General features: G+C 38.2%; 3 protein-coding genes across 7 annotated transcripts; all 3 read left to right on the top strand.

Annotated features, from left to right (window-relative positions):
• Window positions 1–28,894: 28,894 nt before the first annotated feature.
• LOC142168846 (uncharacterized) lies at window positions 28,895–29,574 on the top strand. Its single transcript, XM_075230010.1, has 2 exons — window positions 28,895–29,249; window positions 29,306–29,574. Exons 1-2 carry the CDS (start codon window positions 28,895–28,897, stop codon window positions 29,572–29,574), a joined length of 624 nt encoding a protein of 207 aa, XP_075086111.1.
• A 9,885-nt stretch (window positions 29,575–39,459) lies between these two features.
• LOC107776350 (uncharacterized) lies at window positions 39,460–49,605 on the top strand. Of its 5 annotated transcripts, XR_012698572.1 has the most exons (17): window positions 39,461–39,825; window positions 40,790–40,948; window positions 41,049–41,165; window positions 41,493–41,577; window positions 42,137–42,245; window positions 42,340–42,407; window positions 42,489–42,614; window positions 42,689–42,740; window positions 42,810–43,611; window positions 43,876–44,079; window positions 44,213–44,273; window positions 45,946–46,059; window positions 46,668–46,781; window positions 46,885–46,971; window positions 48,058–48,125; window positions 48,824–49,252; window positions 49,328–49,605. XR_012698572.1 is itself a non-coding variant. In XM_016596251.2 (16 exons), the coding sequence occupies exons 1-15, from the start codon at window positions 39,713–39,715 to the stop codon at window positions 48,082–48,084; spliced, it is 2,238 nt and encodes a 745-aa protein (XP_016451737.1). In that variant the 5' UTR covers window positions 39,461–39,712; the 3' UTR covers window positions 48,085–48,125; window positions 48,824–49,326. The 5 variants fall into 5 exon arrangements, 2 of the variants coding, with proteins under 2 accessions (XP_016451729.1, XP_016451737.1); XR_012698571.1 differs by having other exon boundaries at window positions 42,689–43,611; XM_016596251.2 differs by lacking the exon at window positions 49,328–49,605 and having other exon boundaries at window positions 48,824–49,326.
• An 11,425-nt stretch (window positions 49,606–61,030) lies between these two features.
• On the top strand, window positions 61,031–64,302 carry LOC107798747 (uncharacterized). The gene is made up of 2 exons (XM_016621781.2): window positions 61,031–61,432; window positions 63,667–64,302. The coding sequence occupies exons 1-2, from the start codon at window positions 61,091–61,093 to the stop codon at window positions 64,189–64,191; spliced, it is 867 nt and encodes a 288-aa protein (XP_016477267.1). The 5' UTR covers window positions 61,031–61,090; the 3' UTR covers window positions 64,192–64,302.
• The last annotated feature ends 7,787 nt before the right edge of the window (window positions 64,303–72,089 follow it).

Raw genomic sequence — 72,089 nt, 5'->3', positions numbered from 1 at the left:
TTCCGAATCAAATTGCGGGCATACGCCCAAGTCCCAAATCACTATACGGACCTACCGGAACTATCAAAAAATTTATTCGAGTCCGTTTGCTCAAAATATTGACCAAAGTCAACTCAATTGAGTTTTAAAGCTCTATTTCATATTTTAATTTATTTTTCACATAAAAACTTTCTGGAACAATTTACGGACTGCGCACGCAAGTTGAGGAAAGCTGAATGGTGCTATTCGAGGTCTCAGATCATAAAAAAGAATATTAAATTTAAAGATGACATTTCGAGTCATCACACAACATAAGGATGATAAGAGATAGAATTAGCTATGTGTAGGACTATTGTAAAGATAAGACAAGATATGATACAATTCAATCTTGAAATTCTAGATAAATTATGGGCGAATGATAAAATGTATGTACACATGATGCTTACATTAAACGAATAAATATGCGACATGTGCCAGCATATGAACTTCTCACACTTAATTATGATTAATTCACATATATTTTAACCTCATCAAATCGGGTGCAAATAAGTATTCACCTATAAATTTCTTTCCTTATCAATAATTAGATCTATCTTTAAGTTGTGACAAAGTTTACTTGGTACTTATTCCTAACTATATGATGGTTCTCATATGGAACAATCATTGCAATCCCATGTATCTTTGATTGGTTTATAATGCGTTCCATCGACAGTGGCATGGATACGTTGTGGGGGCAGTGGATTAGGAATCTTTACACAAACAATGTTTAATTTTTTAGTCAGTATATATATATAAATTATACATTATTTATATACAATTATATATAAATATTATACATAAATTATTCATATATATATGTATTTATCAGTTATTTTTAATTTAAGTATTGAGCAAACAGATATTTAAGTTAATTCTTCACTGGATTATTCGTTGAATCAAATTGGGTAGTTAGAAAAATAAATAGGATAAAGGGCCAATTTTGGGAAAAGTTCATAAATAGCCATTTCTGAATGCCAATAATTGAAAAATTGTTATGTTCTAGAGTTTGAGCCGAAGGTCTATCGAAAACAACCTCTTTATATTCATAAGGTAGGGGTAAGGTCTAGACAAGAGTGGGTTGCTCTAGTGGTGAGCACCCTCCACTTCCAACCAAGAGGTTGTGAGTTCGAGTCACCCCAAGAGCAAGGTGGGGAGTTCTTGGAGGGAGGGAGCCGAGGGTCTATCGGAAACAGCCTCTCTACCCTAGGGTAGGGGTAAGGTCTGCGTACAAACTACCCTCCCCATACCCTACTAGTGGGATTATACTGGGTTATTGTTGTTGTTGTTGTTGTTGTAGGGGTAAGGTCTGCGTATACACTACTATCACGACCCAATTTCACCTATAGGTCGTGATGGCGCCCAACACTACAGCTAGGCAAGCCAACTAATAAGTCAAACATACATTGGTTAAACTTTTATTCCAAGAAAATAATAAAATACCAATTTCTACCAATGTATGTGCCAAGACCCGGTGTCACAAGTGCATGAGCATCTAGTAAATTATACAAAACTCCAAATACTGTCTGAAATAAAATAGACAGAATATAAATATCAGAAGAGACACTGGTAGCTGCAGAACGGCTCAGAAAGGCAGCTCACCACTATGCCTCGGGATGACGTGGGTATGTGATGATAGGTCCTCCACTAGTACCTGTCTCAGATTCTGCACAAAAAGTGCAGCAAGTGTAGTATGAGTACGTAAACAACGTGTACCCAGTAAGTATCAAGCCTAATCTCGAAATGGTAGAGACGAGATGGCCGACTTTGACACTCACTATAGGTCAATAATAATTGAAATAAAACTAGGATATTTAAATCAGTATGATTTACAGAATTTACAATAATTTATTTAATCAGCGGAAATAATCAAATTCCTTCAAATGTAACAATTCTCAATATATTAATTAAATTCCTTCAATTCAAATAACTTCTAATTTATCAATTAAATCTCATTTACAGGAGTAACAATTAATTCCTTAACAAGCAAGAATAATAATTCATTAAATTTCAAAAATTTTCCAATTTACTAATTAGCTTCACAAGCTGAAATAAATTATTAAAGTATCGTGTAATTATTATTATTATTAAGCACGATTTCTATCGAGGACGTACGGCCCGATCCAGAGTGTCGTGTACACTGTCGAGGGACGTGCGGCGCGATCCATAGATGCATCTATCCTGCCGAGGCGTTCGGCCCGCTCCACAAGAAAGGAGGACATTTTCTTATGTGCCTCCGGAAGGAGAGTATATTTATTATAAGGTAAATTCGGGAGGAGAACAATTTCTTTTAACAATTAATTGATTTAAACAAACAATCAAGCCTATGAGATTTCCATCCTTTAATATCTTTATCTAACAATTCACAATATATTCATATAGATATCAATTAATATAAATAAATCAAAGAATACAATTTTCACAAGTAAGGCATGCTTTGAGTCCTAAACTACCCGGACTTTAGCATTAATAGTAGCTACACACTGACTCTCGTCACCGCGTGCGTACGTAGCCCCCCACAATTAGCAATAATTATTTAATTTTAATCACCTATGAGGTAATTTCCCCCTCACAAGATTAGACAAGAGACTTACCTCGTCTTGCTCCAATTTAATCCACTATAAGGCCTTTTCCACGATTATCCAACTCCGTCTGGCTCGAATCTAGCCAAAAATAATTCGATACAATCACTAAATGTTATAGGAATCAATTCTATAAGAAAATACTACATTTTTAAGAAAAGATCCGAAATTATTTAAAAATTTTGCCTGTGGGGCCTACATCTCGGAATCCGGCGAAAGTTATAAAATTCGATAACTCATTTAATTATGAGTCCAACCATACCAGTTTCACTCAAATCCGACTCCGAATCGATACCGAAATATCAAAATTTCGTTTCTATGAGATTTCTAAACTTTTCCAAATCTCAATCTCAAAACACTAATTAAATCGTGAAAATAATGATATACTTGTATATGTAGACCAAATCCGAGTTAGAATCACTTACCCCAATGTTTTTTCCTTGAAAATCTGTCAAAATTCGTCTCTGCTCAAGCTCAAGTTTGTCAAAAATGGCAAATAAGACGAATGCCCTCTTTTTATAAAACTGCCCAGCAGCCTTCGGAACTGGTCCTCGAACTAGGCCTCGATCGTGGCTTCGATCACAGCCTCGATCATAGCTTCGATCAGGGCATCGAACATGTGCCTTCGATCAGGGCATCGAGGTTGGGCCTTTGATCAGGGCATCGAGCTTGGGCCTTCGATCAGGGCATCGAGCTTGGGCCTTCGATCTGGGCATCGAGCTTGGGTCTCGATCCTAGCCCTCGAGCCTAACCTTCGATCATGCCATCGAGCCTTGCCTTCGATAATGGCCCTCGAGCTGGACCTTCGATCGAGGCTTCGATACTGAGTCTCGTCCCGGGCTTCGACTTAGGGCTCGATCGTGGGCTCAATATCTGGGCTCGATACCTGGGCTCGATATCTGGGCTCGATCACAGCCCAGAATGTCCAACAGAAGAGGAAAAATTACAGCAGCTTTTTAACTCAAATTTTTGATCCGTTAACCATCCGAAACTCACCCGAGGCCCTCGGGACCTCAACCAAATATACCAACAAGTCCTAAAACACCTACGAACTTAGTCGAACCTCTAAATCACATCAAACAACGCTAAAACCATGAATCATACCCCAATTCAAGCTTAATGAAACTAAGAGTTTTCAACTTCTACATTCAATGTCGGAACCTATCAAATCAACTCCAATTGACCTCAAATTTTACACACAAGTCATAAATGACATAATGGAACTATAAAAATTTTTGGAACTGGATTCTGACTCTGGTATCAAAAAGTCAACTCATCGGTCAAACTTCCAAACTTAAATTCTTATTTTTAGCCATTTCATGCCTAATTTAACTACGGACTTCCAAATAAATTTTTGAACACGCTCCTAAGTCCAAAATTACCATACGGAGCTGTTGGAATCATCAAAATTCTATTCCGGGGTCGTTTTCACATAATTAGACATCCGGTCACTATTCGAACTTAAATATTTTAATTTTTCTTCAAAATTCCATATCTCGGGCTAGGGATCTCGGAATTTGATTCCGGGCATATGCTCAAGTCCCAAATCACGATACGGACCTACCGGAACTGTCAAAACACTGATCCGAGTCCGTTTGCTCAAAATGTTGACCAAAGTCAACTCAATTGAGTTTTAAAGCTCTAATCCATATTTTAATCCATTTTTCACCTAAAAACTTTCCATAAAATTTTACGAATTGCGCACGCAAGTCGAAAAATAATAAATGGTACTTTTCGAGGTCTTAGAACACATAATTAATTATTAAATTTAAAGATGACATTTTGGGTCATCACATTCTCCACCTCTTAAACAAGCGTTCGTCCTCAAATGGGTTTAGAATTATACCTGAAGTGCTGAATAAGTCTGGATATCTATTCCGCATGTTTTCCTCGGCCTCCCAAGTCGCATCCTCGATTGGTTGGCCCCTCCACTGGACTTTTACTGCAGAAATCCTCTTAGACCTCAACTGGCGAACCTGTTTATCAACAATGGCAATTGGTTCCTCTTCATAACCCAAGCTATTATCTAGCTGAACTATGCTGTAGTCTAACACATGTGATAGGTCGGCATGATTCTTCCGGAGCATAGATACGTGAAAAATCGGATGAACTCCCGATAGGCTGGGAGACAATGCAAGTTCCTAAGCAACCTCCCCAACTCGTTTCAACACCTCAAATGGGCCTATAAACCTTGGGCTAAACTTGCCCTTCTTCCCGAATCTCAAAATTCCCTTCATCGGCGAAACCTTCAAGAGAACTTTTTCACCTACCATAAATGATATATCACGCGCTTTCTGATCCGCGTAACTCTTTTGTCTGGACTGTGCTGTACGAAATCGCTCCTGAATCAACTTTACCTTTTCCAAGGCATCCCTCACCAAATCAGTACCATATAACTTAGCCTCACCTGGCTCAAACCATCCGATAGGTGAACGACATCGCCGACCATATAAAACCTCAAATGGAGCCATCTCGATGCTGGATTGGTAACTGTTATTATAAGCAAACTCGGCCAAAAGCAAGAAACGATCCCACTGACCTCCAAAGTCAATCACACATGCCTTGAGCATATCCTCCAAAATCTGAATTGTCCTCTCTGACTGTCCATCGGTCTGCGGATGAAAGGCTGTGCTGAGCTCTACATGGGTCCCCAACTCACTCTATACTGCTCTCCAGAAATGTGAAGTAAACTGAGGGCCTCTATCTGATATGATGGAAATTGGCACACCGTGCAATCGAACTATCTCCTGAATATAAATCTGGGCCAACCTCTCTGAAGTATACGTAGTCACAACAGGAATAAAATTTGCCGACTTGGTCAACCTGTCAACAATCACCCAAACTGCTTCAAACTTCCTCAAGGTCTCTGGCAACCCAACTATAAAATCCATAGTAATTCGTTCCCATTTTCACTCTGGTATGGTCATCTGTTGGAGTAGGCCACCTGGCCTCTGGTGCTCATATTTAACTTGCTGGCAATTTAGACACCGAGCTACATACTCAACTATGTCCTTTTTCATTCGTTGCCACCAATAATGTTGCCTCAAGTCACGATACATCTTAGTAGCACCTGGATGAATAGAATATCGAGAACTGTGTGCCTCTTCCAGGATCTTTTTCCTCAGCCCATCCACATTAGGAACACATAGATGATCCTGGAGTCGCAGAACACCATCCGCTATAATAGTAACTTCCTTGGTATCACCTCGTAGTACCGTTTCACGAAGAACTACCAGGTGTGGGTCATCATACTGGCGAGCCTTGATCTGCTCCAATAGTGAAGATTAGGCCACAACACATGCAAGAACTCGGCTAGGCTCTGAAATGTCCAGCCTCACAAGTCTGTTAGCCAAGGACTGAATATCTGAGGCTAATGGCCTTTCCTCTGCTGAAATGAAAGCCAAACTACCCATACTCTTTGCCTTTCTGCTCAAGGCATCTGCAACCATATTTGCTTTGCCCGGATGATACAAGATGGTAATATCATAATCTTTTAGTAACTCCAGCCATCTGCGTTGTCTCAAATTTAGGTCCCTTTGCTTGAACAAATACTGCAAACTGCGATGATCAGTGTAAACTTCACAAGACACCCCATAAAGATAATGCCTCCAAATCTTAAGAGCGTAAACAATCGCAGCTAACTCCAAATCATGTACCGGATAATTCTTTTCGTGGGGCTTCAGCTGACGTGAAGCATATGCAATAACTTGCCCTTCCTGCATCAATACACAACCCAAGCCAACGCGCGAAGCGTCGCAATACACTATATACATCCCCGAACTGGAAGGCAACACTAACATTGGTGCTGTAGTCAATGATGTCTTGAGCTTCTGAAAGCTCTCCTCACAATCATCGGACCATCGGAATGGAGCACCCTTCTGGGTTAATTTGGTCAAAGGTGCTGCAATAGATGAAAAACCTTCCACGAACCGACGATAATAACCTGCCAAACCCAGAAAACTCCTAATCTCCGTCACCGAAGTGGGATGATGCCAATTCTGAACTGCTTCAATCTTTTTGGGATCAACTTTAATACCTTCACCCGATACAATATGTCCCAAAAATGCAACAGATTCTAGCCAAAACTCACATTTAGAGAACTTAGCATATAGCTTTTGTTCCAGCAATGTCTGAAGCACTACTCTCATATGCTGCTCATGCTCCTCCTTACTACGTGAGTAGATCAAAATGTCATCAATGAAGACAATGACAAATGAGTCAATATATGGCCTGAATACCCTGTTCATCAGATCCATAAATGTTGTCGGGGCATTAGTTAAACCAAAAGACATTACCAGAAACTCATAATGACCATACCTAGTACGGAAAGCAGTCTTCGGAACATCCGAATCTCGAATCTTTAACTGATGGTACCCCGACCTCAAGTCGATCTTAGAGAACACCCTAGCACCCTGCAACTGGTCAAATAGATCATCAATACGCGGCAATGGGTACTTGTTCTTAATAGTGACTTTGTTCAATTGGCGATAATCAATACACATCCGCATTGTTCCATCCTTCTTTTTTACAAATAATACTGGTGCACCCCAAGGCGATACACTCGGTCTGACAAACCCTTTGGCTAGTAACTCTTCAAGCTGTTCTTTCAATTCTTTCGGAGCCATACGATACGGTGGGATAGATATAGGCTGGGTATCTGTAGCCAAGTCAATACAGAAATCAATATCATGATCAGGTGGCATACCTGGAAGATCTGACGGAAATACATCGGGGAACTCCCAAACTACAGGCACTGAATCAATAGCTGGAGTCTCTGCAGTAGTATCCCGAACATAGGCTAGATAAGCCAAACAACCCTTCTCAACCATGTGTTGAGCCTTTATAAAAGAAATAACTCGATTAAATGAACTAACAGGCGAACCCTTCCACTCCAGCTTAGGCAATGCTGGAATAGCCAAGGTAACAGTCTTGGCATGACAATCTAGAATAGCATGATATGGAGATAACCAGTCCATACCCAGAATAATTTCAAAATCGGTCATCTCAAGCAATAGAAGATCTGCTCTAGTTTCATAACCACAGAATGTAATAATACAGGACCGGTAGATCCAGTTCACGACAACAGAATCGCCCACAGGAGTGGACACATAAACAGGAGTACTCAAGGACTCACGAGAAACACCCAGGAATGGAGCAAATAGAGATGACACGTATGAATACGTAGATCCTGGATCAAATAATACTGAGGCATCTTTGCCACAAATAGAAATAATACCTGTAATCACGGCATCTGAGGCCTCTACATCTGGTCTAGCCGGTAAAGCATAGAACCGAGCTGGAGCGCCAACTGTCTGGCCTCCGCCTGGCTGACCTCCACCTCTAGGACGGCCCCTACCCACCTGTTCTCCACCTCTGGGTGGTCGGACTACTGGTGGAGCAACTGGTCCGGTAAGCATAGGCTGTTGACCCTGCTATACTGGTCTACCCCGAAGCCTGTGTCAAAACCTTCGCATGTGACTAGGATCCCCGCACTCGTAATAACTCTTCAGTGCGATGGGCTGCTGACTAAATGTCTGGCCCTGGGGACGTGAATACCCACTGGGAGGACCCTGAATAGCTAGTGGGCGGTAAGAACTCTCTGGGATAGCACTGAGATAAGGCCGCACTGGAGCACCTCGAGGAGGTGGTGGTGCTGGATATGGGGGGCCTGCTGGACTGTCCCCTCACGAACTGACCTCTGCCCCCGGACAGAGCACCTCTGAACTCTCCAGAGTACCTGAACTGTTTATCTCTCATAATCTGCTCTCGGCTCCGCTGACATACATCCTCAATCCTCCGGGCTATCTCCACAACTCGCTCATAAGAAGTACCCATCTCAACCTCTCGAGCCATAGTGGCCTGAATACCAGTATGTAAATCGGCTACAAACCTTCGCACTCTCTCCGCCTCAGTAGGGAGTATCATTAGTGCATGGCGAGATAATTCAGAAAACCTCGCCTCATAATCAGTCACTGACATCTGACCCTGATGGAGCTGCTCAAACTGAAACCATAACTCTTCCCTCTGGGAGGGTGGAATATACCTGTCCAAGAAGATACGGGTGAACCTGTCCCAAGTCATGGGAGGAGAATCTGCTGGTCTGCCAAGAGCATAAGACTGCCACCATCTACGGGCTCTACCCTCTAGCTGAAAAGTAGCGAAATCAACCCCATGGGATTCCAATATCCTCATGTTGTACAGTCTATCCTTGCAACGATCAATGAAATCATGTGGATCCTCATGTCGCTCACCCCCGAAGACAGGAGGATGTAGTCTAGTCCATCTGTCCAATAGTTTCTGAGGATCGGCGGCTACAGCTGGCCTGGGCTCAGGTGTAGCTGCTGCCACTGGCTGGACTCCACCCACGGGTAGTGCACCCTGGGTCTGATATACAGCAGCTGCCTGTCCATGAGCCTGCGCGGTAGAGGTCTGTGCTCCCCGCCCGCCTGAGATGTGGCTGGGTCTGCCGGAAATAAATCGGCCTGAGTCATATTGTCCATGAATCGCAGCATATGACCCATGACATTCTGAAATTCCGGTGCAGATGTGAAGTCCACCGGAGCTGGCTCTGCCACAGGCACCTCACCCTGCTCCTCAATAATGGGATTTTCTGCTGGATTCACTGGCGGCATAATTGGAACAGTCCTGGGAAGTCCTCGCCCTCTACCACGACCTGGAGCCCTCCCTCGGCCTCTGCCTCGGCCTCTAGCAACTGGGGGAGTAGCTCTTCCCTGGTCTAGAATCTTATTAGAGCGTGTTCTCACCATCTGTGAGAGAATAAGAGAAGGATATTAAGTACTACATCAATTGCACGATGGAATATGAAGAAAGGTAGTTTCCTAACACCATATAGCCTCTCGAAGATAAGTACAGACATCTCCGTACCGATCTGCAAGACTCTATTAGGTCTGCTCATAACTTGTGAGACCTACGTGAACCTAGTGCTCTGATACCATGTTGTCACGACCCAATTTTACCTATAGGTCATGATGGCGCCCAACACTACAGCTAGGCAAGCCAACTAATAAGTCAAACATACACTGGTTAAACTTTTATTCCAAGAAAATAATAAAATACCAATTTCTACCAATGTGTGTGCCAAGACTCGGTGTCACAAGTGCATGAGCATCTAGTAGATTATACAAAACTCCAAATACTGTCTGAAATGAAATAGACAGAATATAAATACAGAAGAGACACCGGTAGCTGCAGAACGGCTCAGAAAGGCAGCTCACCACTATGCCTCGGGATGACGTGGGTATGTGATGATAGGTCCTCCACTAGTACCTGTCTCAGATCCTGCACAAAAAGTACAGCAAGTGCAGTATGAGTACGTAAACAACGTGTACCCAGTAAGTATCAAGCCTAATCTCGAAGTGGTAGAGACGAGATGGCCGACTTTGACACTCATTATAGGTCAATAATAATTGAAATAAAACTAAGATATTTAAATAAGCATGATTTACAGAATTTACAATAATTTATTTAATCAGCGAAAATAATCAAATTCCTTCAAATGTAACAATTCTCAATATATTAATTAAATTCCTTCAATTCAAATAAATTCCAATTTATTAATTAAATCTCATTTACAGGAGTAACAATTAATTCCTTAACAAGCAAGAATAATAATTCATTAAATTTCAAAGATTTTCCAATTTACTAATTAGCTTCACAAGCTGAAATAAATTATTAAAGCATCGTGTAATTATTATTATTATTAAGCACGATTTCTGTCGAGGACTTACGGCCCGATCCAGAGTGTCGTGTACACTGTCGAGGGACGTGTGGCGCGATACATAGATGCATCTATCATGCCGAGGCGTTCGGCCCGCTCCACAAGAAAGGAGGACATTTTCTTATGTGCCTCCGGAAGAAGAGTATATTTATTGTAAGGTAAATTCGGGTAGAGAACAATTTCTTTTAACAATTAATTGATTTAAACAAACAATCAAGCCTATGGGATTTTCATCCTTTAATATCTTTATCTAACAATTCACAATATATTCATATAGATATCAATTAATATAAATAAATCAAAGATATTAATTTTCACAAGTAAGGCATGCTTTGAGTCCTAAACTACCCGGACTTTAGCATTAATAATAGCTACGCACGGACTCCTGTCACCGCGTACGTACGTAGCCCCCCACAATTAGCAATAATTATTTAATTTTAATCATCTATGAGGTAATTTCCCCCTCACAAGATTAGACAAGAGACTTACCTCGTCTTGCTCCAATTTAATCCACTATAAGGCCTTTTCCACGATTATCCAACTCTATCTAGCTCGAATCTAGCAAAAAATAATTCGATACAATCACTAAATATTATAGGAATCAATTCTATAAGAAAATACTATATTTTTAAGAAAAGATCCGAAATTAATTAAAAAATTTGCCTTCGGGGCCCACATCTCGAAATCCGGCGAAAGTTATGAAATCCGACAACCCATTCAATTACGAGTCCAACCATAATGATATAATCTCAAAATTTCGTTTCTATGAGATTTCTAAACTTTTCCAAATTTCAATCTCAAAACACTAATTAAATTGTGAAAATAATGATATACTTGTATATGTAGACCAAATTCGAGTTAGAATCACTTACCCCAATGTTTTTCCCTTGAAAATCTGCCAAAAGTCGTCTCTGCTCAAGCTGAAGTTTGTCAGAAATGGCAAATGGGAGTAATGCCCTCTTTTTATAAAACTACACAGCAGCCTTCGGAACTGGTCCTCGAACTGGGTCTCGGTCGTGGCTTCGATCACAGCCTCGATCATGGCCTCGATCAGGGCATCAAACATGTGCCTTCGATCAGGGCATTGAGCTTGGGCCTTCGATCAGGGCATCGAGCTTGGGCCTTCGATCAGGGCATCGAGCTTGGGTCTCGATCCTAGCCCTCGAGCCTAACCTTCGATCATGCCCTCGAGCCTTGCCTTCGATCATGGCCCTCGAGCTGGACCTTCGATCATGTCCCTCGAGCTGGACCTTCGATCATGGCTTTGATACACTAGCTCAAACCTGTACCTCGTCAACCCTGGGTTCGATACCTGGGCTCGATATCTGGCTCGATATCTGGGCTCGATATCTGGCTCGATATCTGGGCTCGATCACCGCCCAGAATGTCCAACAGAAGAGGAAAAATTGCAGCAGCTTTTTAACTCAAATTTTTGATCCGTTAACCATCCGAAACTCACCCGAGGCTCTCGGGACCTCAACCAAATATACTAAAAAGTCCTAAAACATCATACGAACTTAGTCAAAACCTCTAAATCACATCAAACAACGCTAAAACCATGAATCATACCCCAATTCAAGCTTAATGAAACTAAGAGTTTTCAACTTCTACATTCAATGTCGGAACCTATCAAATCAACTCCGATTGACCTCAAATTTTACACACAAGTCATAAATGACATAACAGAGCTATAAAAATTTTCGAAACTGGATTCCGACTCCGGTATCAAAAAGTCAACTCATCGGTCAAACTTCCAAACTTAAATTCTTGTTTTTAGCCATTTCATGCCTAATTTAACTACGGACTTCCAAATAAATTTTCGAACATGCTCCTAAGTCCAAAATCACCATACGGAGCTGTTGGAATCATCAAAATTCTATTCCGGGGTCGTTTTCACATAATTAGACATCCGATCACTATTCGAACTTAAACATTTTAATTTTTCTTCAAAATTTCATATCTCGGGCTAGGGACCTCGGAATTTTATTTCGGGCATACGCTCAAGTCCCAAATCACGATACGGACCTATCGAAACTATCAAAACACTGATCCGAGTCCGTTTGCTCAAAATGTTGACCAAAGTCAACTCATTTGAGTTTTAAAGCTCTAATCCACATTTTAATCCATTTTTCACCTAAAAACTTTCCATGAAATTTTACGGATTGCGACGCAAGTCGAAGAATGATAAATAGTACTTTTCAAGGTCTTAGAACACATAATTAATTATTAAATTTAAAGAAGACATTTTGGGTCATTACAACTACCTTCCCCAGATCCCACATATAGATTGTACTGAGTTTGTTGTTGTTGTTGTTGTTGTTGAGTTTTAAATTTTACATGAAATTTCACTTATAGAATTTTACACTCCAAAATAATGGCTATTTTTGAAAAATAAGGCCTAAAGTTAGCCAGTAAACACTATTTCTACATGATTTTGTTGGGTCGTTCGTATGGGGACAAGTATTGAAGATGTAAACAGCGGCTGTTCAGCTTTGGTCAATTCATTTGTTTAATAAGCGATATTTTTAAAACTCAGTTGATCAAATGTGATTTATTTCAAAAGAGATACTGTAGTATCATATTTCTGACATAGTCGAATCTTGTTTCTTCTGATTAAATAGCTGCATATATATTTTCGTTACGTATCGCAGAATTTTAAATATATATTTCGTACACATAATATTTGGAATATAAATATACGTTCTTTTAAAGCTATTTCCAAATGAGTTTTTTTTTTTTTTTTCAAATGCAAACTATACGCAATTAGGGATATTCTGCGTTCTTCTATTGGAGTGCTAGGGGCAATAGATACTCTTACGATCATAGTGGTGGACCAGCGGTGAACCAATTTTTTTTAGTTTTAGAATTTTTAATTTTAAGTATATGGTATCCGAAATTTACTAGTTCAATCAAACTTGGGTATTTTTCATTTGTTTGGATCATGATTTATGAAGGGAACAAGTGTTAGATATAAACATCTTTCAAAACCGAATAAAAATGACTATGTTGAAACTAAAATCCAAATTCACAATTCATGGATGATGAATGAAGAGGGATCTCTTGCAGAACTTGAGTTTATCTAATTCTAATTGTACTACTTGAGTGGTTTCTTGTCTATCAAATTTCTTTATTTTTACGATGCAACTTGAGACTAGACTTGTGTAGAGTAATGGACTTGCTATCGTAGAGATTCGACGAGCTTCATGATTAGCCGCTATATAATTTTACTTTCCTTACGAAATTCTCCCGTGTTATGCGTTCTCATCGAAAAGTTCCCTTAAAATCTATAACTCACACGACTATTCGTGAGTGGGGTCGAGGACCCGTCAAAGCTTCTTATTCTAATGGGATCGGGCCTTTCGCCTGGGCTGGATAGATACATCTATGATTTGTGTCGTTCGACCCTCGGTAGTACACACATTAATGGGATCAAACTATACGCCACAACAGGATTTATGTACCACACTCTCATGGGAGCAGGTCGTTCGCCTCGGTAATAAAATATATGTATCTATGGTTTGGTAATGTTATGATGGATCGGGCCGTACGCCTCAGCATTTCTATAAAATATTATTATGAAATCGTGCGTAATAATGGTATGATGACCTATCTGGTAAGGTCCATATTATATATACTCCGATTGAGGAGGTAACTACTAGCTGAGAGCTTGAGATATCTTTGAGAAGAGAGTTGTACCACATATTTACACATGTTATTTTCGTTTACATACTCTGATTTACATCTGTTTACTCTTACTGTATCTATCTTCTTGGACCTCTAGTAAGTGTCGATGTCGACCCCTCGTCACTACTTCTCTGGGGTTAAGCTAGATACTTATTGGGTACGCGTTGATTTATGTACTCATGCTATACTTGCTGCACTTTTTGTGCAGGTACTTATATGTCTGATGGTCTTTTGGGTGCAACAAGGCAACTATTGCTGGGACTTTACCGTGAGCTACTTCTCATGTTACGCTTCGCAGCCTACAGAGTCTTCATCAGAGTTATTTATATTTTTTCTGTCTAATTTTGTATTCTAGACAGATATTGTATTTTATATACTTCCTAATTGATGCTCATCTACTTGTGACACCGAATTTTGGGGTTTTCTACTGTTGTTTATCGTTGCAGATCACGTAGCTATTAACATTCTTCCCTCTGTATATTCCATTTTATACTATTTAGGTAATGGAATTATGATTTCAAAGTAATAAAATAAGTAATTAAATCAATCAATCACTGTTGGCTTGCTTAACGACGGTGTTAGGCGTCATCATGATCTATATGAATTTTGGGTCATGACAGCTTGGTATCAGAGCGTTAGGTTCACTTAGGTCTCACAAGTTATGAGCAAGTCTAGTAGAGTTTTACGGATCGGTACGTAGATATTTGTATTTATCTTCGAGAGGCTACAGGGCTGTTAGGAACACTTCCCTTCTTGATTCATCATCGTGCGATTTGATTCCATTGGGGCTTGTGCCTTTATTTTCTTCCTACTCAATCTTATGCGACGCGAAACACTTGTTTTCAATTTGGTGTCGAGGAGTTGTAGTGGTACTATAGACGTGGTGCAAGATATTTTTTCATGCATGTTCGGGCAGGCTATTATCATTGTCGTGCAGAAAGATGCTATTTTGTTCGAGCCCAGTATCTGTATTTTCTATGGTTTTGAGACTGTGCACGAATTGCTACGATGTCTATGTGTTGTTATCGCACGGTGTTGGAATAATGGATGGTAAGGTGCTCGTTTGTGCGTTGAGGCGACGAATAGCATAAAGAGAGGATTTCTGAGTGCATGATTAAGGGGTTCGGCATTTAATTCCAGCGGAGGAAGGGCAATCGGACTATAGATGTCTACGTTTGGTTGATGAAGTAACGAGACTTGATATTTTCGAGCATGGTGGAATTTTCATTGTGATCCGATGTCGTCATCCTTGTTGGACGCGTTAAGGTCCGCTGGTATTATAGTCTTCTTTGATTTTTGCCTTTGGGGCAGGGTGTTGTGAAATGGTGCATGGGGGTGGTTATCAGACATAGCGGTGTGCAGCGGTTCAAGATCGATTTGGTATTTCTAATGTGATGGCTCGAGGAAGATGATCTTCCAGGAGGCTTAAAGTCAGTAGCAATTTATTAGCTCACGCTCTATAGAAATGGATTTTGATTTGATGCAACATTTGGGTAAAGAAGAATGAGGAAGGGCATGTGGGAGGTGCCTTACAGTAGTTGAATTACTGGCAGGTCAAGTATGAGAAGCGAAAGTCGAGAAGTTTCTTAAAGGAGGTTTGACCGAAGTGGGAGAGGCAAAGTAGCCTATGAATTCTGTGGTAGGATAGCCACATATATTGAGGAAGTGTGGAACGGTTTGGGCATCGCGATAGAAGGTGGTTTGGCCTACGAATTTTACTTTTAGTGATAGTTACCATACAAAGAAAGATTGAATATTGAAGAAAAGAGTTAGTTTGAAATGAAGAGGGGTATGAAGATCTGATTATCATTTCAGGTGCAATATGACTTGAGTTCGGAAGGTATGGTTGAACTTTCAGTTGATGTCAATGGGTACGGAACAGACTTATACAGTCGGTGGGTGAGCATGAGTTCATGAGGATTTACTGATTTCGTGGTAGTAGTACCTAGTGCAGCGTTATTGGAAGATGTCGGTAAGGAATTCCACAGGTGGCCTATCTCATGTGAGCAGGTTAGCGGTTGCGTGATGTTGATGAAGTTTCTACAAAGAATTCTACTTGCTACCCAGTAAGAGGTCAAATATGTGATTGTCACTGGTGATTCAGAATGTTCATGAAAAGCTTAACAAAAGACTTCGAGAAGTCTAGCGGGTTAACGGTGCGAGGTCATGGTAATTGTGAAGGATGAATCGTTGTGGGCCATGCATTATGTGATTGTAGCTTAAAGCCAAGTGGGGGAGCCCCACCGTTTTCGATTGGATCACATGGTTGTCTGCTTGTGCGGTTTTTGGTTATCGGTGTGTTGACGGATTATTTATGACTAAGAAAATATCAGGGGTAATTTAGTAAAGAAGTTGATGGGCGTATGCTATATTCGGCGTTATCGATGCATGTTCAGGTTCTTGGGAAGACTTGGAGCTTATTCTTTTGTGGATATGATGTACAAGGAAAAGGGTTTAGCCGGTTGCTTCTTCGAGAGGGTGTTCATGTGTTAGGAGAGCGGTGGAGTTTGGTCATATTTGGGACCAGGTCAGAGTAGGTGACTCTCAACAACGATCCTAGTGAATTCGAGAATTTAAGTGCAATATTAGAGGAAATAAAGAAATAGCTTCGGACTCGCGAAAGGTCTTGCATAACAGGTGCACCAGTTTAAGATGTTATTGTGCGCATAAGAAGGTATGAGATGAGTCATGGGTATTGAGACTATGTGGTCTCGTGATTTGGGTCACCCGGGATGAGTGCAGATTGAGTTTGTTATGTTGTGAACGGAGCTATCATATTTCTAAGTCAGGACAAGAATAAATGTAAAGAAGTTTGGTCGATTAGTAATGGTTGAATCAGCATGATTGTGGCCATGATCAGTTCATTCGATGTGTGAAATTATAACATGTGGTTTGTGGTTGTACTGGCGGGCTTGACAACCGCCATAATTTGGTTGATTTCTAGAGGTATTTGATTCAAATGGCTTTGTTGTGTAAATGGATTCTGGAAGAGTTATGACGGTTTAGATCACAGTTTGAGGTTGTGTTTTTTGTTGTTTGCGAATTTAGTTGCGTGTTGCATCGGTTCTTCACAAATAAGCTAAGTGAAAGGCTTCCAGCCAATGAAACGTTATTCTACAGGTAGTTCGGGGTTATGATGATTTCGTGTATTCTCGCGTAGTGGCATGATGGGTGCAATGAGCGGCATGGGAAATTGGAAGTTGAGGATCAAGTTTGCGGTTCGGTATTGATAAGAATTTCACTAGCTCGGATGAGCAGGAAAGTATTCAGATGTTTAGAGTGAGTTAGTGTTATCTTAGTGTCGCATGAGAATGGTATTCTGTGGAAGAGGCATTGTGTATTGATTTGCTAATTGTGAACTGCTTTATAGATTTGAACGGTTGGTGGTATGGATGTGCAGACTTTTGCTACCTGATGGAAAGGTCGTGGGAGAATATTCCATAGAGAAGTCTGTATAAGTGTGACATGTTAGTCACTTGATTGTTAAAGATTGAAACCAAGTATGAAGAGTATGGTACTATCGTTAATATGAGGGTTTATGCCTGGAAGTCGCTCTATTCCTTTGGTTGTGAACTGTGGGGGTTGTGACGGATTGAGACGGCTTGATTATTCGCACGTGTGTTGAGGCCCCATGTAGATTATGGTGTCATATGGGCAGGATGGCTCTCGAGATGCAGGTCATTTATAGCACCTTCGTCGTGCTTGGGTTTTGTGACGTATTGCGCTATCCGTCTCCCCGGAGTTGTATTTGCACTTAGCGTGCTTATGGCCGATATTCAGCATTCTGTAGGTAGAATCATTATGGCTTAGTGAGTATGTCCTTATTTATTTTTATGAGCGGATCAGGTGGCACGCCGCCACATGTACATTATTCGGATCGGGTTGCATGCCGCAACGGTACCATGTTTGGATCGAGTTGCACGCTGCAACAACGTTATGCTGGGTACGATTCCCTATATCTATCCCTGTGTATTCTGGTTCTCATTCTCTAAGGAGGGTTTATAACATCTGTTTGACCGTTTTATCAGTGTTTGAGGTGGCTTATTGTGTGTGTAACTTATACTGGGTGAGACGAGACTATTGGACCTGAAATCAAATCAATCATATTTATATAAGGTACATTAAAGAGAGAATATCGTTATTCGGTTCAGAATGAGGCTATGGTCCTTGTCAGGAGATGCGACTCCATGATTTTGTCACGACCCGAAATCTCACCTATCGTGATGGCGCCTATCTCAGTACTAGGCAAGCTAACAATCTCAATAAACCACCATATCTTTTAAGTTTGAAAACATAATATCTAAATTCAGCGGGAAAAAACTCACAAATACATATATAAAGACTCCCAAAACCCGGTGCCACTTAGTACATGAGCATCTAAATGAATACAAAGTCTGACTGATAAAATCACTGTCTGAAAATATAGAACAGTACAATAACTAAAAAGGAAGGGAGTCAAAGTCTGCGGACGCCAAGCAGCTACCTTGATAATCTCCACATAGTAAATTCCAAAATCTAGCAACCGCTGTATCCGAGAGCACCTAGGTCTGCACACGAGGTGCAGAGTGTAGTATAAGTACAACCAACTCAATAAGTAACAAGACTAACCTTTGGGCTGAAAGTAGTGACGAGCTCAGCAGGTACAGTTCAGTATAGAAATAACAATACATAAATGTAGGCATGCTTTCAAGTTCAACAATTACTCTTAGTACAAATAAAATAGATCAATTCTGAACAATGTGAAGAATATGACAACTTTGTATCTACATGCCAATGTACATACTGTATGTGATGCACCTTAGTGAAAACTCTGTGTACTCACGATCTAAAATACTCAATCACTCAGTACTATATATGGCCAATCCAGCCCAGGGAAGATCCATCCCAAATATATATATGTATATCCTTCAACTGACAGTCAGTCACTCAGTACTGTATAAGGCCAATCCAGTCCAGGGGAATATCCATCCCCAAATACCAATGATTCGGACAAGATCCATGTCCAGGGAAAATTCATCCCTCAATATAAATGCTTCGGGCAAGATCCATGCCCAGGGAAAATCCATCCTTCAATATAAATTCTTCGGTCAAGATCCATGCCCAGGAAAGATCCATCCCTCAATATATATCTATGGCAAGATCCATGCCCAGGGAAGATCCATCCCATATATATATATATATATATATATATATATATATATATATATATCAACTACGCTCATTGTGGGGGTGCAGACTCCATAGGGGCTCCTTCAGCCCAAGCGCTATAATAGCCAGATCTAGGCATAATAAATAAACATAACTATCACTCAGAATCTCTAGTCTCTCGGGCTCTCAATGACATAAAAATCAACCCGACATGATGATATGAAGTATCAATGAATGACAACAGAGACTGAGATATGATATGCAAGTGATAGATGTGACTGAGTACAACTTTAAACAAATAGTTCAACAACAATACGACCCATGTGGGTCCCAAAATATATCGGCGCGTATCCAAATCACGATCTTTAACACGAGTCTCAGCTCAATTTCTCTAACACGTGGAGGATGTGCGGATAATGTCATTTATTTAATTATGCAACTCCATGGAATCAATTAAGTCATAGTTCCTATGATTCACGCTCACACGCCCGTCACCTAGCGTGTGCGTCATCTCCAAATAATTCATACAACATGTAATTCAGGGATTCATACCCTCATAACTAAGTTTAGAAGTGTTATTTACCTCAAATCGTGTAATTTCTCACTCCGCTATGCCCTTGTCTCGTGAATTGGTCTCTGAAAGTCTCGTATCTTGCCACAATTAATTCGATTCAGTCAATACAAAATTACAAATCATAGGAATTTATTCCATATGAACATACTAATTTTTTCAACAAAATCTGAAATTTAACTCAAAAATTGCCCGTAGGGCCCATGTCCCGGAACCCGACAAAAGTTATAAAATATGAACGCCCATCCAACCACGAGTCCAACCATACAAATTTCACCAAATTACGATATCAACTCGACCCTCAAATCTTAAGTTAAAGTCTTTGAAGATTTCTATCATTTTCAACTCAATCTTTATCCATTTGAACTCAACAATCTTTCCATAAACCTTATTGGTATGTGTATGTATAAATAATACTCTCATACCCAACAATCATACTCTTAATCACCCATCTTTTACTCCAAACCCGAAATTGAAGAATTGAGGAAAGAAATTCTTACCTCTTTGAAGCCTTAGCAAGATCCTTGGGAAATCTTCAAATCTTGAACAAGAATTGATGGATAAATGACCAAGTCCTCACTTTCTCTATCTAAAATGCTCTCACCCCTCTCTAAAATATCAGATGAAACCCTTCATAATGACCCCCAATAGTGTTTTATAAGAATGGGGTCGGGTTTATTGGCCTAGACCATCTTTAACCACTGAGATCCAGAGTTTTCTTGGTTTGACATGGTATTATCGTCATTTCGTAGAGGGTTTCTCAGCTATTTCTGCACCTATGACCTAAATGTCACGACCCAAAATCCAACTAGTCATGATGGCACCTAACCCAACCCGTTAGGTAAGCCAATTACCAACTATCCAATTCCAATAATAATTATTAAAGCAATTTAAGTAATTAAAGGTCTTAATCTTATACAATCCCCAAGAACTCGTAGTACAAATCATGAGCTTCTAAGAATAGAGTTTACAAAGCGGAAATGAAATAAATACATAGTCTGTTTGAATAGTACATAAACAGAGCTTTTATAAATCTAAAGCTACCATGAACAAGAGGCAGCTATAACAGGAATGCCGGTACATCTTCAAATCCCTCAACCATCGAGCACAACAACAACAACAACAACAACCAATATATGCACGCAATGTGCAGGAGTGCAGTATCAGTGCAACCGACCCCATGTACTGAGTAAGTAACAAACCTAGCCTTAGGTTAAAAATAGTGACAAGCTTCCACCAAGGTCGGGTCCAAAACCAATTGTCTGCAACAGTCCATAACAACATAAGCAAATAATACCAGAAGTAACTCAGAGATAAAATGCTCAACTAAATCATGATTTCAAAAGTAATAGTTCTTCCTTTCAAGTACATCAGTGAAAACCCAAACCGTTTACCGAAATTTCCAAAAATATGAATAAGTTTGAAAGCAATAATTTTCCCAAAAATCCTTTCAATAATAAAAGAGATGTTTCATTTTCTTTCCAGATAACCCGTGTAAAACAAAAGCATCACTATGCCCATCTGTCAAAGTGTGTTAAAAATAATAAATGATGTGATGCTGTACAACATGAGAAAAATACATCTCTATGCATGTGTGTTATATGTGCATGCCAATGTGATACAACTCAGTGATAAAATCATAAACAGCACCTCGGGCAGACCTCACAATCACTCGTATACAGCCCCCCGGGCTTACCTCACAATCACTCATAAACAGCCCCTCGGGCTTATCTCACAATCACTCGTAAACAGGCACTCGGGCATATCTCACAATCACTCGTAAACAGCCGCTCGGGCATACCTCACCATCTCTCATGCCTCTGAGTCACTCAGCACTCAGCACTTGGCACTCGGCACTCTCACTCAGTAGGTACCTGCGCTCACTGGGGGTGTGTACAGACTCCGGAGGGGCTCCTACAATCCAAGCGCCATAATCTGCACAGATAACTCATGTGTTGCACGGACAACTCACGTGCTATAATATCATATTAGAATCTGTACGGACAACTCACGTGCTATAATAATCCAATAAGGCCTGCTGCAGACGGGAAACCCCAATCCATATAATAGTAATAATATATATAAAGCTAACATGACCTGATGCGGCGTGCAGCCCGATCCCAAAAATATCTTCACAATCAGGCCCTCGACCTCTCTCAGTCATCAATCTCTCCAGTCTCTCTCTCTCATGGGCTCACAATATCATGAGAATAGCCCAAAAATAATGATATGATGTATCAATGAATAACAACAGAGACTGAGATATGATATGTGATGAAATAAATATGACTGAGTATGAATTTTCAATTTAAAACAAATAATTCACAATAATATGACCTCTGTGGGTCCCAAAATACCGGCACATAGCCTCAACATAATTTTTAATATGCTTTTCAGCTCAATTTCTTTGACACATAAAGCCGCATGGAGAATGCCAAGATTATTTAACTACAAAATTCCATAGAAATAATTATGTCACAATTTCTATAGTGCACGCCCACACGCCCGTCACCTAGCATGTGCGTCATCTCCCAACAATTCACATAATATATATATATATTCAGGGTTCATACCCTCAGCTCCAAGATTACAAGAGTTACTTACCTCGAACAAGCCAAATCCAATGCCGAGCAAGCTAAACAATGCTCCAGAAATCTCATTCTCCGCGTATCAATTTCCAAACGGATAGAATCTAGTCACAATTAATTTGATTCAGCCCACGAAAATTATAGGAATTTATACCACATCAAAATACTAATAGTTTTTCACAAAATCTGAAATTACGCCCCAAAAATCACCTGTGGGGCTCACATCTCGGAATCTGACGAAACTCACAAAATACGACAACTCATCCAATTACAAGTTCAACCATACTAATTTCACTCAAATACGACTCTGAATCGGTATTCAAACTCGAAAAATTCATTTTGTGACATTATAGAAATTTTCTTCTATTTCTCTTGAAGATTCGATAATCTTACACCAAAAATGAAGATTAATTCATGAAATATAATTACAAGGGAGTCGAGAAAACTTACCCCAAGTTGTGTGTGTTTTCCTCTAAAAAATCGCCCAAAACCTAGCTCAAAAATGTCCAAAATGAGAAAAAAATCTCGGAACCCACGTTTTTAACACTGCCCAGGCATTTTCGCACCTACGGTGCCTGGGCTCGCACCTGCGCATCCGCTTTTGCGGAACAAATCGCGCGCCTGCGGACAAGGCCAACCTTCCAAAACCTCGCATCTGCGGGCTCGCAGATGCGCATTACCCTTCGCACATGCGGCCTCGCGTATGCGGGCAAATTTATCGCACCTGCTAGCACTGCCTAGTCCACTCTTGGCCGCTTCTGCGACTGATTTCGTGCACATGCGGCTTCGCACCTACAATCAAAAGCTTCGCAGGTGCGATCACACCAGTAGGCAGCAGTTCCAGCATTTCCTTAAGTCCAAATTTGATTTGTTAACCATCCGAAATTTACCCGAGCCACTCGGGACCCAGTCCAAATACACCAACAAGTCCTAAAACACACCACGGACCTACTTGAGGCCTCAAATCACAACAAACAACCTTCAAAAATACGAACTACACACGGATTCAAGCCTAATAAATTTTAAAATTTCTAAATTCTACAAACGATGCCGAAACCTACCAAATCACGTCCGATTGATCTCAAACTTTGCACACAAGTCACATTTTACATTACGGACCTATTCAAATTTCCATAATCGAATTCCGACCTCGATATCAAAAAGTCAAACCCCCGCTCAAACTTCTCATAAATTTAACTTTAGGCATTTCAATCCAAATTCCACTACGTACCTCCAAATAATTTTTCCAAACATGCTCCTAAGTCCAAAATTACCATACGGAACTATTGGAATCATCAAAACTCTATTTCGGGGTCGTTTAAATATAAGTTGACATCCGGTCACTATTTTAACTTAAGCTTCAAACTTTGGAACTAAATGTTTCAATTCATTCCAAAACCTCACCGGACCCGAACCATTTACCCCGACAATTCACACACAACAACTGTAAAATACAATTTGAGCAGTAAAGGGGGAAGCGGGGTTGTAATACTCAAAATGACCATTCGCGTCGTTACACTGGGCAAGGATGCCTCAGTATGCGATCGTTATGCGGTCCGCAGACTTGTTCTACGGTCGCATAATGGACCGCATAACTGATCTGCGGTCGTATAATATGCCACAAACTTTTCTCCACACTTGCCCCACTCCTGATTCACTCTGCGGCCACTATACGGTCCACAGAGTGATTCTGCGACGGCATAGTGGACCGCATAAATGACCCTTTTTCGGCAAAAAAAATCCTTTATACATCGGTGCATTGTTCAACCCAAAAAGTCCGAGCCGCGGTGAGCAAGCTCGCCGCGAGAAATTTCTATAACCTTTGTACTAATTAATCTATCTTAGCACCATAAAACCTTTTCAACTTAAGTTTTAAACCTTTGAACTAAATGTTCCAAATCATTTCAAACCTCACCGGACCCGAACCAATTAACCCGGTAAATCATAAAACAACTAAAAATTATAACTTGAGCAGTAAATGGGGAGACGAGGTTGTAATACTTGAAACGACTGGCCGGGTCATTACAGATTTGATTGATTCAGCAGGTGGTTATGAATTTCTACACATCTTCTCTGTCATGGCAGTATTGTGAGGATTTAAACTGGATTTATTTGTATTATGAGGTGTATTGTGGGCATCAGATTCGTAAAATTTCAGCTATTGTGGTTGAGGGATGTTATTATGGGAAACCGACTTATGTGGTGCGTGGTGTGATTTCCGTATAGATGCATGATCATGTTTGGGTACAGAGTGTGGTGATTGGCACGACGTTCGTGTGTTAGAATCATGTCTCATAAATAATTTCGGAAGTTGGAATTTGGTTCTAAGGCTTATTAACTAAATAAAATAGAGGACATTCAATCCGACTCGAGCTAATGTGCCCAACTGGGTTTGTGATGGCACGGGCAGGCGCACAAGGTGTTAAACAATAAATTTGGACAACTCTGGAGCAGTTCTTAGCACGTTCGAAGACGAACGTATGTTTAAGTGGGAGAGAATGTAATGACCCGACCAGAAGTTTTAAGCTCTAGCGCATCGTTCAGTGGTTTGAGGCCTTGAGTAGCTTCACTTTAGGTATATTGACTAGCACGTGTGGCCGGAATTGAATTTCGGAAAGTTCGAAGTTGATTTGGAAGGAAAAAATTCTAGTTTCTGAAGCTTTAAGTTGGAAGAATTGACTAAGGTGTAACTTTGGAGTAAACGGCCTCAGAATAGAGATTTGAAGGTTCCAACATGCTTGTATGATGATTTTGGTCTTGGTAGCATGATCGGATGTTAATTCGGAGGTCTGGAGGTCATTTCAGCGCCAATTGTAGAAAGTTAGAATTTAGATGAGTTTTGGGAAGTTTGACCGGGAGTGGACTTTTTGATATCGGGATCAGATTCCGATTTGGTCTGGTTGGTAATTTGGTCGAGGTCCCGGGGGCCTCGGGTGGATTTCGGATGGTTAACAGATTGATTTTGGCCTTATGAAAAGGATGGTGGCAGCATATCTGGTGTAACCGCACCTGCGAGGTTTTGGCCGCAGGTGCGGAGCCGCAGAAGCGACACTGTGGCCGTAGAAGCGACCTTTGGACTAGCTGGGATGTCCGCATATGTGAGTGTATTTCCGCATCTGTGAGCCCGCTGATGCTAGGGGAGCTCCGCAGAAGCGGAAAACGAGAGGGGCAGCTGGGTCGCAGAAGCGGATGGGGTATCCGCACATGCGGGAGCGCAGAAGCGCGTGGTTGTTCACAGAAGCGGCTGGTGTCCGCAGGTACGGAAAGTCGTTGGGCAGTAAGGTTTTACAAAAACGGGACTTGGCTCATTTTTCTTCCATTTTTCACTTGGTTGGGACGATTTTAGAGAGCTTCAAGGGGAGATTTTCATCAAGCAACACAAGGTAAGTGATTCCCACCTATTACAAGTTAAATACATAGTTTGTATAAGGATTTAAGCATGGAAATTAGTAGAAATTTTGGGTTTTGGTAGGAAACCTAAAATTTGGCATTTTTGAAATTTGACTACGAAATTGAACATGGAATTTGGAATAAGTTATATATTTTAGTTCGTGGTATTATTGGTAAAGTTTATCTTCAAAAAGTTTTGGAATCCGGGTACGTGCGCCCGAGGGTTGATTTTATGAACTTTTCGAGCGGAGTTGGGAATTATTTAAATTGATTAATTATAGGCATTAGAGTACCTTTTGATTGGCGTGCACATTATTTGAATAGTTTTGATCGACAGGCATCGGTTTGAGGTTTTAGAAAGGCTTTGGAGCCTGTTAGGGAACTTCAGAGCGAGGTAAGTCTCATTTCTAACTCTGTGAGGGGGAAACTACCCCTAGGTGATGTATTTGTTATGTGTACTAATTGCGGGGGCTACGTACACATAAGGTGACGAAAGTCCGTGCGTAGCTAGATTCATGTTATATCCGGGTAGACTTAGGCCCACACCATGTTATAGTTGTACTACTTAAGTTGTTTCATGTCTATTAAATTCTTTTATTTTTACGATGCGGCTTGAGACTAGACTTGTGTAGAGTAGTGGACTTTCTATCATAGAGATTCGACAGGCTTCATGATTAGCCTTTATATAATTGTACTCTCCATATGCAATTCTCCCGTATTATGCGTTCTCATCGGAAAGTTCCCTTAAAATCTATAACTCACACGACTATTCGTGAGTGGGGTCGAGGACCCATCAAAGCTTCTTATTCTAATGGGATCGGGACGTTCGCCTCAGCAGGATAGATACATGTATGGTTCTTGTCGTTCGACCCTCGGCAGTGCGCACATTAATGGGATCGGGTCGTACACCACGACATGATTTATGTACCACACTCTCATGGGAGCGGTCCATTCGCCTCGACAATAAAATATATGTATCTATGGTTTGGTAATGTTATGATGGATCAGGTCGTACACCTCGGCATTTCTATGAAATACTATTATGAAATAGTGCGTAATAATGGACAAGGAGCCAGCATATCTGTGAGCTTCCTCTGATTGAGCTATGACGACCTATCTGGTAAGGTCCATATTATATATACTCCGATTGAGGAGGTAACTACTAGGTGAGAGCTTGAGATATCTTTGAGAAGAGAGTTGTACCATGTATTTACAGATGTTATTTTCGTTTACTTACTCTGATTCACATCTGTTTACTCTTACTGTATCTATCTTATTGGACCTCTAGTAAGTGTCGATGTCAATCCCTCGTCACTACTTCTCTGGGGTTAAGCTAGACACTTACTGGGTACGCGTTGATTTACGTACTCATGCTACACTTGCTGCACTTTTTGTGCAGGTACTTATATGTCTGATGGTCTTTTGGGTACAACAGCGCGACTATTACGGGGACTTTACCATGAGCTGATTCCCATGTTACGCTTCGCAGCCTACAGAGTCTTCATCAGAGTTATTTATATGTTTTCGGTCTAATTTTGTATTCTAGACAGATATTGTATTTTATATACTTCCTAGTTGATGCTCATGCACTTGTGATACCGGGTTTTGGGGTTTCCTACTGTTGTTTGTCGTTGCAGATCACGTAGTTATTAACATTCTTCCCTCTGTATACTCCATTTTATACTATTTAAGTAATGGAATTATGATTTCAAAGTAATAAAATGAGTAATTAAATCAATGAATCACTGTTGGCTTGCTTAACGGCGGTGTTAGGCGTCATCACGACCTATATGAATTTTGGGTCGTGACAGCAGAGGTTCATATCGACCACCTAAAATAAGCTTTCGACATATTAAGAAAGTACGGAATGAAACTAAACCCTGTGAAATACGCGTTTTGGCGTAGCCTTGGGAAATTTTTTGGGCTTCTTGATATCACAGCTAGGGATCGAGGTCAACCCAGATCAATTTAAGGCTATCGACGGGATACCAGAGCAGTTGACTACTAAGAAGCTAGTTGAGAGATTGATTGGTCGAATTGCCGCCATATCCTAATTCATCCCGCGGTCGTCCAATAAATGTCACAGGTTCTTCAGCGTGCTAAAAAAGGATAACAGCATCGAGTGGACACCTGAATGCGTACAAGCATCGCAAGAACTGAAAGAATACTTGTCATCACCACCATTGCTCTTAAAACTTGAGCTCGGGGAGTGCCTCCTCGTTTACCTTGCTATCTCAAAAGTGGCGGTAAGTGCGGTCTTGGTTCGAGAAGACAAAGGTACGCAGTCTCTAATATATTATATCAGTAAAATACTTGTCGACGCCGAGACGAGCTATCCTTACCTCAAGAAACTAGCCTTGGCCCTCGTCGTAGCTTCATGAAAGCTTAGACCTTATTTTCAATGTCGCCCTATCTTGATCGTCACCACTTTTCCTTTAAGAAGCATCTTACACAAACCCGAGCTGTCAGGGAGGCTGGCCAAATGGATCATCGAGCTAATTGAGCACGACATCACTTATCAACCTCGCACAACAATAAAGTCGCAAGAGCTCGCCGACTTCGTGGTAGAATTTAGCGCAAAAGTAATGTCTGAGGCCGAGAGGAAGCCACTCAAGCTTCTCTTCAAACATAGGACCTCTGGGTCCTATACACCGATGGCGCATCCAATGCTTCTGGGTCCGTATTGGGACTCGTGCTTAAAGTTCCCACCAGCAAAATAATTCGCCAATCCATAAGGTGCATGGATATGAATAACAACGAGGTCGAGTATGAGGCCATAATTGAAGGGTTAAGACTATCACTCAAATATGGGGCGGAGCGGTTAAAACTCCATTTCTCAGCTCGTAGTCAACCAAGTTACTGGGACTTTCCAAATCAAGGAGCAAAAGGTTGCAGAAAAATCAAATCGAAATTTGCATATTGCTACCCAATTTCGACTAATGCCAACTCGACCAAATCCCATGAACTCAAATCATCAAAGCAGACGGCCTCTCCAAATTGGTCACCGACATAAAAGCATAATGGGCGGGGACAAGAGCGTAGTTCATCTCCTCAACTCGGTATTAGACCAAATCGAGGTAAGATCTGTAAGTTTAACTTGAACTGGTGCAATTATATTATTACTTATTTACATGACGACATCCTCCTAAACGACAAAAAAGAAGCTAAAAAGCTAAGAATGCAAGCCGCTAGATACAACCTCCTTCACAACGACTTATACAAAAGAACGTATGACGACCCCTTGGCAAAATGCTTAGGCCTAAACCAAACCCAACACATTCTCGAGGAAGTCCATGAAGGTCATTGTGGCGCTCATTCTGGTGAACAAGCACTCGTCAGGTGCCCCATATGGGCCGAGTATTATTGGCCCATCATGAAGAAAGACGCCTCAGAATTTGTGAAGAAGTGCGAGCAGTGTCAGAAGTACGTCCCAACAATTTACCAATCAGGCGAACGCCCCTACTCTGTCACCTCTTTATGGCCATTTATTAAGTGGAGAATGGACATTGTAGGTCCACTTCCGCCGGGACAAGGTAATGTAAGATTTTTTTAATATTAACTGACTATTTCTTTAAGTGGGTGGAAGCAGGGGCATTCTCCCAAGTTCATGAGCAAGAGGTGATTACTTTCATATGGAACAACATCATCTGCCGATTTGTCCTACCTAAAGAAACAAGTTGTGACAATGGGCCTAGTTCAACTCCTTACCACCCAGATGGAAACGGACAAGCAAAATCCTCCAATAAGTCAATACTAAATATCATGAAGAAGAAACTTGAAGAGGCAAAGGAACTGTGGCCTGAAATACTCCCAGAAGTATTATGGGCGCAGAAAACTACCCCGAAGACGAGCACATGAGAGACACCTTATTCCCTAGTCTACGGAAAAGAAACATTTATACCAGTCAAAATCAGAGAACCTAGCCTGAGGCACTCTCATGAAAGCAGCACCAACAATGACGAGAGTAGGAGACAAGATCTCGATGAGGTCGAAGAGCGACGAGACATGGCACACATAAGGATGGTCGCTCGAAAACAACAAGCAGAATGCTACAACAACAAAAAGTCAAAGGTTCGATTGCTCAAGATCGGGACTACGTACTCAAAGCCAAAACCCAAGCAAACAGGGTCCACGAGAAGGCAAATTGGGAACCAATTGGGACGGACCGTTTAAAATTATAGGCAAAACAGACAAGGGCTCGTTCCAATTGGAAACTATGGAAGGGAAGCTCCTACCAAACAATTGGAATATCAGCCATCTCAAGTACTTCAACTTCTAAAAAATAAGAAATGCCCTGTAAGTTGCACTCTTTCTTCCTCACTTGAGTTTTGTCCCAATAGGGTTTTCTCAAGGAGGTTTTTAACGAGGCGAAGAGCGAGACACTTCAAGTTGGAATATACGAGAGGACTTATTCTTTCATTACCCGGCTCCTCAAGAATATCCAAGTCGAATAATGAAAGGACTAGATATACTGGGACTGGGACGCCAGCCAACAACCAAAACTTGTAATTTTCTCTAAAAATTTCCTAAAGGCGAAAACGGTGTAACCGAAATAATGTTGAAATAATAAATACGTCTGTCAAAACTACTCTCCAAAATGGTATGTTTGACCAGCTCGAACAACACCTATCGTCCCTTCGCCTCGACTTAACTTAAAAGTACATTCGATCAGCTCGAACAACATTTATCGGCCCCTGGCCTCGACTCTTAAATGTACATTCGACCAGCTCGAACAACACCTATCTTCCCTTAGCCTTGACTTAACTTAAAGGTGTGTTCGACCAACTCAAACAACACCTATCGGGGCCTAGCCTCGACTTAACTTAAAGGTATGTTCGACCAGCTAGAACAACACCTATCGGTTCTCAGCCACGATTTAACTTAAAGGTGTGTTCGATCAGATCGAAAATCACCTATCAATCTTTGGCCACATCTCAACTAAGAGACATACTCGACTAGTTTGAACAAAGGCCGATACGGCCCATGGCTATTCGGCTCAAAGGTTATGACCATCTAGAGGATAATAACTAAAGGAATAAAGAAGCAAAAGATGCAAGTATAGAAGCAAAACGTGCAAGTACAGAAGTAAAACATACAAGTACAAAAACAAAATATAGAGATAAAAAAAGGTGCGTATAAAACAAACGTCAACTTTGATATTCAGATGAAGAATTTTTACAAAAACACTCAAAGACACTAACAAAAATATAAAAAGTCATACAGAAGCTAAGGCAGAACATCTAATGGCCATCACCACCCCGATCTCCACCATCATCTCCTTCCCCGCCTCAACCATAAGCAGCATCACACCAGGTGCTATCCGCAAGCTGGTCCACGTCCCCATCACCTTCCTTAGAGTTAGGCTGAGGCGTATCATGGTCAAAGTCGCAGGCGAGCCAGGACTAACGAGCTTTGACTCGAGCCACCTCAATGGCCGTCTCAAAATTGCAGCCCGTCTTCTTCAAATCACAAATAACATCCAATCAGGCTTTTATAAGGATCCAGTATTCATACCTCTCTTGAGGAATGTCAGGAAATTTAGAGGCATGAGATGCAGAGGGCTGCTCGGCCAGCCGGGGGCTCTCGGCCTCAGCAACAGAAATTCGCTCGAGTAAGCGAGCATTCTTAGCCTCAGTAGCAAAAGATCGCTCGATCAGCTCAGAGTTCTTCTTACCCATCTCCCCAATCCCCTCCTCAAGAATGGCTTCCTCAGCCTCTACAACCGACTGGATGTTTTCTCGTTCAGAACGGAGAGTTCCGTTCGCCAACTCGAAGATGTCCACCTTCCTCCGAGTATCCAGTCAAGAGGACTCCACTTGTTTGAGCATCTCTTTCTTCTCAGCAACCTCCCTCTTGAGAGCCTCTACTTGAAATCGATACTCGTCCAATTGACTTTGCAGCTGAACAACCTGATTTTGGAGGTCGCTACATTGGGCCTACACACCCTTGCTCAGTTTGAGATCCTCATTCTTCCTATCCAATGCCCCCTCAAGGATGCTGAACCTCTTTACGGCCGCCATCAACTCATAATATTTCCTTTTCAGCTCCTCCCTCGCGGTCGACACATCGCCCTCATCGCGGTGCCACTTTCGAGCATCCCAGTATTTGTCACAGAACTCCTAGTATTTGCCTTTCAGCATCTGATAAATATCTTTCCTTTTCTTCTCCCTTCGCACGATTTCTATCTCTAGTATAATAGTTTACAAAACAAGGAAAAACAAGAGTTAAATCCCAGAAGCAAGTCAAAACAAAGGAAGAAGAACAAGGAACGAAAACACTTACCTTGAGGGCAAGGCCGACAATGTTTTTTGACAGGGTGCCGTCAGACATAGTCTTGAGAGTCACCCGCTCAGCTTCGGAATAGAGGGGACCGAGAGCGTTGACCATGTCCTTCGTATTCTTTAGCAGATCATGATCCTTAGGAATCGTGATAGTCTTCGAATCCCCCTCCGTCCGTATCTCGAGCTGAGTGGTTCCTTCGACAATCATCGTTAGGTCTTTAGGGTCCATGTCAGAACCTGATTTGTCACCCTCGTCGATGACACCTTTGCCTCTACCCCCATTGGCAGAAGAAGCATTCTTTGCTGGCCTAGAAGAAGAAGCCTCCTATTGCCCTTTTGAAGCAGAGTCATCACCAATTGTCCTCTCTGTAACTCTCTCCTCCTTGGGGCACAAAATTGCATCGGCATTAGCCTCTTCTGTCTTTGGGGCCTCAGAAGTCACCCCCACATCATCCCCGATGTGTATTGTCACAGTTTCCTGTATCAGGATCTTTCCCTCTAACGAGTCGACGGCCGATGAGACTCCACCTATGTCCACGACCTTCCTGTTACAGGGCCTCAAGTCCCCATCACATGGAGAAACATCATCATCATCATATATAAGTGTAAATATGGGAGGAGCGGGCGTAACAGCTGAAACTGGGGTGGAGGCAGAAGGCGCAATGACCCCTCTCCTCCTGAATGAGGGCATGTGCGCCATGTTCCTTCTTGTAGCCTACCGAGCTACTAGTCTAAAGCATAAGAATTAATTATGACGACACAAGCCAGAATGAATATGATAACGCCCAAAAGAAGGAGATTACCTATCAAGGGGAGGGAAGATTTAAACTTTTAAAAGAAGTTCGGTGAGTCACGAATCCCAATGGTGTATGGGAAATCCTGCTTGAACCAGTTAGCGAGACGTATCGCCAAAAGAGGCGGGCGACTAGTAGCTACAGGAGAAAGAAGAATTATTTGACCAATTTGAAATAAACAAAGTACTTTAAAGAGAAATACAAAAAACTCCAACACTTACGTGTATGGTTCCAGGCCTCGTTGAAACCGTCGATATTAGCCACAATGGCCTCAGTCTTGACATAGAAGTAGTCGAGTCAGAATCGCCAACTACCCTTATCGTCCATATTTACCACCAAGCATTTGCCCCTACAATGTCTAAGTTTCAACATCATCCCTCTGTAGAAGCTAGGTGCGAACAGATGCACCAAGTGTCGCACTGTGACCTCGACCTCGACAAGTTCGGCGAACTTTGATAGCATCTTGATAACCTTGTAAACATAGGGAACAAGCTGAGCAGGGCAAATGTTGTAGTGGCGACAGAACTCTTCCACCAACGGGAGAAGGGGTAACGAGTAGCCGATGGCGAATGGGTAGGCATAGAGAGCACAATACCCAGGACGATGAACGTACACTTCGTGTTTGCCAGTGGGGATTAATTCTGCATGGTTGGGAAGGAAAAACTTGGCTTTGAATTCAGCCAAGTACCTAGACGTCATCGACGATTGAAATTTTTTGGTTATCACGTTTAGCTACCATTGAAAATTGCATCTAGCATCAAGGTTACGAGGGATAATCTTCTCCACTAAAGGAAGAACTTCATCCTCAACGACAATATCTCCCTCATGAACAAGGAATACAATAGCCAAGGGAATGGCATGTCTCTCCTCATCAACATTATAAGGAAGATTGGACATGGCTATGAAATCTGTAGGAAGTCAAGATACGAAAGATGAGAATAAAAAAGGAAGTTGAAGGTCAGAAGGCTAAAAAGATTCAAGAAAAACATAGGAACTTATCTAGAGCAAAGATGGTATGAAAGGAAGTAAAGTTTGAATAATGAGGAAACAATCTCTATTTATAGAGATGAAGGCACAGAACTCGAACTGTTCATCATAATTGGAAATAGAACTAAAACGGCAGAGCCAATCGAGGGTCACATGTGAATCGACGCAACGCGTCGGGAATCGACGTCATCATGACGCATGACGTCATGACGTCACTTCTTTTCTAGGATCATATGGTTCTACCAAATCACCCGGGAAATTTAGGGGTTTAAAATATGCGATCCACGAAGAGTCACATTGCCTATTTGTCACAACGACCACGACTGCTATTATCCGCTCATTGAACTCGCCCACGAAGATGACATCAACAAGTGGAGGGACTAACTGTATGGGTTAAAAATTGTCATAATTATATGTGGGTCTAAACAGTATTAAGAAGGCCTTAGAAGGCCGCCACATGTCATCAATTCGATTTCAACAGAGGACGGAGGCGAGGTCGATGACTCAACGGAGGTCGAAGACGAGGACGAGTACTCCCATAGCAGAGCAGTAACGACTAGTTTTAGAAATAAGACTTTACTGGGAATATTCCAATGAATATTACTCCCATTTGTACTATTAGGGTTTTTGTGGCCCATGTGCCCTTATAAATAGAAAGATATGTAGCTATATTGGGGGATTGTACACTCATTGTAAAAACAACACATTCACATTCTCTGAAGATTCTTGTTTTATCATACACATACAAAATACAACTTTCCTTCAGATCTTTATCTATCTTTCTCCCACGATCCAAGGAGAATCTGAATATTCAAAGGCTTATCAATTATTTATCTTTGTTAGAAAGAATATCGAAGAATCTCACCATTTTCGGGTGACTCACATGCATTTATTTACATAAATGTCATTCAATACTATTTAATGCTATCTCCTTTATTTTTGGATCATTGAATATAACATTAATGTCGCTATTTATTGCTACTCAAATAGTATCCGTGAAATCTCGCTACAAAGTCGGTTAATCTATTAATATTGGTTTAGATTAACTCTATTTTATTAGAAAATTTAATTGTTTAAACTTAGATCTAAATTTTGAGTTAAACAACTATAATGACAAATTAATCAAAATATCCCATTTGGCATCTCACCGAAGTTTCTTGGTTTATCCTTTTGCACCAAGAAATTTAGTGTATTGGAAGTCTAGAATAGAACCAATCTATATATTCAAGACATGTCACAAAACAAATAAACTGGTGAACTTTTCAAACAACAATAATAATGTATCAGTATGATCTTACAAGTGCGGGTCTGCGAAGGGTAAAGTGTACGCAGACCTTATCCTTACCTTTTGTAAGATAGAGACATTGTTTCTGATTAACTCTAGACTTAATGTGAACTTTTTATTGAAGAGAAAATAAGTACTATGTTGCTACTATTGATTTGATTGGTTACAAATCACCACAATATCAACTTTAGTGACAATTGATAATGAAACACATGAAACTAATGTTATAAATATATTATATTATGGATGTTCATTTAGTACTCCGTTGTAAATAAGATTCCTAAAGAATCTTATCCATATGAGACTTCGCCGTAAATATGTTTATATATTTAGCATTCTATTGAAAATAAACCTCCTGAATAAACTTATCATTTTGGTACTCCGTTATGGATAAACATTACCCCCGGTAGAAGATTATCTATATCTGGTACAGTAGCAGCTTACAAGCAACTTACAAGCAGCTTACACAATAATCTCCTTTCTTCTATAAATAAAGGAGATTTCAGTTTATTATGTACAGAAGTTTAAAATTTGAACAATATATCAGTTTCTCTCTATACTTGTCTTTACTTTACAGTTTTTATTTTATAATACGTTATCAGCACGGGGCTCTTCCATCTCGAGCAAATACTTTGAAAGTATTAGAGGTACAAACTTTCTTTTTCTAAATAATGTCAAATATTTCTAAACTTGAATTTGTAGCCTTGGATATATCGGGCAAAAGCTACATGTCTTGGGTGCTTGATGCCGAAATTCATCTTGATGTGATGGGTTTGGCAGACACCATCAAGGATAAAAATCAGGCATCAAACCAAGATCGTGCCAGAGCAATGATATTCCTACGCCATCACCTTGATGATGGCCTGAAAATGGAATATCTTACTATTAAAAATCCAGTCATATTGTGGAATAATTTGAAAGATAGATATGACCACCTGAAGAAGGTCGTTCTTTCATAGGCACGATATAATTGGACTCATCTAAGGCTATACGATTTTAAATCTATCAGTGAGTATAATCCTGCTATGTTCAAAATTATTTCCCAATTAAAATTATGTGGTGATAATATTACTGATCATGATATGTTGGAGAAAACCTTCATCACTTTTCATGCCTCGAATATGCTCCTGCAGCAGCAATATCGAGAGATGGGATTCAAAAAGTATTCTGAACTTATCTCACATCTTCTTATAGTCGGGCAACATAATAGGCTATAAATGAAAACCCATGAAAGTCGACCTACTGGTTCTTGTCCATTCCTTGAAGTGAATGAGACAAACCTCCATCAAGCTAAGAGTGGAAGAGGACGTGGCCCACAATCGTGATTATGGTCATGGCCGAGGAAAAAACTCTAATTATGGTAATAATAATGCACCAAAGAACTCTCCTCACCACCAACAGTGGAAAAAGAAGGAACAAAAGCATGAAATGGTGCAAGCAACAAAGGCAGAAAATTCATGCTATAGATGTGGAGGAAAATAGCACTGGTCATGTACCTGTCGTACGCCAAAGCACCTGGTTGAGCTGTATCAAGTCTCCCTGAAGAAGATAGAGAAAAATGATGAAGCAAATTTTATTTCTGAAGATAATTTGAACTTCATGAATTTGGATGTAGCTGATTACTTTGCACTCCCAGAAGGAGAAACAAGTCACGTGATCGATGATGAATCTGTAGAAATACAAATATTTTAATTTTTGTTATTTGTTGTAGATAGAATGGTTATGTAATTGTTGTACATAAATAAAAGTTATGCTTTGATTATGATTTTCTCTTATGATACGAGAAATGTCTAAGCAATATTTGATAGTACAAAATGTATCAATAATTCCTTGAGAACTAACTGTTTGTCTAGAAGACACATGACACCAGTAATGTCTGATAAATATTAGATTGTGGATAATAAACGAAGGCTCTCGAAGATCTTATAAGCAAATATGTCATTCATATTATATGATTATGGTCAAAACATATGTTGTAATAAACCTGAAGTTTATTAATACAAATGACTATCATATTGAGACTACAAATAACTGGAAGATTGAAAATCTTCATGTTTCCACAATCATAGGGGATAAAATAATATGTATGTGAGAAGTGACCCGCCTTATTCTTAAATTTGTACTATATCATGTATCACAGTAAACCAGAAGTTTACTAATGCAAAGCAGTCATAGTAAATCAGAAGTTTTACTGAGGCAAAAGTAGCTACTGTAAACTAGAAATTTACTGATACAAAAGTAGCCCCACAGTAAATCAGAAGTTTTCTGATACAAAAGTTTATGCCATAGTAAACCAAAAGTTTACTTAGAGATAGCACATGCCATGATAAACTTGAAGTTTTCATTTGCCATTTTTAAATGAGCTATTTGAGAATTCAGATAAGCATATACTAAAGAACTTGAAGATTCTTCAAGAATTCTCTTGTGTTGCTCGTTCTTATAATAAATTGATTATACCAACTAAAGTTGGGACAAAAACCCCTAAATTCTGGAATATATAAAAGGTGAATATGGGCTCATTCACCTATCATGTGAACCACTTATAGATGCATATATGAGATAGTTACATGTGTGTTTATTGTCAACCTGCACTTTGGCATTTGAAGTTGCATTTTTCAATTAAGAGCATAATTTTCAGATTATGAAATCAAGATAGTTCATCTTGATTATGCTGGTTTATATCCAAGCTTATTTACCATTGAATACCTCTTATTAATGGCTAAACTACTGCTTATGAGAAGAAAGCCTCATGTATTGGTTTAAGATTTTCTAATTGCATACAACAACACTTGTATGCATCAGACCAACAAAATATGATAAGTACTCCACTCACAATTGGTTTAGGATCAGAAACTAAATATTTTTACTATCTTATAACCTTTGATGTGTGGTATATGATTAATTTCTCTGCCACAATGCACAAAAGATAGGTTTCCCAAAGAAGATTGGGGATATGAGTTAAGTTTTTCTAATATTTAGGGGATGGAATAAACAGCTGGAAAATATGCTATATGAATCGAATTATCATTAATATGATCCTCACTTAGAATATAATTCAAGTCCAATGCCAGAAGCATTTGCTGATCCAAAATTAATTATCACATTTCAGCTGCAAATGCTCCTATTAAAATTAAAGTCCATGAAGGATAAAGTTTACTGCACGCATGAAGCGTAGTAAACCGATCGGTTCCAAAAGTAACAATCCTTGAAAAATGATACGAGCAAATGATCAAAATGATCATAATGAGGAGGAAATGAGCTCTAGAAGAGCCTGCAGGCATATTATCTTTTAATGAACATCCAAGAGGGAGTGTTATAAATATATTATATTATGGATGTTCATTTAGTACTCCGTTGTAAATAAGCTTCCTGAAGAAGCTTATTCATATGAGACTCCGCCATAAATATGTTTATCTATTTAGTACTCTATTGAAAATAAGCCTCCTGAAAAAGCTTATCATTTTGGTACTCCGTTATGGATAAATATTACCCCCGGTAGAAAATTATCTATATCTGGTACAGTAGCAGCTTATAAGCAACTTACAAGCAGCTTGCAGTAGCAGCTTACAAACAACTTACACAACATCTTGCAGTAGTAGCTTATACATCAGCTTCCTTTCTTCTATAAATAGAGGAGATACATGAAGTTTGAAATTTGAATAATATATCAGTTTTTCTCTATACTTGTCTTTACTTTACAATTTTTATTTTATAACAACTACTAAATACTTTGGTGCTTTTTTTCAAGTTGTTTGGGTAAAAGTGTTATCTAAATGAGCATATCTGTTTAAAAGCATCTAATCGACATTTATTAACAAGCGTTTGTGGTGATCCATAAATCATACAACTATAGATTATCCATGAGACGCTTTGATATTACAATGTGAAGTTGTCATTGTTATGGTTTATTTTTCTTTTAAACGATGAATCTCAAAACATAAAAGAGATGATTAATTAGAGAATTAAAATATCATCATAAAATTTATGAAGTTTCATTGTATTATGAAAATGTCTTGTAATTAGAATTAGAAGACTGAGTTTTTGATAGTAAGATCTTATATTATTCGGAAAAGAGCCAATAAATTTAATTATTGGATAATAAATTTCATACGCAAATCATTCATTTTTTTCCATTTTATATATTTGGTATTCGAAATACTCTAGTTCAACTAATCAAAATTCACATTGTCTAATAATTATAAAGTTCAAATCCAAAACTCCTAATCTACAATTTCTACAAATCACCCCTCAATTCTACTCTAGACTATTCTTGGAAATTTTCTTTTCTGTTTTTCAAGAGAGAAAAACCAACAGAAAATGAAAGAGTGCACTCACGCTCCAACACAAACAATTGTGACTAAATATTTCTATTCTTCCAAGGACATATATGTCATTTTGCTACATAAGACGTCAAAGTAAACATATTATTGTCCGATGCCGGAAAATCCAAAGGGAAATCCCCTAAAATCTCACGTCGTCTTTCTTCCTTCTTCTCATTTTCACTTATTCCCATTTTGCCCTTCTGCAAGATCTCATATTCCCCCTTCCCTCTCTATATTCCGGTGTAAGTTTCCTCCAAATTCGAGGGCATTTGTTGAAAATGCCGGAAAATTATAGGGCATGAGGGTTTCGTTTGAGCGAATAGAATTATGAGGGCGTCACTTTGGCCGGAGAATTCAAGCAGCGATTCATCCACGTCAATTTCGCGGCGGCGGAATTCGCCGCCTCATTCGATTGACCAAAACCCTAATTGTAAACACAGGTTTATTTTCTTAACCCTCAAAATCCTAAAGATTTCATCTTTATTACATTATTATTGTTATTTTCATTCAAAGATCTGAAATTTAGCTTAATTTCAGCTTTTGGGGAAGCTAAATTTAGAGGCTCTGATGGGTTCTATTGGAAATTCAATTAGCAATCCTTATGATTGATCTGAGTTAGCAAAATTATTAATGTGTTTTGAATGATAATTGCATCTTTAATTTAATGAGTAGGAAAACATAGTTTTTAGGTTAATTTTAGCTAAAGATGTGAGTTTTATCAATTATGTCTGGGATACTTAATGTTAGCTACTAACTTAAAGGGTTCACAATGATATGGATAATGGTGATGCTTATGAATTATGATAAAGTTGTTACTGGAATAGGTTTTTGGGCAAAATAATTGAACTTTCAGCTTCAATTGGGTTGGATTCAGTTGGAAATTAATTTTTCAAAGATTGGAAATATATCAGTTTTGTTTAGTGATGTATTTTATTATTAATTTTTATGACGGTGGTGTCTGGACCAGCTTGCGCGCACCTTGATTATTCCACGCGTTACCTGCTAGCTCCACCATCATAGGTTAGGCAAATCAGAAGAAATCACCTAGTGTTTTTCCCTCCAATGGGATATAAACATGAGTCCTCAGTTTCTTTTCCCTCTTCATTGACCACTAGGCCATACCATTGGGTGCAACTATATTTAGTTATATTACAAGGGGGGTATAGCATAGTGGAAGGGACCCTCAGTATCCAACCTTGAGGGATTTTTTGGTGTGGGGGGCGGTGGTGGTGTTTACCATATCAAAAAAGTTGTGTTTATTATACACATGGGTATGATAAACATTGTGAGTATTTTCTCAAAGATAAAACTTTTGTGGGTATGTACAACAGTGTGAAACTTTTAAATTAGATTGCACAGATTTGCTTGTATTTTGGTTGCTGAGGTGGTTTAATTCTTTGCCAGCTGCGGTAACGTCTTTCAGCTGCTAACGAGGAGGGAGGTATCTCCTCGAACTAAACGCAGTTCTAAGAAGTTTTGGGGTGAGAACTCTAAATGTTCTGTTCATTCCTGTGGATTAAAAAGCCAAGTAGCAAGAGACCCGAGACAGGGTCTTATATCATGGTAGTTACATTCTGTCTGTTTTTTTTCTTTTTCGCAAAGTTAATTATAGCTGCAAATATTTAATTGTGCTTTCTCATAACGTCTATTTTAATTTTATCAGGGTAGAGGCAGAGTCATTGAGACATTTTTCAGCTAAGTATTGTCCACTGTTGCCTCCGCCTAGGTCTACTATTGCTGCGGCATTCAGTCCTGATGGGAAGACACTCGCTTCTACTCAGTCAGTCTTTCTTCGAACACGTTTTCATGTTCAAGTATCTATTATGTTATGCATTTTAGTGTCTTGTTGGTTAATTTGACCCAATTTCTTATTTCTTCCCTCAGATATTAAAACTGTCTATCTAATACACATCTTTGAGTCAATGTAATAATTGCATATCCATTTCTGTATCCGCAGTTGCTATATTCGTATCTTAAAAAAAGAATCCTTTGTCAATATTGTGAATTGGTATATAGGCAAATATGTCACCTATATTGGGTTGAGCAAATTTCATTATTTATGCTTCTCTGTCAAGTTTGTTGAAATATTTTGTTACCATGGCGGCAGCGGAGATCACACAGTAAAGATAATTGATTGCCAAAGTGGAAAGTGCTTAAAGGTGTTAAGTGGACATCGCAGGACTCCTTGGGTGGTAAGGCTGTTTTGTGATCTTTACTCATCTGAAATAGTTATGCTGCATTCTTGGATGAACTCATTATCTACTTGGAAAACAATATTTCAGTCAATTAGGTAATAATGATAATGATTGAAAACGCTGGGATTTTGGTCAGACACAATGTTTAGAAGGCATATAATTGCTTTGCAAAATGTCAAAGAGCTTGAAACATTATATTCCTTTTACTTTATGTTTGTGGATATGCTTCTAAGGGAGCTAAACTATCCAATCTGATAACTGATATCAAATATTAATGCAGATAAATGCTTGGTACTTATCAGAACAAGAAAAAAGATAGAGAGATAAATGCTTGATGTTTTGCTCCCATGTCTAAGCCTTTCAATTCTTTTGACCCCCACCCCAATGAAAGAAGACTGCAACTTTTGAGGCTTTTCTATGTTGTCTGTAGTTTTATTTTGGCAGTCTCTGGTGGTTCCTTATTTCATATGCTCTTGGCTGTGCTGATATTGCTTCTTTCAACTTTGAATATCTCATTCCTGCATCGATATCTAACATTGTGGTTGAAATTCTGCAGGTTCGTTTCCATCCATTATACTCTGATATACTTGCAAGTGGAAGTTTAGACCATGAAGTTCGTTTATGGGATGCAAAAACTGCCGAGTGTATAGGATCACGTGATTTTTGTAATAACCTGTAACATCTTGCTGGTTGAACAAAAAGCATTGCTCTTTACTCTTTTGTTTTGTTAATACATATGGTGGAAATTTTATCCTGCAGATCGTCCTATTGCATCCATTGCCTTCCATGCCCAAGGGGAAGTTCTGGCTGTTGCTTCAGGCCACAAGGTAAGAAACACGGAATCCAATACATTTTGGTTTGTTCATTGCAACTTCTGGTTGTAATGATGATGTTTCAATCTATGGTAGCTGTATATGTGGCACTACAACAGAAGAGGGGAAGCATCTTCACCAGCTATCATACTAAAGACAAGACGTTCACTTCGTGCTGTACATTTCCACCCACATGGTGCCCCATTTCTTTTAACAGCTGAGGTATTTTCTGGTGCTGTTATTTTGGGTTGTAAGTTATGAATGCTGTAGATCTTATCAACACTCGTGTTTTATAGGTCAATGATCTGGACTCATCAGATTCTTCAATGACGCTTGCAACTTCTCCGGGTAACTTGCGGTACCCTCCTCCTACTGTGTATTTGACAGATGCTCACTCCACTTACCGATCTGCTTCAGCAAATGAATTGCCGATCATGTCTCTACCATTCATGATCTGGCCATCAATCGCTAGAGGTGATCCTAGAATGCCTTTGCAGCAGAGCGATGCAGACATGGCTTCTGACAGCACACAGCACAGAGCGGACACTTCTGCATCTGTCCGACTTCTCACTTACTCAACTCCTTCTGGCCAATATGAACTTTTATTGTCCCCTGTTGAGCCAACTTTATCTCCTGCACAAGCTCAGACTGGTTCTTCTGTTAGGTATACTGAGAATGCATCTGAACCTGTAGTTGATCCTATGGAGACTGATGTGCCGGCTGAGGAAAGAAACAATCAATTTTTCCCTTTCAGTGACCCTGCATACTGGGAATTACCTTTCTTGCAAGGATGGTTGATTGGCCAAAGCCAAGCTGGCCGACGAGCAATTCATTCAGAGCACAGTGGTACCACAAATAGTGTATCGGCTTATGGTGAAGTAGAACATCCTCCTGCAGTTCCGTCAGTCATTTCAAACAGTAATCATCCAAGGTCTGGAAGATCTGGTTCTCGTCACCGTTCTTCACGCTCTAGAGCGATACCTGTTGTTGGATCTGGTGATACCGCTGCTCCCATTAACGTTGTACATGATGAAAATGATTCTCAAGCTTTTATGAGTCGGTTCCAGTCAGAGATAGCTACTTCACTGGCTGCAGCAGCGGCTCCCGAATTGCCTTGCACTGTGAAACTCAGAATATGGCCTTATGATGTTAAGGCTCCCTGTGCACCGCTTGATGCTGAAAAGTGTCGCTTAATGATACCACATGCTGTGCTTTGTAGGTGAGATAATTTCTACTGTTAAAAGCTTTGGCTTGAAGTGATATGTATTAATCTTGAAGGAGGCTACTAAACTATCCCTCATGTTGTACTAGCTGCTTGATCTAATTTTTCTCTTAGGGTAGTTGATGATAAGCCTCTGAACCGTACTTTTCAAGTTATTTGACTGCTCCTAATTGTTAATTGTTATGTTAGTGTAAAACCAGACATGTCATATGATTAACTGTTCTGAATGCTTACTTACATGATGTATATTGTCTACTTCAGTGAAATGGGAGCCCACTTTTCACCATGTGGGAGATTTTTAGCAGCTTGTGTTGCATGTATTCTGCCTAACATGGAAGCTGATCCTGGTTTTCACGGACAACTTCACCATGATGCCATGGGTGCTGCAACTTCACCTACCAGACATCCTATTGCAGCCCATCGGGTTATGTATGAGCTACGAATATATTCCTTGGAGGAGGCAACGTAAATACCAAATCTTATGGCTTTGTTTCTTTCCCTCCCTGCTTTCTCTTTCTATTTATTTTTTCCCTCATTCTCTGGTTCTTTTCCTGGCCTTGTTTGGCTGTTACTTAGGAACTCTATTAACCTGTTGCAGGTTTGGTTTGGTGCTTGTATCTCGGGCAATTAGAGCTGCACATTGTTTGACTTCAATTCAGGTGAGTGCTTACTAGGGTTGTACACCAGATTGCTTTGTAACTAAACTCAGTTTTCATAGAAACTGAGTGGTTTTCTGGAAAAAACGAACTGTAGATGTTTTACTTGTTTTTTCATTTTTGCCTAATCTTCAAGGAAGTGAAAAAGAAAATATTAAATTGTTAAATGGGAATAAAATGATGAGGAAACTCAGTTTTGTCTGTAAGTGACATTCAAAACTAGTTGAGCATGTGTTAGATAGGAAATTGTGGCCTAACGAGGACATAGTTGTTGATCCGTTTTTGGAGAGAAATTCTTTATGTAAAAAGTTCCCATAGATTGGTGATGAGTCCACTTTATCTTGTTTTACTTTTCTACTTTGGGGTACTTGATTTTGTTTACCCTGCTTTTGAAGTATGAAGGTTTTGTGGATAAGTTTATTATTTGTTTAGAAAGGGTCTCATGTTTTACCTTGAAAAAGAAATGAGTGGAGAACACAAGTGTGGCTGCACATTATTTCTCCAGTCAAGAAATGTTCAGAATAGCAATTTTTGTGAATTAGCAACTGTAAATAGCAGCAATGATTGCTCTTACGGACTAAATTGTTATCTTCTCATCAACCAATACAAAGAAGTCGGTTCCTGCTTTTGCAGATCACCACGTGTTTGTTTTTTGGTCTTTTTCTTTCTAGTCTTTTCTGCTTGAAATGGATCTTTGTCTCTGAAGTGTTTTAAGTATGGATATCTGGTGCAAAGCATCTCATCTCTGTTCCTTTGTAGTTCTTTCCTTCTCTAGATTTGGAGGATGTTATGTTTCTGTTGCTTGAAGGATTTAAGCATCCACATCTAATAGAAAATTATGCAAAGATGTTTGTTTGGGGTGACGTTAAGTTTGTTATTTATAACGCTCTACACTGTGTGTGTGTGTGTATATATATATTGCTATTTTAATATTTTCAATCGGGAAGAGATAAATACTTCAAGTTGTCGAGTTTGAGATCCGCGCTTTATTCTAAATTAGAGGGTCAGAAGACAATTATATATAAGCCGTACTGTCTTAAGTGCTAATGCAATGCCGTTGTCCTGCAACCTGTTAAATGCGTGCTGTGATGACCAGTGGTGTTGCTGTCTCAGTGATAGCAGCTTATAGTAGTTGCACAAAGTAATTGTAAATATGCTGGTGATTGAGAAAGTAGCAATTGCCTTTTAGAGAGATTTGAATCAACAAGCATGCAGAGTGAATTCTGATTCTTGTCTTTCGAGTAAGGGATTAGATGTTTTTACCTGCCGTATCCTCGTAACTCTGATTAAGCCGCATGACATTTATATCATAGGTTTCCCTAAATCTGTACAGAATATGTTTGTCAATTTATATTCCCACGGAGTTTTTACATTCATCTGGCCCAATTCTCTTACTATTCGTTTTCTCATGTAACTATCAAGTTCAGTTTCTATTTTCTATAAGCCAGTACCTTGAAAATATCACCAATAAATTGTTCTCAAGATTATGCAAATAATATAAAATTCCTGTCTGACCTGATAAAGAGAATGCTCCGCAAAGTTGTGTGGTCCTCATTTTGAAATAAGTTTTTATAGATATGTCGACTAATACTGTTTCATTTCTGTCCAAAACAACATGCTTTCTGGCTTTCTGATCTGAGAATCTGATTGTGGCTCCACATCTTCTGAAATGCAGTTTTCTCCAACTTCTGAGCATCTTTTACTTGCCTATGGGCGTCGGCACGGTTCACTTCTGAAAAGTATAGTGATTGATGGAGATACAACTGTACCCGTTTACACGATTCTTGAGGTGAGGGCTTGGTTATATCCTGGCCTCTTATGGAATGCCAGTTTTTCACCACCACCAAGACTGGGTCATGGTACTTCAACATATTACTAATCTCCTGTACTAGTCAAATGGTATCACATAAATAGAATTATAGAGACTAATTTCAATTGTTTTTAGAAGTACAATCTCAACTACTACACCTTGGTCGTAAACATGTTGTGGTGGGCTAAATGAAGTGATGCAGGATATTATTAACTTCAGAACCAGAGACTACAAAATAAAAAAGATTAACTCATGGTTTTAGGTTCTTCAGGCTGTACTTAAGTTGGTGGAGATGGGCTAGATGAACTGGAGCTAATACGGGCTTGATATGCAAGTGAAATAACGATGTGTTAGGACACGCATCAGTTTTAATTGGCTTGCTAGTATGCCGTGAAAGTTTGTTCTGTTATGGAGATGCACATTGTTTTTGGACTGCACAAAACATAAAAAGGAAGAATTATGCTCCTGCTCACATTCTATCGAGAATGTCTGACCGAACTTGATATAAGAATCAATTTGGATTGTTCACAATGTCGGTGTTTATTTTTGTTGTCTCTAGTTAGTTCACATTGTGTGTCTTGAATCAGGTCTACAGAGTTTCGGATATGGAACTTGTGAGAGTTCTTCCCAGTGCAGAGGATGAGGTTAACGTTGCTTGTTTCCATCCTTTGGTTGGTGGCGGCCTAGTCTATGGAACCAAGGTGAACATGCAAACATCATATGAGTTTTTTGTTTCTTGGTTTCAACTATGAAACTGTTTCTCTTCTCAAAAGTATTTCACCTTTTTTCCCCCTTAAATCGCAGGAAGGAAAATTGAGGATCTTCCAATTTGATAAATCAAATGGTTTGGACCGTACAGTATCCTGTTTTCCTGATGAAGACATGCTCGAGGTAGTGCCTGAATTCAAAGTTATCTTATTCTGGTTGGAAGGTTATTGATGATGACTTAAGTAGAAGCTGCAACTAAATCCATCTGTACCAATTGTTCTCCTTTTTTTTTTTTTTGGGGGGGGGGGGGGGTTGCGTCGGGAGAATTTGATATTATAGGCTCCCTTCTCGTAATGTAGATTATATTAAGTCTCTTTCTGAAAGTAGAAGAAGGCTTGGCGTAGTTTTTTAAGGGTTTAAAGGTTCCTCTTTGGGGCGCTCTAAAAAGCTCAGCAGCTAAGAGCAAAACACAATTGAAGCAAATGATCAGTAAGGCAGTACTGACTAGTTGCAAAAGGCAAATTATTTAGTATTTTGGAACGAAATGGACCTAATCAGAGCAGAACGGTATAGAGAATCCCCCCCCCCCCACCGCTCCCCCCCCCCCCCCAAAAAAAAAAAAAGGAGCAAATCACATGGCGGATTCATGTAGTCAAATCCATTTAGGAGTTAGACATGGTTGATTTTGTTCCTTTTGAAGTTGTAATTTAGTGACATTAACATTACACTCGAGGGACAAAAAGAAAAACAAACATTGTACTGTCGACCGTGAATAAAATGTTCATCCACAATCTCTTCTGCTATCTATAGAGTTGACCTGATATTTCTTCTTAACTTGGTTAAATGCAGAATTCATATGTCAGAACACTGGTAATAAGACGCCTTTAAGAAACGATCAATCAATGTAACTTATAACAACCATTAAAGGTAACTATTGATTAAAAAAACAACCATTAAAGGTAACAGAGAGTAAATACAACAACAAGAGAAGAGAGTACCCCAGAAGTTGAGCTACCTTTATATGAACGAAGGGGAGAAAACATAGAGAATCTGGATATGGAAACTCCAGTTACTTGACAAGTACCAATTCCATCTCTTCAATGTGGTTGCAGCTGTGGGAACCAAAACCACAATCATCATGTATATGTGCATACTTTCTCGTAACCTAGAACTATAATCTTGAACAAAAAATTGTCAGTGACTGATGTTTTGGTGTGAGATATTTATTATTTCTGTTACTGACATCATTATGTTGCAAATGTAATGCAGGTCCCAACATATGCTTTAGAAGGCTAGAAACTTGTGAAGATAGCAGATGGTCATAATTGTAAAACTTGGTAACTATCTATTTTCTTTTCCATGTTTCTGTGAATTTTGACATATTGATGCTTAAATGCTTCCGCTTCTTTCCTATGTATTTCACATCTGTCCGTGCGACTGGAAAGAATCTTTGTTACCCGATTCTTAAACCGATTTTCGATGCGAGCCTCTTATTGGTTGTACCGTTGGAGGTGTTTACTAATTCTCCCATCCCTCTGCATAAATATTTGATTTGTCCCACAGTAGTTGTCGCATTTTGCTTCCTGGTAGCCAAAGATATGTCGCTAACTAAGATTTTGGATACATTCTCTAAATCATTTTGATATGAGTAAACACATAACTATCACGTAATACATTTTTGTGTATATTTTATCTACAAAACATGAATCAATCTATGTTTGATTTACGCCAAAAACTTGTCGAAATGACTATCCATAATAGAAAACCAACAAAAAGGAAATGTGGAGAGAGTATCAAATTGATGGAAGTCACTTCACCTGGGTAAGTTGCTTGAAATGCCACCAGGTCACATGGCATTACATTCTTCATTTCTTTAATTTCATTCATGAGTCGTATTCTGTCATTTTTAATCCTCATTGTCAAACCATTAGTCATGAGTGAGTAGAATTATGTTTCTTGATTTTGTTTGTCTGGTGTTCCTCTGAAAATATTCATTTCGTCTAACACATACTATTACTCACATACTACTATTCAGGGTGTCATGAAAATATACGTATCAGGACTAATGACTGGTGGCTGCAAAGTTGAATGTGTTGCTGATGGTGACTGTATAGTTAGTTGAATGTGTTGCTGATGGTGGCAAGAGAGGGTTTATACTTTTGGTTGTGTTCTAACACTAGCCATTAGACTGATCTTTTTCGTGCTACGAGGGAGTGCAACAAAAGTTGTTTAAACTACGAAGGTGGCTTCAGGAGAGCCGTGGTTCTTTGTCTAAAGAAAATACTAACTTTATAGAGGAGCTGTTGTTGGAAAGTTGGGAGGGGTGAAGAAGTTTGCTGTTTCTGCAAGTTGACATTTCGTTATATTGACATATGGCTTCAGATGTACATCAGAAATTTGAATTAGAGTAGTTGATTTTCTTTCCAGTGAAGGGGGCAAGAGAAGAAAAGGAAAAGAAGAAAATGTCAGTCACAAACATTCAAGTGTTTATATGTATTCAACTTTTATACTTTCTTTCAAATGATTTTTACTTTTGCAGATGGGTGAAAGAAAAAGAAAAGAGTTTTTCCAAACTCGAGACAGAAAAAGAAAAGAAAAAGCATTCCTCTCTTCTGAATCTTGATTGCGTCTTTGGTGTTTGCGGACAAATGTCCTGAGATGGGTGAACTTCACATGGTCGCGTGGTGTTGTGCTTTGTGATAAAATGTATTGTGTATTTATCATCTTTCTACTATAAATCGAAATTTTATTAAGTTGAAGTCGTTAGCAAAAGTTATGAATCAAAATTCAGTGATGGCATGGTTATGCTCCCTTCCACGAGTGAACTGCTTAGGCTTTTTTTTTTTCTTTTCAAAAGTCCACCATTGGTGGGTGTTGGGGTTTAGGCAGTAGCCCCAATTCGTATGTCATCAAAAAGAATAAGTACACGGAGGAGGATATAAATCATAGCCTCCAAAACATTATGAAGAATGATATATCTCATCCTCTAGTACAAAAGTATCAAGAGTCTGGCTACTTTGGGAGATTTTTTCCATCACACTTTGAAATATATGAACTTTACTAATAGGTGCTATACATATAGTTAGCACTATTATACAAAAATCAGCTATATCTAGAAACATCATTAATAGCAAAATGGTTCTTCCATTTGGGAAACCAACTTGATAAGTGTCAATGAAGATCTCACTATGTCCGACAAAGAACTAGTGGTATCAAAAGTGATCTTAACTCTTAAACTTTCCCCCAGATTAGCAAGTTGATCAACAACACTATTACCTTCTCTATATGTATGGACAAAAGTAAAATTACCCTTGCTAGAGATTTGAATAATCTGCTCAATTATATGATGTATTTGCCAAGAAGCCTTCATTTTATTGTTAATCGTGTTAATGATCACCTGAGAATCAGACTTGATAATTACATTCAAAAAGCCTCTGCTTAAACACAATTTCAACCCATGTAGCATGGCATTTGCCTCTGCAAAATTATTGGTGCATTGGCCATAATACTCAGCAAAAGCAACAATAAAGGATCCCTAATGATCTCTAATAACATCACCACCTCCAGCACTTCCTGGGTTTCCTTTACAACAACCATCAATGTTCAGCTTTAGCCAGCCAAAATCGGGTTTGCACCATTTAATCAGTTGGCTACTAATTAGCTGTTTTGCATTCTCCACCGCTATGCATATATCATTCCAACGCAAGGGAAATTGTACTCTAGGAAATTGACTGTTCAGTAGCATAATCATGGACCTGCAAATCTGCATAATTATAGCTCTTCCGGACATATATAAGTTCTCAAATCTGGCTGCACACCTACTTTTCCATATCTCCCAGCATACAATGGATGATAGACATTGTAGGATCACTGCATGGATTCCATTCTTTGCCTTAGTTAGCCACCAAGACATGATCAATTGCCTAATGTCTCCTTGTCTTATTATAATACCACGACTCTGAGCAAAAAAGAACTACACATGTTTTCTAATATAACTCTCACAAAATAGGTGCATGATGGTCTCTTCCTTGTGACTATTACAACACGAGCACTTTGATGGTAAGATCAATTTGAATCTCTTGAGGCCTTCATTAGTTGGGATTCTATTCTGTAGCATGAAGAAAGAAATTTTGAAAGGAAGTTTCTTCTGCCAAATCATAGTAGTAGTGAATGAAGTATTCCTCTGTCTCCTCAACATCTGCCAAGCAGAATAACAAGTGAAGTCTCCCTTAGGTTCAATCATCCATGTTGGCTTATCCTCCCTTCCAATATTGATACCAATCTCCAAAATGTCATTAACAATATTGTGAGGAAGGACATTCCTGAGCGTATTGGAATTCCACTTCCCATCCTCAAAGAAATAGTTCACGTGGAGTTTCCTAGGGGCTTTAGGGAATTGGATGAACTTGGCCAGGGCACCCTTACCGGACTAATTATCCCACCAGAAGGATATCCTACCTACCCCAATTTTTCAAAGGATATGTTTTTCAGCATTTCTTTAATCTCTATTTAACTGTTGCAGTTGCGAGATTGGCCATAGGACCACTACCTGGCAATATGATGTAGCCTTTTACAATACTTAGCACTCAAAAAAACATTCAAGAGACTCTGATCAGTTCTGAAGTTCCACCATTTCTTAGCAGAGAAGACATTTGCGAAATCCGATAGTGATCTAAAGCCAGCCCCATCTTCAAGAATAGGGAAACAGAGATCACTCCATTTTTTTCAGTAGAATTTATTTTTGATGTCATCCTTTCCCCAGAAAAAATTAGCTAGGATCTTCTCTATTTGTGAAAGAACAGTTTTAGGAGGATAAAGAACAGAAAGCAAGTGAAGAGGAAGAGATTGCAATACTGATTAAATGAGTACTGCTTTCCCACCATAAGATAGGAACTTCCCTTGCCATCCTTGCGGTCTATTGGAAACTTTAGCTTCTTCCTCAAGTATAGGACACTCCAAGTATTGTTGAGGTTTTGTTTTTAAGATGAAATAGTCTTAAAATGAGGGTGAATGGGAAATGGAGGGAAAATGAAAATTTTGAGTAAAATTTTAAGTTTTTCCCTCTTGACAATGAGACATTGTCCCATATTGGAAGAGGAAAAGATTTTTGGTGGGTATATAATAATTGCTCTTCTTGTAGCTCTTAAAAAGTTAAGAAGAAAGCAAGCCTCGCGCCGTCGTCGTCGTCGCTCTCTCGGCTAGGCTTCGGCTACAGCTACGGCTACGGCTTCGGCTTCGGCTTCGGCTTCGGATTCGGATTTGGATTTGGATTTAGTCAAATGATCGATTGATTGATTAATTTTTTGGACCAAATTTATTTGTTAATAGTAAATATTAACGTAAGATTATCCGCATTTGTAACGGATATTTTCCAATCCGTGTATTGACCACCAGGCAGCCACCTAATGCTCTTCCCACCATGAATGTGCTTGCTCCACAAACAAGTGCTTGCTCCACAAACAAGCTAATGCTTGCTCCACCATGGAGGGTGGACGATTGTTCTTCTTCAACACTGGCTGCTATATATATGTGCAGCAGCTGTTGAAGAAAGACACACACAATACACAAGACACAAAACTGAAATCGCTCAACAGATTTGGCTATACATTGCACTCCTTCCTCTCAGCATTTCCATACGATTTTTTGAGTTTCTACTCCTTTGTTCTGCATTATTTTAACTTCAAACAAAGCAACTGTAAGTGTGATTTGCTACCGAACTTTGTGTTCACTGAAACACTGGGGTTTGAAGTACCGCTACACCAGTGTGTGATTCGTTCTATCCTGGGAGAAAATAATCCATTACCTTGGGTACTAGGAGGGGATTAAATTCCTTAAGGAAACACTGTGAATTTAGTGGGCTCGAATTAATTACTGTTTCATTACGATAACTTATATTTTGCAGAATTATTATTTACAAATACAACAATATTGGCGGGACTAACAGTCTTAAGGAATTTAATATTTATTTCTGTATTTGTGTTATTCTTATTATTCTGCAAACTAAAACCTTTGTGGTTTTGTGTACTCCCGTTTTGGAGAGTAAAGCCTTCGTAGCGTTTTGTTGGAGATTAAAATCTACGTGATTTTCACTCCAGTTTGAAAACGTTTATTAAACGTTTGTTTGTGTCATTCTTTTACAGAAAAAATGACGACTGAAAGTGAAAATCAAGCTATTCCGACGGTGACTGCCAACGCATCGACAAACTGAACACCGGCATTGGCACTGGTAGAAAAACCCGAAAAAATTTTTGGGATTGATTTCAAGCGCTGGCAGCAGAAGATGTTCTTCTACTTAACTACGTTATGTCTACAGAAGTTCATCAAGGAAGATGTTCCTGATCTGCCAGATAAAACTCTAGAGAATGAACGCTTTATCGTGATTGAAGCGTGGAAACATTCTGATTTTTTATGCAAGAATTATATTCTTAGCGGACTGGATGATAATCTGTATAATGTATACAGTGGCGTGGAGACGTCAAAAGAATTGTGGAATGCGCTTGAAAAGAAATATAAAACTGAAGATGCCGGGATGAAGAAATTCGTTGCCGCAAAATTTTTGGACTACAAAATGGTAGATAGCAAATCTGTTATTACCCAAGTCCAGGAATTGCAAGTGATTATTCATGATCTACTTGCTGAAGGTCTTGTCATCAATGAAGCATTCCAAGAAGCAGCAATGATTGAGAAGTTGCCTCCGTTGTGGAAGGACTTCAAAAATTATTTGAAATACAAACGAAAGGAAATGTCCCTTGAAGATCTCATTGTTCGGTTGAGAATCGAAGAGGACAATAAAGCTGCTGAAAGGAGAGGCCGTGGAAATTCAACAATAATGGGAGCAAATATTGTTGAAGATAACAAAAAGAGGAAGAAGGCTTCTGGTCCGAAATACAACCCAAGCAAGAAGCGGTTCAGTGAAAACTGCTACAACTGTGAAAAAAACGGACACATATCTACGGAGTGTCGTGCTCCGAAGAAAGACAAGAAAAAAGATCAAGCAAACATGGTAGTAAATCATAATGATGTTGATAACTTGTGTGCCATGCTTTCTGAATATAACTTGGTGGGAAATCCTAAACTGTGGTGGTTTGATTCAGGAGCCACTCGCCATGTTTGTGCAGTTAGAGAAGCTTTTGCTACTTATGCTCCTGCTGGACCCGGAGAGACAGTTTATATGGGAAATGCTTTAGCAGCAAAAGTTAAAGGATATGGGAAGATATTTCTGAAAATAACTTTTGGCAAGGTCATGACTTTGAACAATGTCCTTCATGTTTCCGAAATGAGAAAGAATTTAGTCTCTACTGGACTTCTTGTTAAGCACGGTTTTAAGTGCATTTTTGTGTCCAACAAGGTTGTCATAAGTAAGAATGAAATATTTGTAGGAAAAGGTTACCTCACCGGGGGCCTTTTCAATCTAAATGTAATGGTTGTGGAAAACAATAATAATATTTCAGCTTTTTCTTACTTACTTGAGTCAAATGATTTATGGCATGTACGTTTGGGTCATGTCAATTATAAAACCTTGCGGAAAATGATTAACTTGGAAGTACTGCCTAAGTTTGAATGCGAAAAATTAAAATGTCAAACATGTGTGAAATCTAAGTATGTTAAACATCCTTATAAGTCAGTTGAAAGGAATTCAAATCCTTTAGACTTAATTCACACAGATATTTGTGACATGAAGTCAATACCATCTCGCGGTGGAAAGAAGTATTTCATAACTTTTATTGACGATAGTACTCGATATTGCTATGTTTACTTACTGAATAGTAAAGATGAAGCAATAGACGCATTCAGGCAATACAAAAATGAAGTTGAAACGCAACTTAACAAGAAAGTAAAAATGATAAGAAGTGATAAGGGTGGTGAATATGAATCTCCTTTTGAAGAAATATGTTTAGAATATGGAATTATTCATCAAACAACAGCCCCTTACACTCCCCAATCTAATGGGATTGCGGAAAGAAAGAATCACATATTAAAGGAGATGATGAACGCGTTGTTGATAAGTTCTGGTTTGCCACAGAACTTGTTGGGGGAAGCCATTCTTACGGCTAATCGAATATTAAATCGAGTGCCCCATAGCAAAACACAATCCATTCCATATGCAAAATGGAAAGGAAGGAAGCCCAACTTGAATTATTTTAAAGTGTGGGGGTGTTTGGCAAAAGTGCAAGTTCCTAAACCCAAAAGGGTAAAGATAGGACCAAAAACCGTTGATTGTGTTTTCATAGGATATGCGACAAATAGTAAAGCATATCGATTTCTAATTCATAAATCAGAAAATCCCGATATTCATAATAATACGGTTATAGAATAAGATAATGCTGAGTTCTTTGAAAATATATATCCATATAAAAAGGAATGTGAGTCATTTGTTGAAGGATCTAAACGACCTCGGGAAGAAACAAAAGAAAGTACATGTAATCAGGAGGATCCAAGACGTAGTAAACGTCAAAGAACTTCTACTTCATTTGGACCAGATTTTGTGACTTTCTTATTGGAGAATGAGCCTCAAATATTTAAAGAAGCTATGACTTCTTCGAAATCATTGTTTTGGAAAGAGGCAGTCAATAGTGAAATAGAATCCATATTGAACAACCATACATGGGAATTGGTTGATCTTCCTCTTGGAAATAAACCTTTGGGTTCTAAATGGATTTTTAAGAGAAAAATCAAAGATGATGGCACTATTGATAAATTCAAGGCAAGACTCGTAGTCAAAGGGTATAGACAACGAGAAGGTCTAGACTACTTTGATACATACTCTCCGGTTACAAGAATTACGTCCATACGGATGTTAGTAGCATTAGCTGCAGTGTATGGTCTTAAAATTCATCAAATGGATGTTAAGACGGCCTTCTTAAATGGAGAGTTGGAGGAAGAAATTTACATGGAACAACCTGAAGGGTTTGTGATTCCAGGTAAAGAAAAGAAGGTAAATAGACTTGTTAAGTCTCTTTACAGACTAAAACAAGCACACAAACAATGGCATGCAAAATTTGACCAAACAATGTTGTCAAATGGTTTTGAGGTAAATGAATGTGATAAATGTGTGTACATTAAAAATGTTCCAAATCACATAGTCATTGTTTGCCTATATATGGATGATATGCTGGTAATGAGTAATGACATTGCCAACATAAATGCTACTAAGCGTATGCTCAATAGCAAGTTTGATATGAAAGACTTGGGAGTTGCTGATTTAATTCTGGGAATTAAGATCCATAAGACTCCTCAAGGTCTGGCATTATCACAATCTCATTATATTAAGACAATACTTGAAAAATTCAAGCACTTGGGCTTTAAAGTTGCAAAAACTCCAATTGACGTGAATCTTGCATTAGCAAAGAATAAAGGCCAAAGCATATCACAATTGGATTATGCTCGTGTATTGGGATGCTTAATGTATATCATGAATTGTACACGATCAGATATAGCTTGTGCTATAAGTAAACTGAGTCAATATACGAGCAATCTAGGCCAATCTTATTGGATGGCAATGAAACGAGTTTTGGAATATTTAGAACATACCCAGAACTTTGACTTGCACTACAGTAAATTCCCTGCGGTGATTGAGGGATACTGTGATGCAAATTGGATCACCGGTTCAACTGATTCTAAGTCCACGAGTGGATATGTATTCACTATTGGTGGAGGAGCGGTATCTTGAAAGTCGTCCAAACAAACATGTATTGCCCGCTCTACAATGGAGGCTGAATTCATAGCCTTAGATAAAGCCGGTGAAGAAGCTGAATGGCTCCCGAAATTTCTTGGAAGATATTCCATTTTGGCCCAAACCGTTGGCACCAATATGCATACATTGTGATAGTCAAGCGGCAATTGGAAGGGCTGGGAGCGTTATGTATAACGGTAAATCTCGTCATATACGACGAAGACATAAAACCGTTAGGCAATTACTCTCTAGAGGAATTATCACGATTGACTATGTAAAGTCAAGTGATAATGTGTCAGATCCACTTACAAAAGGCCTAACTAGAGAGGTAGTTGAGAAATCATCAAGGGGAATGGGGCTATGGCCGAGAACAAGTCATTGTGGCGGTAACTCTACCTAGAAGACTGGAGATCCCAAGATCTAGGTTCAAGGAGATCAAACAAAGTCATTAATGATGGTTCAACATTGTCAAATAAAATTTTAGTCCGTTCTCGTGATGAGACAATGTTCAGTACCAAGGATAAAGCATTAAGGCTTTTTAATGATTTTTAAATTTGATACGGGGTATATTAAATAGTGTATCTACAGTATGTCACGTTTAGGAATCACCTATATAAGTGTGAAGTATTAGCCGCTTCAAGGAGAACTTTGTAAGGCCAGTTCTCTACGCACTTATGAAATCAGGCGGTGTTCATGGCTGAAACGAACACAACAATGAGAACCAAAGACGGTTAAGGGTTGATTGTGTGACTTATGGTTGTCTAGGTATACACCAAAGATCGACGGTTCAAAGATATCAAATCTACCGATTGACCGAGTATATCCGATATAAGTTTACTACGAAAAGTTCAAAGGAAAACCTACTTATCCAGATGCGATTAATCCTTGCTTGCAAATCACACAGTTTTTCCATGCATACTTCCGTGATATAGCCATTCCTCATTCATGTGGGGGATTGTTGAGGTTTTGTTTTTAAGATGAAATAGTCTTAAAATGAGGGTGAATGGGAAATTGAGGGAAAACAAAATTTTTGAGTAAAATTTTAAGTTTCCCCCTCTTGACAATGAGACATTGTCTCATATTGGAAGATAAAAAGATTTTTGGTGGGTAAATATATAATTGCTCTTCTTGTAGCTCTTAAAGAGTTAAGAAGAAAGCAAGCCTCGCGCCGTCGTCGTCGTCGCTCGCTCGGCTCGGCTTCGGCTTCGGATTCGGATTCAGATTTGGATTTGGTCAAATGATCGATTGATTGATTAATTTTTTGGACCAAATTTATTTGTTAATAGTAAATATTAACGTAAGATTATCCGCATTTGTAACGGATATTTTTCAATCCGTGTATTGACCACCAGGCAACCGCCTAATGCTCTTCCCACCATGAATGTGCTTGCTCCACAAACAAGTGCTTGCTCCACAAACAAGCTAATGCTTGCTCCACCATGGAGGGTGGACGATTGTTCTTCTTCAACACTGGCTGCTATATATATGTGCAGCAGCTGTTGAAGAAAGACACACACAATACACAAGACACAAAACGCTCAACTTTGGCTATACATTGCACTCCTTCCTCTCAGCATTTCCATACGATTTTCTGAGTTTCTACTCCTTTGTTCTGTATTGTTTTAACTTCAAACAAAGCAACTGTAAGTGTGATTTGCTACCGAACTTTGTGTTCGCTGAAACACTGGGGTTTGAAGTACCGCTACACCAGTGTGTGATTCGTTCTATCTTGGGAGGAAATAATCCATTACCTTGGGTATTAGGAGGGGATTAAATTCCTTAAGGAAACACTGTGAATTCGGTGTGCTCGAATTAATTACTGTTTCATTACGATAACTTATATTTTATAGAATTATTATTTACAAATACACTAATATTGGCGGGACTAACAAGTATTGCATCGGGAACTGAAGTTGAGAAAAACCAGTAATATCCTCCGCTTTATTGAAGACGAGATCATGGGGTTTTCAGATTGAACTTAGATGGCTAAATAATCCACACAATGAAAAATGGGCAATGTTCAATTCAAACAGTAGCTCGTAGAATGGCGACTTCAGCCAACAGCCACGCATTAACAATTACAAAGTACCATAAATTCCCAATTCTAAAAACCTATAGCCAATTAAGCTAATCAAACTGCTTATAGGTGAACATTCAAATTACTTATAAATCATGTGCTAATAATTAAAAATTAGCCAAAAATTACAAGTTTCTCGCCCCAAATTTATGACTTTTTACCAAAAGCATCAACTCTTTATTATCAACAACTCCACTTATTATCCGTTTCAGCAATATCATAAAAGTTCTTCCACAACATTAATAATTACCTACATGAACATACAAAAAACCAAAGTTCTTCCAAAATATTACCTACATAAACGTACAATAACATAAAAGTTCTTCCACGATATTAATAATAATTACAAGGCGCCATTGATGGCAAAGCCGAAGCTCAGTAATTTTAATCAAACATGAACATACAATAACCAAATAAACGGTCACATTATATCAGTGTCTTTCAAGTTTCTTTCATGTTTTTTTTTTTTAATTACAAAACTAAACGAAGTCTCTAAGCATATAAACATACTCATATTTCCTCGATAGTGCTTCTCATGCTGGACATTGATTTCATGATTTTCTTTTTTCCTTTTTTTCATTTTGAATCAAAGTAGTACTAGTGATTTATCCTAGGGAAGCACCTAAATTCCAAATTTTCAGCTGATGTCGGAATCATCAAAGTCATCTTGAAAGGAATTGAAGAAATCAGCGTCAGCGAGACGGAGGTGGTCGGAACCTAATAAAGGACCTTCACCGAAAATCTCGAGAGCCTCCACGTCATCAATGTCCATCGCCATTGTTGATCCTTGATCCTCTAGGTCCGCCAGGTAATCCACCGTCATTGGCTTCATCGTCGCCGGAAACTTCTTCCCGGAATTCTCCCTTTGTAGATGCTCTGTGAATCGCCGCAAATATTGGAACCTTCGAGAGATTACAGAACGATAGGGGCAGATATTTATACTTGGAGAATCGCGTCGATTTAGACTCAAGAATGGAAGACTCCACGTTTTTTTGTTTTTCAGAGACAAAAAAAGGAAAAAAAGAGGACGAAATAGTATAGAAATGTTAGAAATATATTATATTATAAATTTTTATTTAATACTTCGTTGTAAATAATCTTCGAAAAAAGAAAAAGAAAAAAGAGGAGCGTCATAGTACAGGAAAATATAGTTACTTTATTAGCAAAATTATCCTCCGAAGAAGTACTGTGTCTCACTTTATAGGACATGATTTGGAGTATGATGATTAATTATTATTATTTTTTTTTAATGTAAATTGAGATGTAAAATCTTCAAAAATTGTCAGTGAAATTTATGTATTCAAAAAATAGATAAAAGAATAATAATTTTTAAAAAATTTATAAAAAATCACGCTAAATGAAAACTTCTTTTTACTCTTTAAATAGTAATTGTGTCACGTAAAGGAGCGAGTACAAGTTTTGGAGTTAAAACAACAAGATTTAATGATTTCTTGATTAAAATATATACCAATTGGAGGCTATACAACAATTGGTACTCTCTATGTTCATGTTATTTTTATTCCGTTTGTTTAAAAATCGTAAATGACATATATTTTTGTATTTTAAAATAATTTATTTTAAAATTTTATTTTATTCTTAATAATATATATTTTTACCCGCACAAAAATAACATGACATATTTGAAATCACAAGTTTCAAATATTCTTATTTCACTTTTAGACGTTCTGCCTAGTGTGTATAAAATGAAATGTCACGAGTCATACTGATACAGAGAGTAAAATTATATAATATTGTATTATTTGTGCATAGTATAGTTTCTACTGAAATTCATACACTAAGCAAAATATTTTTCTATTTCAATTTTCAACATGTAAATGCTTTGAGACTACTAATTACTCCTTACTTAGAAAATTTCTAAAGTTAGATTGACTTCTTGTTTGGCGTAGTTGTAGAGGCGAAATCAGGATAAAAAATTTATGAGTTCTAAACTAGCAGTCGAACCCATAACTTGTTTAGTTTCTGGGTTAACAATTAAATAATTATATATATATTTATTAATTTTTAATATAAATATATAGTTTAAATAAAAGCTACTAGCTCCACCATGCTTAGTTGTTGTTGTAAATTGACTTCTTTTGTTTAAAAGGTCTATTCACAGTGACATTGATATAGTTATTCCGTTAGGCAAAGATCACTCTTAGCCCACCGTTTTCATTCGGTAGCCGTAAACGTGTATAAATTTTATATATTTTTTATAAATATATATATATATTCTCCGGCTATTATTGTAAAAGCAAACTATACAGTATCATTTTTACATTGTTTTAATATTGCGTGTAGTAACATTTAATCATCAATGGAGCTCATCACAAATTTATAGGAAAAATAGTGAAAGAAAAATTGAAACTCTCTTTAAAGTAGTAGAAACTTTTGAAAAAGCTTTATTCTCCATGTAAATTCTAAAACTTTCTGTTCTTTTTATAGTTTTTTTTTTTCTAACTGAAACAGACTTTATTCTTGAAATACTATACTGTATATTTGAGGATAATGTCAGTGAGTAATGTTAGCCAATGGAATAGAGTGTATCATCAATGAAGACCACTAAGAGTAGTGGTCTTCTTCTTCTTCACCTATTACCCTCTCAACTCTCAAACCCCAACAATCATTCTCTCCTTCTTTTCTTCCCTCAACAACCCAATTCTTTAAACAAACTCACTGCTACAAATTCACTGTCTACTCATATTCTTTCTCAGCCTCTTCACCTCTGCAAGTCTAGCAAGTGGGACTCAAATGCTGAGTCTATCAAGAACCTGAATTTTGGTAAAGTTTGGGATTTTGAAGATGAGGAAGAGGAGGAGTTTTATGGGGATGAAATCTTGGACCAAGGAGCTCAAGTTTTAGAGGAATATATTGATAGTATTTGGATTTTTAAGGTACCATTTTTACTGCTTCTCCCTTTTATTCTTCAGTTAGAATTCCATGCTATAAGCTTGAATTCCATTTCTTTGCTGTAAAGTTTGTTCCTTTTTTTCCTCCTTTATGCATGTTTGGGCACTTGAATTTTGGATTTTCTGCTTAAAGTTTGGATCTTTTGGGATGGATATGGAGTTTTGACACTTTTTGGTACTTTAATTTGAATTTTTAAGGACAAACAAGAATACTATTGGTTGAGCTGACCAGCTACATTACTGTTTTTTTAATAAATGAATTCAGATTCTAGTGTAAAATGATGCCTTGGATAATGCTGATTGATTTTGGTTATTAGATGCATAAACTTGGCTTTAAATTGAGTAAATTAGTATGATGTTTCGTTGAAATGCATAAGTGGTACTCTTGAGTTCAAAATTGTTGGAGTACATGATGCTAAATTAGTGAAGGGTAGTGGTTACTTGGAAGACAATCTTGAGTTCATAGTTAGATTATTCCAAAGAATTTTCTATCTTCTCCTCAATATTTGAAGAAGCTATCTAAAAATCGACTACATTCCAAGATTTTCATTATGAACGTTGGAAATCCTTGACAGACTTAGACAAATTGCATATTCTACACATATTTCAACTGCAATAGTTGAATCCTTTGGAAAACATTTCCCACGATAAACACAATACTGTCATGTTAGCTCTTCCTTTTGTGCCTAAGCAGATTATATCACATAAAATATCTTGAACGGAGTAGAGTACGATGTCACTTGTCATGGAATTCACTGATCATCAGTCAACACAATGGTGCGGAAGCTCACCGCTTATGTGTTAAAACTCTCTATGTACATCAGAATTCTTTGCTAAAACTGCTAGGATCTCTACAACCAGTCTTTTGCATAGGTGGTCATGATAATGCTTGTCAAGAGGAATAGGCTGAGAATGAAATTTGAGGACAAGAGAGAATTATCAAGACTCAAGACCTAGCTTTATTTAGTTTAGCTCTGAACCAGGGTCAAACTGTGACACTAGTTCGTCCTTAAAGAAAAAAGAGCAGCTTGGTGCACTAAGCTCCCGCGGGGTCCGGACCACAAGGGTCTATTATATGCAGCCTTACCCTACATTTCTGCAAGAGGATCTTTCCGCGGCTCGAACCCGTGACCTCCTAGTTCGTCCTTCAGCATTGAAAAAATATCCGCTGCACATCTAATTATTCTTCTTGAGATCCTTCCTTAATGGATATCTCATGCACTAATCTAACCACAGTACTAATACCAGGGTTGAGGCTTCAGACTAGAAAGGCTCTTTGATTCTGATAATATTCTTCTTGCTTCAGAAAGCTTTTTCTTGTTTCTTTCTTCCAATGTTCTTGTTTGATTAGTTGAACCTTGTCACTTTGTTCAACTGCCAAATCTGATGTTTTCTGAATAAAAATCAACTGTAAAATGGTTCGCTAATATATGACCGCGTGAATAATCTTTACCTATAGCTCCCCTGGAATCAAGGAAATTTCCTACGCTCTCAACCAGATCACATTTGCTTTTCTTTTGCATATATTGCTGCTTCAGCGGTAATTCGGATACACACTATTAAATGATAAGAAAGAAGAGATCTGGGAAATGTATTGTTTGATTATCCTCTCAACCATGTTGGATTTTAAATAGCATTTACTTGTCATGCCATTTCCTGGGCATCATCATAAAATGGTGCAGAAGCTCACCTCTTACATCTTCAATTCCTTACGGACATCAAATTCTTTGCTAAGGCTGCTCTGACGCAACTTCCATTCAGTGAATAATAGATGTCCACAATTGGTCTTTTATGTGGGTGTTCATGATAGCATCTTTCCAGGGCAAAGGTTGAGGAAAAAAGAAAATTAGTCAGCGAATTATCAAATTAGTCCAAGGCATAAACAAATGGCTATTTCTCACATAGCTATAAATCTGTATTAATCTTTTAAGAGCTCTGTCTGATCTATATTTTCTTCTATCCTTTCAGTAGCTTTCTTGTCGCTATAATTTCAGTAGAGTTCCTGAGTGTAACTATCTAACTTGGCCTAGTCTTCATTTCCTCATTCTAAAAACATTGGTGCTCAACAGAAAGAATGAGAGCCACATGTTCAAGTGTCATTAGACAAACTCCATTTGACAATAATTACTCTTGCTAAAATGTTCTCCGACAGAAAATTGAACTTGGGCAGATATGTTTTTGTCAAATAACTTACAAGTTAGCATTCTTGGGCAGTGCAGGTTTTCTGGTCCTATGGTTGGGCGCTTCCACCAATTCTAATAGCATTGCTGATAACAGGAGGTCCTAAAGCTTTTCTTATGGCATTAGCCATTCCCCTTGGACAATCCACATTTTCTTTTGCAATCCAAAAGATGTTGGATGCGACGCAAAACAAACCAAGGCGCAAGAGTAAAACTAAGAAGAGACAGCGTGCCCCCACCTCAAACAAGACAAACTTTGGGAGAAGAGGAGGAAGCCCCAAGACACGAAGGAGAAAGCCAAGTTATCAACCATGGGCGTCCAAAAATGGCGTCTCAGCTAATAATAATGATGAGCGCGAGGTATCTAGATATGGAGGCTGGGATGAACTTGATCAAGTAAGTGAGTCTACTAGTACTGGTTCATTTGAAAGTTCAGCTCAATCATCAGTTGGAACATCAAAGATGAATGTGGAAAAGGGTAAGTTAAGTAAACCAGAAGCGAAAAGAGATATGCCCCTATTGTTAAGGTTGTTGATTGCCATTTTCCCATTCTTGGCTTCATGAACTAAGTTACTATAATATATGGGCAGCTTAATTTGAGTTTGCATAGGCAAAGATGAGACTGAATATTGCACAAAAGATTGAATACAGGGTAAAGGACATCTATAGAATAAACATGAGCAGTTTTTTTATTTTATTTTATGAAGTTTCCCTTTTTATATTTCTCTTCATTGAAGAATTTATATTTAAGTTATAATGATCATATTCTGAATACTTCAAAAAACCCTCAAAAAGCATTCAACAGCTCTCGACTTATAACGATGTAATTAGCACAATATTTTACTTGACCTACATAACTTTGCCAGAGCTAATAATCATTTACTCCCTCCGTTTCAATTTGAATGACACACTTTCCTTATTAGTCTGTTAAAAAAAAGAATGACACATTTATATATTTAGAAACAATTTAACTTTAAACTTTTCATTTTACCCACTTTACCCCAAGTGAGAAGCTTTTATAGCCACACAAATAATATGGCCCAACAAAGCTTTTGACCCTTAAGTTTGTAAGACCACATATTTCAAAAGTCTTTTTTTTCCTTAAACTTTGTGCTATGTCCAAACTATATCATCTAAATTGAAACGGAGGGAGTATGATTTAATCAATTATTTTATTATTTTCCGTTTCTAAAGCTTGGTTATTCATGTTAGTTTAAAGTAATTAGTGAATAGGGTAAAAAAAAAATTAATAGAGTAATGCATGACATTAGATGAAGTGGGCTTGGCATTCTAAAGCTTGGTTATTCATGTTAGTTTAAAGTAATTAGTGAATAGGGTAAAAAAAAAATTAATAGAGTAATGCATGACATTAGATGAAGTGGGCTTGGCAAAAAAAGTGGTGGTTTAATTGGAGCAGCCCATTAGGCATTTGTTGGGCTTGAAGGACACCAACCCGTTATCCTTCCACTGCACAAAGCGGGAACTATTCGTTGCTCTGTGAAACCAGCCATGTGACCCAACTCTGTGCTTGGACAGGGCAGGCTGGAGATTAGCCCACCAAACCCTACCATCTGAGGGCAACCCAACATTCCACCACATTAATGCCCCTATTTGGGTTACAAGCCCTCATTACTGAGCTCGGCATTTGGTTATCTCTCGCATGTACTTAAAAAGTAGTAGAATTTCTCGCTTATAGCGATGTGGGAGGAATCTTTCATTTCAGTTTCTAAAGGGAATGTTGTTAATAATAAATGTAATACTGCACTTCTGTGTCTAACTAGTGTGTTTACGTTCTCTAAACTAACCACTGCTAACGGGTAACCATGCGAATACTGCATACAATTTTCTACCATAATAGTAATAGTTACCGGCAGAGCGGTAAATAATTTACTTGGTGAAATATACTAGTGAAACTTAGAATGTCGTTAAATTTGTGCACTAAAAACCAATTAAAGGTCTAATTTCTTTTTACGTTATTATACTTGATGTTCATGAGATCGATAGATAGAGAATGATTTATATTCAGTCCAAATCTTTTTTTGAGGGTTTATCGGTATTCATATCAGGGCCCATTTAAGGGAAAACGGTCCTTAACACAGTGGCGTATCCACATTATGCCAAGGCGATCACCATTCGACGAAAAATTATACTGCATATATAAATTAAATACTACTTTATATGGCTATATATTATATTTTGAACACCCTTATCATAGTTGAGTGAGGCAGCCCAGCGGTCCAGGGTGTTCAGAGTAGTATGTTATTCACGGGTTCAAAATTATATGCCCATTTTATTTGCCAAGATTAAACGGAGACCAACGCGTGTATGATCTATTTGCTTCTTTTTCAATCTATTTTTTTAAAATAAAATAATTATTAAGACTTTAAATTTATATAAAGACAAACAACTAATCTTAAAAATATTTTTTTTAATTAAGAGTTATTTCTTAAACAAATTTTATAATTTAAAAGTCAAGCTCTACAAAAATTTCTTCAACAAAAACTCTCTAAAGAATACGACCACAACCCTTCTCGACTCTCTCTTTCCTTTAGTTTTATGCTTACTTTTATTATTAAAAGTTCTATTGTTGTGTTTTTATGTTAATTTTGATTTATAAAATTATAGTTCGATTACAAGTATTTTTATTGTTTAACTAAATGTTGCTTAGTATGGTTTTAAAAATTTTGGTACACCATTCATCGACAAAAAAATTTGTTGACTTGTTTAAAGTTTGAACACTCTTCGCAAAATTTCTGACTACGCCACTGCCCTAATACCAGTGGGGATCCAGAATTCTCATCAAGGGGTGTCAAAATATAAATAATTAGATATATCGAAAAGTCAAGGGGAGTCAACGCATAACAAATATACATAAAATAAAAAGGTTTATCTACCAAAATAGTGTAATTTTTCGGCGAAAGGGTGTTGCTTGACACCCCTTGCTTCAAGGTGGCCCCACCACTACCTAACACGACTTTTCAAGCTCACGTCTCGAAATCTAGACCTTTAACCCTTGTTGGTTAGTCCAAATCGTTGATTGAACATAAAGGTTGAGGAAAAATTAATGAAACGGTGAAAGAAAAGAGGATTTTGCAACATCATTCAGGGGAAGGATTTTCAACTAATATTCAACACTTAGCTTCTAAGAAAATTTGTAAATGCTATGGCACAAACATGAAGCGTGATGGAGTTCAAAAGAATATGGCATTTGCATAGATAATTCGTATATGGAATATATGTTAATTGTTTTATTCTCCTAATCTTCGAAATCTGCCGGCGATAGTTGGGTATGTTCAAATAACTGGAGTCAGGTTACTTATCAACAGTCAAATTGATCATTTTGACAATAAATCAACTTTGGAAAATTAATCTAAAAAAATGAATATTAAATAATAGGTGTCGGTTAATTTGAATACCTTGACATGTTTTTCGGTTTTGTCACACTTCAATCAATCATGTAAATATGTAATCACATTTATCCTTTGTCTATCAAGTTACTCAGTATCTATGCTAGTAAAAATTCTAATGGAATAATCAAAGTACATATAAGTCCACCCAAACACTACCTTTTTCAAAAGAAATTTAATGATCACATTTACTGGACGTTATGTATATCCCCTTGGAACTTGGAAGGAAAGATACAAGTATGGCTCTAGGGTAAGGCAGGTGAACCCTTGTCTTAGCCCCTCCCCCCCAAAAAAATATAAAGTACTACTACTATACTATTATATAATATACGAAAAATGATCAAAAATGCTGCTAACGTATCGAAAAAAGCTAAAATATCCTTCATTAATCTTTTGGTCTAAAAATAGCCGCACCGTTTAGGCAAGTATATTAAGAGTAATATAATATGACAAGCCAAAAGCATTTGGATGAATCCTCACGTGCTGTTGAAAGGGCAACATAAGACATTTGTATCTTATGTATCCTTGAAAATAAGATAATCTTTATTTTTTAATCTTGGCTCCTCTCTTGGATGTATTCTTATTCCAGGTAAAATTTAAGGATCAATTGAAGAAGGAAAAAATCGTGTAGCAGAACCCAAAATATAATATTTCTTTAAAAATTGGTAGGTAGGATTGGTAGAGTTAATGTGATATTTTTTTCTCACTAAATTAAATAATATATTTATTTTCTCATCAATTCTATTTTTTCCCCTATATATATATAGTCTTTCATATTTCTTAAGATTTTAATTTCTAGTTTTAACCCTGATTCTCTATATTAACTTTGATTGATTCATTCTTCAGAAAATAAGTTATTTTGGTAATAAATACCCTAGGCAAGTGTAATGACCCAACCGGTTATTTTAACTTTTAGAACTCCGTTCCTTAAAATAAAACTTTCTGTAGGTACTTTTAATGATTTATGATTTGTGGGGATGGTTGGTTCGTGATTTGAAAGTGTTTGGGTTGAAATCGGCACACTTTGTTCCTTAAGTTGGCTTTAAAAGGCTAAGTTTGACTTCGATCAACATTTTGAGAAAACGACCCCAGAATAGAATTTTGACGATTCCAATAGCTCCGTATGGTGATTTTGGATTTAGGAGAATGTTCAAAATTTTATTTAGAAGTCCGTAGTTAAATTAGGCTTGAAATGGCTAAAACAAGAATTTAAGTTTGGAAGTTTGACCGGGGAGTTGATTTTTTGATACCGGAGTCAGAATCCAAGTCTGAAAATTTTCATAGCTTCGTTATGTCATTTATGACTTGTGTGCAAAAATTTGAGATCAATCGGACTTGATTTGATAGGTTTCGGTACCTAATGTAAAAGTTGGAAATCTTAAGTTTCATTAAGCTTGAATTGGAGGATGATTCATAGTTTTAGCGTTGTTTGGTGTGATTTGAAGGTCCGACTAAGTTCGTATGATGTATTGGGACTTGTTGGTATATTTGGTTGAGGTCTCGAGGGGCTCGGGTGAGTTTCGGACGACTAACAGATCACTTTTGGCCTTTGGGAGACTGCTGATAGCTGCTGGTATTTTCTTCTGATTTCCTTATACGCGATCGCGTAAGTTGGTCTGCGATCGCGTAGAGTAATTTGGGCAGAGGTGAATTTGTTCTACGCGATCGCGTGAATGGGGTTGCGATCGCGTAGGCTTATGTTGGGCAGCTGGAAATTTATTCTCTGCGATCGCGTGGACACGTCCGCGATCGCGTAGGTTAGGCCAGCTTGTGCATCGCGATCGCGTGTCGTTGTTTGTGATAGCGTAGGGGAAACTGGGCCACGTGTTTGTGCTACGCGATCGCATAGAGTCAGAACCTTGTGCATCGCGATCGCGTGAGACTTTATATGATCGCATAGGGTTATTTTCTAGGCAGTAAAATTTGTGCTACGCGATCACGTGAGAAAGTTCGCGATCGCGTAGAAGAAATCATTGGCCAGAGAGTTTAAGTTCTGAAAATGGGACTTCGTCCCATTTTCCATTTTTAACAATTTGGAGCTCGGATTTGGACGATATTTGGGAGATTTTCAGAGAAAATAATGGGGTAAGTATTCTTAACTCAATATTGATTAAATTACCCGAATCCATCACTGTTTTTATCATTTCATTGGTGAATTAAGTTGGAAAAAGTTTGAAAACCCTCTTGGATAGATTTGAGGATTTGAGGGCCGAATTGTTATCGGAATTTAGTGATTTTGGTAAGGGTAGACTCATGGTTGAGTGAGCGTTCATATTCCGTAACTTTCCCTAGATTTTGAGACGTAGGCCCCACAGATGATTTTAAAATTAATTTCGGAATTTTATTTAAAAATATAGTATTTTCTTATAAAATTGATTCCTATAATTTTTATTGATTGTATCGAATTATTTTGGCTAGATTCGAGCCAGACATAGTTGGATAATCGCGGAAAAGGCCTTCTAGTGGATTAAATTGAAGTAAATTGAGGTAAGTCTCTTGTCTAATCTTGTGAGGGAGAAATTACCCCATAGGTAATTAAAGTAATAATTGTTGCTAATTGTGGGGGCTACGTACGCATGAGGTGACGAGAGTCCGTGCGTAGCTACTATTAATGCTAAAGTTCGGGTAGTTTAGGACTCAAAGCATGCCTTACTTGTGTAAATTGTATTCTTTGATTTATTTATATTAATTGATATCTATATGAATATATTGTGAATTGTTAGATTGATTTTCTGCTTAAATTATTAATTGTTAAAAGAAATTATTCTTCCTCCCGAATTTATCTCATAATAAATATACTCTCCTTCCGGAGGTACATAAGAAAATGTCCTCCTTTTTTGTGGAGCGGGCCGAACGCCTCGGCATGATAGATGCATTTATGGATCGTGCCGCACGTCCCTCGGCAGTGTACACGAAACTCTGGATCGGGCCGTACGACCTCGACAGAAATGGTGCTTAATAATAATAATTACACGATACTTTGATAGTTTATTGTAGGTTGTGAAGCTAATTGATAAATTGGAAATCTTTGAAATTTAAGAATTATTATCCCTGCTTGCTAAGGAATTATTGTTATTCCTGTAAATGAGATTAGTTGATAAATTGAGAATTATTGCAAATTGAAGGAATTTAATTATTTTTGCTGGTTAAATAAATTACTGTTATATTCTGTGAATCATGCTGATTTAGATATTTTAGTTTTATTTCAATTATTATTATTGACCCATAGTGAGTGTCAAAGTCAGCCATCTCGTCTCTACCACTTCGAGATTAGGCTTGATACTTACTGGGTACACGTTGTTTACGTACTCATACTATACTTGATGTACTTTTTGTGCAGGACCTGAGGCAAGTACTAGTGGAGGACCTATCGTCTTACACCCACGTTATCCAGAGGCATAGTGTTGAGCTGCCTTTTTGAGCCGTCCTGCAGCTACCAGTGCCTCTTCCTGCATTTTATTCTGTCTATTTTTATTTCAGATAATATTTGAAGTTTTGTATAATTTACTAGATGCTCATACACTTGTGACACCAGGTTTTGGCACGCACATTGGTAGAATTTAGAATTGTATTAGTTTCTTGGATTTAAGTTAATCAATATCTTTTCTAATTTCTTTAATATTGCTAGTAAAATAATAAAATTTATTAAAAAATTATTCTGAAAATAATTGATATATGTTTAACTTATTTGTTGGCTTGCCTAGCTATAGTGTTGGGCGCTATCACGATCTATAGGTGAAATTGGATCGTGACAGTAAGCGTCGCAAGGTTCAAAACTCGATGACTTACCATTTTCACTTAATACCTTTTTTGTATAGAGAAGAGTTCAATACCATGACGTGCCTTTTTACATAACCCACACATTATGTGTTGCGCTCTCACCACTAGATCAAAATCACGTAGGATTTTTTTGTGTCTTATTACTATATGAATTGATGCAAGAAGTTTAAGAGTCTTTTAATATATTTTAGTTTAGGATACCAGTTCCATTGAGATATTACCCACGAATATCCTGTTCAACCAACTTCATTCATATTTGTTGAATGATACATTCACTATATTTAATGTTCTTTGTCACTGTTGTCTTATCTTATTTGAGAATATAAATTTTGATTGATAATGTCAGGGGTGGACGGGTGGCTCAAGGAGGAGGCTAGTAAAGCCTTGAGTTAGGCCCTCGAAATTTTGAGGCCCCAAAAAATTTTAATTGTGAATTTTATGATTTTATTTTAGTTTAGGCAATACTAGAGTTTGCAAAAAAATATATACAAAAAATGGTAAAAAAGAAAGAAAGAATAAATGTCTACTATGTAACAGTAACAATATTATAGAACTTTGAGTTAAAGTACTTAAGTCTTTCATATTAGTAAATATAATTTTTTACAATAATATCAAAGGTAATATATTATAAATACATGTCTAACATCTTATTTGTTTAAATTACCCCTTACTAATATAAATAATAATACTATGATGTGAAATTAAAGGTTTTATGTTATTTAAGAATATTATACCATAAACAACAAGTTATATTGACTTTTTTTTTCCATATGTAAGTGTATACATATGCAAAAACTAATAAAAAAAGTATAAGACATCTCATAAAAAAATTAGCTTTAGTCCATTAATTTTATTGAGCCGCCCTTAGAAGATATAAATCATAATTCAACTAATTTTCAAATCGCTGGTCTGCCTCCACTTATAAACGAGGCCTAAGTGAACAACCAAAACAGGACATTAAACTCCAAATACTACAATTCATCTTACTGTAACTATTAGTCCCAACTCTTAAAATAGTTCACTTTAACCTCAAAATAAAGTAAATAAAAGTATTCATATGGAGACTTAGGCGGGCCATTACACGTGAACAGTCCTAGTAACAGAATGAGAAATAAGGGACCTATTTAACCCTACAAAATCCTTCGCTTCATGTTCATATATATATATATATATATATATATATATATATATATATATATATATATATATTAAGAAACTCTATAAAAATAATCAAAAATAGTAACGACTGAAAAAAAATATTGTAGCGCCCCAGAA

Source organism: Nicotiana tabacum, chromosome 14 (genome assembly GCF_000715075.1).
Source record: "Nicotiana tabacum cultivar K326 chromosome 14, ASM71507v2, whole genome shotgun sequence".
Classification (NCBI taxonomy): Eukaryota; Viridiplantae; Streptophyta; class Magnoliopsida; order Solanales; family Solanaceae; genus Nicotiana; species Nicotiana tabacum.
This window is presented reverse-complemented; position numbering and strand designations above follow the sequence as displayed.

What these genes read in the sequence shown, in the direction of transcription:
- LOC142168846 (XM_075230010.1), top strand. Translation starts at nt 28,895, where the DNA reads ATGCAAGCCGCTAGATACAACCTCCTTCACAACGACTTATACAAAAGA. An exon ending in TCCACTTCCGCCGGGACAAG is followed by an intron (nt 29,250 to 29,305) that starts GTAATGTAAGAT and finishes GGGTGGAAGCAG; the next exon opens with GGGCATTCTCCCAAGTTCAT.
- LOC107776350 (XM_016596243.2), top strand. Translation starts at nt 39,713, where the DNA reads ATGAGGGCGTCACTTTGGCCGGAGAATTCAAGCAGCGATTCATCCACG. An exon ending in CATTTCTTTTAACAGCTGAG is followed by an intron (nt 42,615 to 42,688) that starts GTATTTTCTGGT and finishes CGTGTTTTATAG; the next exon opens with GTCAATGATCTGGACTCATC. An exon ending in CTGATGAAGACATGCTCGAG is followed by an intron (nt 46,972 to 48,057) that starts GTAGTGCCTGAA and finishes AATGTAATGCAG; the next exon opens with GTCCCAACATATGCTTTAGA.
- LOC107798747 (XM_016621781.2), top strand. Translation starts at nt 61,091, where the DNA reads ATGAAGACCACTAAGAGTAGTGGTCTTCTTCTTCTTCACCTATTACCC. An exon ending in ATAGTATTTGGATTTTTAAG is followed by an intron (nt 61,433 to 63,666) that starts GTACCATTTTTA and finishes TGGGCAGTGCAG; the next exon opens with GTTTTCTGGTCCTATGGTTG.